The 62,480-nt window shown below is 46.6% G+C and overlaps 6 protein-coding genes across 6 annotated transcripts; 2 read left to right on the plus strand and 4 right to left on the minus strand.

Moving 5' to 3' along the window:
- Positions 1 to 20,643: 20,643 nt before the first annotated feature.
- LOC128707307 (neuroglobin-like) lies at positions 20,644 to 24,106 on the plus strand. Its single transcript, XM_053802259.1, has 3 exons — positions 20,644 to 20,846; positions 23,453 to 23,684; positions 23,882 to 24,106. The coding sequence occupies exons 1-3, from the start codon at positions 20,644 to 20,646 to the stop codon at positions 24,104 to 24,106; spliced, it is 660 nt and encodes a 219-aa protein (XP_053658234.1).
- Positions 24,107 to 31,051: 6,945 nt separating this feature from the next.
- LOC128709568 (lysophospholipid acyltransferase 5) lies at positions 31,052 to 33,541 on the plus strand. Its single transcript, XM_053804574.1, has 5 exons — positions 31,052 to 31,133; positions 31,647 to 31,871; positions 31,946 to 32,440; positions 32,522 to 32,826; positions 33,191 to 33,541. The coding sequence occupies exons 1-5, from the start codon at positions 31,052 to 31,054 to the stop codon at positions 33,539 to 33,541; spliced, it is 1,458 nt and encodes a 485-aa protein (XP_053660549.1).
- Positions 33,542 to 35,475: 1,934 nt separating this feature from the next.
- Positions 35,476 to 45,619, minus strand: LOC128719365 (serine-rich adhesin for platelets-like). Its single transcript, XM_053812988.1, has 10 exons — positions 44,408 to 45,619; positions 42,702 to 44,347; positions 41,857 to 42,611; positions 38,639 to 38,850; positions 37,941 to 38,037; positions 37,086 to 37,453; positions 36,871 to 37,011; positions 36,526 to 36,805; positions 35,624 to 36,096; positions 35,476 to 35,556 (listed from the first exon to the last, which is right to left on the minus strand). The coding sequence occupies exons 1-10, from the start codon at positions 45,617 to 45,619 to the stop codon at positions 35,476 to 35,478; spliced, it is 5,265 nt and encodes a 1,754-aa protein (XP_053668963.1).
- Positions 45,620 to 48,313: 2,694 nt separating this feature from the next.
- LOC128706687 (UDP-glucose 4-epimerase) lies at positions 48,314 to 49,649 on the minus strand. Its single transcript, XM_053801626.1, has 4 exons — positions 49,407 to 49,649; positions 49,216 to 49,341; positions 48,605 to 49,143; positions 48,314 to 48,458 (listed from the first exon to the last, which is right to left on the minus strand). The coding sequence occupies exons 1-4, from the start codon at positions 49,647 to 49,649 to the stop codon at positions 48,314 to 48,316; spliced, it is 1,053 nt and encodes a 350-aa protein (XP_053657601.1).
- Positions 49,650 to 52,803: 3,154 nt separating this feature from the next.
- On the minus strand, positions 52,804 to 54,862 carry LOC128707694 (glucose dehydrogenase [FAD, quinone]-like). The gene is made up of 4 exons (XM_053802653.1): positions 54,249 to 54,862; positions 53,955 to 54,175; positions 53,069 to 53,886; positions 52,804 to 53,004 (listed from the first exon to the last, which is right to left on the minus strand). The coding sequence occupies exons 1-4, from the start codon at positions 54,860 to 54,862 to the stop codon at positions 52,804 to 52,806; spliced, it is 1,854 nt and encodes a 617-aa protein (XP_053658628.1).
- Positions 54,863 to 56,449: 1,587 nt separating this feature from the next.
- LOC128709508 (glucose dehydrogenase [FAD, quinone]-like) lies at positions 56,450 to 60,556 on the minus strand. Its single transcript, XM_053804512.1, has 3 exons — positions 59,928 to 60,556; positions 57,615 to 57,835; positions 56,450 to 57,546 (listed from the first exon to the last, which is right to left on the minus strand). Exons 1-3 carry the CDS (start codon positions 60,554 to 60,556, stop codon positions 56,450 to 56,452), a joined length of 1,947 nt encoding a protein of 648 aa, XP_053660487.1.
- Positions 60,557 to 62,480: the final 1,924 nt, after the last annotated feature.

Below are 62,480 nucleotides of genomic sequence, written 5' to 3' on the forward strand. Positions count from 1 at the left end.
GCTCGATCTGAAGCGTACGTTTTCTAAATTTTTATTTCTTCCCGCTTCTTGTCTTAAGTGTCTCCGGGCACGTGGTAAACCACCGTCTATCCTTCAATTAAATACGATAGATTGTTGATGTAGTGTTTTCCTTTTGCATTGCACTTTCAACAGATGGGTTAAATAATCTTACTACCCAACAGTAGCAAGCACCGGGCGTAAGGGAAAGTCACCGCAACGAAAGACACTGCTACGTGAGCTGAAGCTGTGCGAAGTTCTCCAACAACATAACACGTATGAGGGAGAATAAACAACATAATGATTTCCTGTCCATTTCCATTGGATCACGCTTTTGATGCGAATGCACCCAAATGATCATCCATTTTCCAGGGATGGGGGAAAAGTAATCGTTTAAGTCACTTTGTACCAAATTTTATGACGTCAATTTTATTATTGAGTTGCTTTCTTTTGTACAATACAAATAGTCAAAATAAATTGCATTGCATTGTGAAAAATAATTCTAATTGCATGAAAAAAACTATCATTTTGTCATTTAGAAGCTGAAATTAAGCTCTTTAAAACGTTCGGGGATTTAAAGTAACTGTAGTCTTAGAGCTTATAGACTATCTTGAAGTTGGGGCAGCTCGGTGGTGTATTGGTAGCGGAACTAGTCTTCACAAGGCAGGACAGGTTCAAACTCCCATCCTGACTAATCCGTCGTACACAGGACCGACTATCCCGCTACGGGTAAATAAAACCGAAGAAATTGTAGTTGAAGTAGTTGTGCCGATGAAGACCTTAAAAGGGCCTATCGAATGCACAGCGATGAAAAGTCATAAAGGGGTACGTTTAAAACTCTGCTAGTAAATCCCCACAATCCTCAGAGCATGCATTATGCGCTAGGTAAAACACAGAAACACCACTTAGACAAGGAACTAACCACCGGAATGTTGTACAGCATCGCGTCCCCCTCACAGATCGAACCACCGTCTGTGCCTCCTCCTCAACCAATCGAGCGAAAATCAAACAATTTTATGTGCCTATTCGCACTGTGTGTCTACCAACGGCAGCCTGCAGCTTGGTTGCAGTTTAGAAAGTGAGCGTTTTCACGGTTTCCGGTCCGACGGCAAACGCCGGTGTGCGCACACCTTCCGAAAGGCCGCCCGATCGAAACCGTATACGCGCGTACGGTGTCGTGGAAATCGTACTAGCTGAAGCGGAAAAGAGGCAAATTCCCCTCATCGAATTCTTTTGCGATCCCCTTTCGCCATCGCCTGTCCCCTTTCCCAAAACCACATGGAAAATAAACACAAAAATTAACATCCCTCCCTCCCTTTTATTCAGTGATCGACTTTCGTTTGGTTTGTGCGCGCTCGCGCCTTATCAAAAGCGCGGGAATTGATAATGCTGCTTCTGGCAGTGCAAATCACCCTTCAAATGGTGGTTAGATGAGTTTTATGCAGTTCGAGATAAATACACAAAAGCTCTGCCAAAAGGCATGGAATTTCTGTGGCATCTCCAGACACATCGTGGAGTTGAAAGGAACTTTATCGATTCTGAAGGTATGATCGTTTGTTAGCTTTATAGCTTTATAGTCGATCAAAATAGAGCACTAGGATGTAGATCAGGAGCACAATAACGAGTTCCTGAGCTATAAATATCTCACATAGATCTCACTTTGCCGAGAAGAACAGCAGCCAACGTCTCTGATAGCATTAATCAATGTGTTCCTTTCGCTGTAAAAAGTCGATAAAACCGGCACACAATGAATGCGGTTGTGGAAAGTTTGGCTTCATTTTGACACCTCAATAAAAACGTGTCTTTTCCTTCTCAGTGCTCTCTCCTAGCGCTGCGTGCGGTTAACCATGGCCACCAATTAAGATGACAACGGTGACAAGTGTTCCGTGCCACCCGTCCAAACTCCGCACCGTAATGGGTTTCTTTCGTTCGATAAACATCAATATTGCATCCGGCAACACGTCCTTCGGTGTGCGATTCATACGCAAACCGTTGCGTTTGCGAGCACTGGGAAAGATTTCCCGTCCGAGTGTGCCACTAGCCAGCCGCCCGGGAGAGCGAAAACACTGAAACCTATCTGTCAACCGCAGAGCAAATCATTAGGCAGCGTCTAACGAACCCGATGCCAACCCTCCAACGACTGTGGATTTTATTGAATTGTGGTTTTGTTGTTGCAGCACCTTTGGCGCACGGAGAGAAAGAGTCTTTGCATGGGGTGTATTAGAGGCCTCTTATCGATCACTACGGTATCCGTTGATAACCGAACCCAATTACACACCTTGCCCAATTACGCACGCATTGCGGGGACGATGAGACAGTGTTGCTTTGTAAAAACGACAACGCTTTTAGCATCCTTCCGCCAAGCGTCTACTACTCCAACAGCAGATACCGTGGATCAGTTACACAGACCACCATGGTGGGTGACATTGGATGTGGCAACAGCGAGACGTAACAGCAGACGCGATGGAAACGCGTATGTCAATCTTATCGGGAATACATCATCCGAAAACACGCTCAGTGCTAGATTCGGAACAAGTGATAATAGGGAAACATTGCCACAAAGATATTTCCGATGGCAAAATACCTTGTTGGGCATTTTGCGCCGTTCCTGCCGGTCCGGTACTTCAAGGCTGCATGACCAAATAACACGACTTGAACCGAACACGATCACAAAAAGTGTAGCGGTAATGGATACATTATGATCGATTGAAATGTGCTTGTAAGTTGTAACACTCACAATGTGTAACGTGGAAAAAAAAGGGACCGGAATAAATTGTCATCACTCGCACGTATGTCGGCTGGAAATAGACGTTCGTTTGTTAACAGCCTGTCTGGGCGGCAAAAGTGTTTGGGGAGCTTATGAAGCTTATTCTCAAGTTCAAGTCACTTGCGTCATTCAGTCAATGTTTCGGGATGTTTCAAGGTGTGCATAGAACGACAAAGCATTCAATTGACATCAATGAGAGACATTAGGTTAGTATCAATTTGGTAATTCTAATTAAGATGTGAACTCAAATGCCTCGAATTTGTGGAGAAACTTTGAGGTATTTTGGACTATTAATTAGTGGTGGATGAATCTGATTCAGATTCATGCATCTGAGTGAATCTTTGAACCGAATCTTTGAAAATTTATGATCTCCAAGGAGCTCGTCTATGTCTATTCCCCTTCGCCATCATCAGCTGACAAACTTCGTTATAGGGCTCTGTGGATTCGTGAATCTTTTGAGAGTCGATTCCTGATATGAATCACTCCCCATTAAAGATTCATATAAATGACTCTTTTTACAAGATTACAAGAGTATAGAAGCACAACACTACTGTTAATGTACTCCGTATTGGATGTTGAGCAGTTGTCCTCAGTGATCTTCCCAGAAAAAAAGCTGTGTCTCACACGTGTCTCAGGCGTAATAGATGTACGACACCAGAGGCGCCTCATAGCGTGGCCCAAAAGAAAAAAAATACCCCTTTTCAGAATACCTAATTGATGGTGCCTCGACGTCGCATAAGCGGACCTGTTTTGCGCCACCGAATGACGCCACTCGATAACTCGCCTACACTCAGACCTCGCACACCAGCGTGCACGCGTTGGACATGGTAGATAAATGAACTAATTAATACTAGTAAAACATTCCATCCAGCTGGTGGAGTGTTTGTGTACTCGCTACCGTTTTCGCCCTTATCACACCGTTCTCGAATGTGGCTGAATCCACGCGCACATACGTGCAACGCGTCCACCAGTGTTGCCAGCGAAGCGAATTTCTCCTCCAACATGGCAGAACGTTTCCACAAGGCGCTTCCACGCGTTACGCCAGCTGCTATCTTAGCTTTACAAGTGCGAAGATCCTCTGACGCTATCATTCGCCGTTCGGAGAAAAAAAAAACACTGGTTACACGTTTTGTGTACAGCAAGCTGTTCCACGTTGTCGCTTTGCGTCGCCCTCGTCACAGCGTGTTTGTATCTTCACCCCAACTGCCTACAACTCAACCAAGAAACCGGTACTGATAACGATAACGCACACACATTTCAAACTGCCGACGAGACAAATGCGTTTTTATTGTTCAGTAAAGCGAACTGCCAACCAGCAGTGCAATAGTTCTGGACCTTTCAAGACATTCCAAGGAGTTACTGTGGAGAAAAATGATCACAGATGATGGTCTGTCGTGATACATTTGAAATGCCATAAAACACTGTCGACGTGTTTCGGACATCGCGGTGGAATTTCTGCCCCCTAGAACACACCGAGTGGCACTTGGCTCGACGAGGAACAATTACCTCTTATCACGCACACAGGGTGTTGTGGCCGCGATAGCGACACACACTGTGGCCACCAACCAGTGTTCGCCCAGTGTTTTTATCGCACGTCCCGGTGGGACACGGATATTTTGGGTCATTTTTTTTTCTTTTCTGGTCGGACAATGTCACTGGGGATTATGGGATCTCCGGTTGATTGATGTGACTCCATAACTACGTATGCGTTTACTCATCGTCTTGTAGCTAGACAACGCGGGTAACACGTTCGTTCTTGAGGTAGAAGAGAATTCCAACTGACATCAAGCATTCGTCACAATCTAAACCCCCCCCCCCCCCAAACGGTAGGATTAGACAGAAAGAAATGAGCTCATATCCGGTAAGGATCAATCGCTATGCATCAGTTAAGGATCTGACGTGCCACAAATATTATAGACACGCGAAGCGAACGGGAAGTATTGCAATGCCGGGTTCCGGAGCCAAAGTCCCGGCTGTCAAGCGAAACGATTGGTAACAGGCGGTATCCGATACTGTGGCAATATTGGGGCCACCCATCATTACTAGTCGGTAGGATCTCGAGAAGATGGAGATAAAATTCCAACATGTCACAGCCACTGATTACACTGCGTTTTGCTCCACGCCGCAGGTTCACTTCTCGTCTTCGGTTGCCAGTAAAATGAAAAACGAAACCGAGAGAGAGAAAAATACCCTCCTCAGGGGTAAGGCACCTAAACGAGACGGGATGGCTTTCGGGCCCTTCTGCCCGCGACCGGATGGCTGTAGGGAAAATCAAATCATAGCGAACCTTCCCGCGGAAGGTTCCGATCACGGCGGTCGTGATTGACGAAATTATCAGCGATTGCTGCTTTTCACCTTTCGTCCCGGAGCGCTTCCCGTCGTCGTCGGGAATGACTTAGCATCTTAGCAAGCACTTAGCGTCTTGCACCGCGCATTGCCCTTTGCCGCGAGGCTTCGATCAGGATTCTTGATTACCCTTCATAAATCGCGTGGCGATTGGAAAATTATGCAAACAATTTAGCGAAATTATGTCGACCCCCGGACGGACCGGGGGCGTTCCCGGAAGCAGGACTGGCTGTTTTTGCGCTGTTTCTATTTACGCTCGGCAGAATTTCAAGATCGTTCACGCAAAGGGCGTTTTAATATGTATGCTCCGTCTGTTCCAATCTCATCCAGCGGAGGGTTCGGTTTTTTTTTGGGGGGGAGGAATAGCAAATGATAGACTTTGACTTGGCCGTTATCCGTTCAATAAGGCGTGAAAATGTATAACCGGTTCCGGAACAGGCTCACTCACTAGCCTAACTGCCTAGATTATGGCGTCAATATTGACCCTAATAAAACATTAGCTGCCCCGGCACAACAATGCCCGAGATGGCCGGCAGATATCGAACAGATAATGTCTCATTTCTGACACGTTTCTATTTGCTCGCATATTATGAGGTTCTGACCGGCAAATAAAGATTAGGCATAGAATTTATATTTACCTCCAAAGTCTTTGCGACACGGGATATTATGGGTCGTTATCGGGCATGATAGCCATCGTTATATGGGGAACGCAAAATACAATATAAGCCGTATGGCGAATACTGTGCGAAGAAGACACCGGTGCAGATGTCCCGGTGCCGGAATTTAAATCTCTTGGGGAAAATCTAGTTTCCTGTACTGTGTATATGGCCCTTGTCCGTACAGGTAGCTCCTAGAATCCCATTCCAATTTCGCCCCAAAGAAATAACCCTCTAGGGTGGGGGGGGGGGACGCTTTTACAACTTTGGGTTCTTCTGGTTCAACAGCATTCTTTCAGCTTGTCGCACAAATCGCTGCAGAGGATTAAATAAATCGTGCTGCGTTCGCACACGGTGGCATTCGTTTAATCGGATATGAGGAATATGGAACGATCAGAGGATGGAATCGATGACGAAAGCACCGGCAATAAAGCTAAACTGTAGGGAGTTTGTCGCATCATCGTCTCCGTCGATGTGTGTGATGCGAGCATAGAGCCCCACACAAACCGATATCGCTGTCATCTATCAGTTTGTACGATTTTTGTACTCCTCGTCTAGTGTCTCATCTGTGAAGCTCCTTTTTTTGCTCTCCAAAAGCAACATAAATCGTAAAGATTAGAAACAAAACTCTGGAGCTACAGCTGGGGAAGAGGTTATCATGCGCCGGCGTTTATTTGCTCACCCCGGTCCGATAATACCCTTCGAGTCATTGAAATTTTATTTGCGCTTCATCACAGACATTAATCCTACTCCGTCCTGCCTCCGAAATGCGCTTGCGATAAATAAATTACGCCCAAAATTCCTTGTTCCTTCATCCCGCAGGCATCTAATCTCGAAGAGTGCACGGGTAAAACGGATTATATTGAAAAACTTTTCCGTAACCAGCTCGTACACGTTCAATACATTTGTTCCCGACCAGCAGCAGCACCAGAACGAAGTGAGAAAATTCCCTTCGGATACGAGCGGATGCCGACGGCCTGGATGAAGCAAAACAACAACAAAAAAAGGACGAACAGTGTGTTAAGGGCATACGGAACGGAAGGGCACAAAGTGGGAAATGTGAAATAAATTTCAATTGGCGCTTTAGAAATTTCGACATCATGCACACCTTGGCCGGTGGGATGCGGTGGGTCACACGTCAAATTAATGTCGCCCGTTTCCCACCACGCTTATCGGTGGTTGAAAATCACTTGAACCTTCGTTGGCAAAACAAGCTTTCGCGCGGAGTGAGAAAACAAAACGGAAACAACTCATCGCACCAACGGGGCTCCCAAATCGATCGATTCAGCCCGGAAGAGGAAGAGTTGTTGGCGAAGCGCAGGAACCATATTTCACCCGATTCTGGGAAAAAGCTGCTCTGGACTGGAACATAAAATGAACATTTCCATACGGTGTGTGTTTTTTTTCCTTAATATATCCCATTCAATACCGTGAAAAGGTAGGCAGAGTGTAGGCAATAAAATGATAAGATAGCACAGCAAAATAACATTAGCAACTTTTCACTCACAGTTTTAACATTTTCCTGACGGCATGATAACATTGGCGTTAGGTTAGCTTTACTCTTGCTGTGATCAATACTAGAACTCCTGAATCAGCCATTTTGACACGGAACGCTTCGTTTTAATCACATTAATTTTTTTGGTTAAACAATTCTTCCGTAGTTCAAGAGTGACTTTTACATATCTTTCTTTGGCACGAACTCCAAGAATTATTACAACATAATCCAAGTGTTCGAGATAATTTATAAATTGACAATCAATAGTGTTAATAACTTCCAAAAAATCGAGTTTTGAAAGTAAAATAATTTTAGAAAAGATTTACGTTCGTTTGAATACTTTTGGTGTGTAGCTGAAACTGTGATGTTTCAACTTGGCTAAGTTTATATTTTAAACGAAATTCACAGAATTCACTTCTTCTGCTTCTACTTTAGTTTAATAACAACCTCAAGAGGTCTAGGCCTGCCATTTCTGGCTTTCTGTGACTTAATTTACTTAATTTAGAGCTCTTTATGACTTTATTTATCGGTAGCTGAGTGGGGGGGTTTGTCCGGATGAGAACATTGTACGGGTAATGTCGTATAGAACTGTCCTTCTTTCAATTATTTAAAATCCAGTATAATAAACACATCATGTAGCCCAACAAGATGGGTGTCAATGAGTCGTCTATAATAGTAAATCAGAAATAGTTTCATCAGGACCATTTTTTAATAACAATCGCTTTGTAGGACTCAATCCTGCTGAACTCACTGTCATTATGCTATAGAATAAGTCGACAAAGACTTGAGACACGCGCGTGAAATACCAGGGCATAATGGTACTCATCAAATGTAAAAATTGATATAGCCCGAAGCCAAAGCGGCCAACTATATTGCAGGTTGTCTCTGTAATGGTAATGATTGTGAACTAGTAGACGATTCTTTAAATTCCTGATAACGTATTTTCAAATGTTTTAATTATTTCAGAAATCATTGAGATTGGTGGGGTTAGGAGGTGAGACTCGTCATTATCAGCAATCACTAATGGAGTGGACCGGAATAAAAGGATCTTTGCTCCTATGGTATTCTGAAAGAATTGGTATATAAAGCTTTGCCGAAATCGAAGTAACGCTAATAAGAATAGTTTAGAAGAACTTGACAAGTGTAGAACCTCAGAAGTGTGCGTATTTGTAAATAACTTCTGAGAAACTAGAAGCCACAGCAAACGAATAAAAGAACTCTCCATTCGATGGCAACGGTCGGTGGATGTGGGTTTTATTTTTTTAAAGCAAACTCTATTTTACACCAATTGCTTTCATCGGCCTTCGGCGACAGCCCTGTACAGCGAAAGTGTTGTGCGTCATAAAAAGTGGCGAACAAATAACGAGAAATTGCACCCAAAAAAAAAAACAAAACACTCTCAAGGAAGCTTCTATTACACATTCCCTCCATTCCAGCCGGATCGCCCACTCCACATGCACATGTCAGTTGGCAAATTCCCTCCAGCAAAGGTCCCAACTCGACCGGTTCGCACCACGCTCTTCCCCAAAGCTCACGGCTTCGATGCCACTTTGTCGCCCAAAACACGAAGAGATGGACACCTACCGAAACGCACCCACCTCCTGCTGCTGGCTGTGGCGGGGTAATGGGTTTTGGTGTATTTTTCTCCGAGGGCTTTGGGGGCCAAATGCCCCCAAAATTCGTTTCCACCTTGCCGGATAACCGGTGTCGCACACCGGTGAAGTCGCAATAAAACTTGACAGCTGTCACCCCGGCACGGCGCGTAGGTCGCATCCGTCCCGACCCGCCTTGGGAGGGCAATGGGCCCTGGGTGTGATGAGTCGCGCTTGGTAAACAAATCACGTACGCAAGAAATGGAAAGGACGATGTAGACGACATCGCCCCAACAACAAAAAAGTAACGAAAAAACAAGTCAAAATTTCACATTTGCACAACGGGTGTGCAGAAGATGCGTTGAATTTTATATTCGTTTACATTTTATTCCTTTTCCCGGCAGGCATTTAGCGTCTCCCTCCCCTGCAACGGGCTGTACAATTTCAAGGAAGTCGGAGATTTGCATACCAAGACAGAGTTTTATGGGAGCAGCAAGTACAACACAACACACACACACAAATGAAAGCTTTATTTGTGTCCTATATTTTGCTGGTTTTGTGCCACCAGGGTGTGTGTCGTACAACCAGGAATTAAAGCCCTTGAACCTAAAGGCTTACACAAAAGGGCACCAGCCTCCCGTTGCTTCTGGTGTAATTTCTCCAATGCAACCAGCGCAAAAAAAGGGCAAGTGAGGAAATTATGTCACATTTGCACCGGCAATGTGGGATCCTTCGAAGGTCTCCGTACGCAAAACAAGCTTCATGAGCAACACACCCACCCAAACCCGCCCAAGTGTGTCGAAATGGATCCTTCTCCAGGTTGGTATGGAGCTGTTTTAGCACCGGCAAAACTCACTAGCTCCCGAACCCGCATAGAGTGCGCCACAAAAGTACTCGATGGTACGGTCTAATGGGCAGTGTGCTTGCTGCTGCTAGGGCATGTGCTTGAGTTCGAGGCAAGTTTTACGCCGTGCAAGAAATTTTCTCGCTGCTCAATAATTCACCGTCTCCATTCTCTGCTGGCGAGTGTCCTTCGAGCCTCCTTCACGGACTTCTGAAGTTACATCCCTCAGGTAGTCAGGGCTGGCCCAAAACGGCACGGTAGTGTTGTGCAGCAGCAGGGCTCTCGAACGCTTTTGTATCGCTTGTTTAAAACCTTTTCTAGACGCATTGCCACCATCTCACGGAAACGCTCGCACAAGAATCTACTTGAGGAAGGCAACTCCACAAACGTTCCACAACGAATTCGGTAAGCTTGCCGCTACTCGAAAAATCGATGACCAGCTCGTCTCCCGGCTCGTCATGACTCAGCTTCCCAGTGGGAGGGGGGGGGGGGGGGGGGGGGGGAGAAAATACTCCCAAAAACTCGGTGGAAAAAAACTTTTCGCCTCTACTCCTGCTTGTCTATTCATAACCGATCACACACACGACCGGAATGCCAAACGACGGCCCAACTCGCATCAACAATGAAAAGTTTTCACGAGTGTGTTTTCGGTTGACTGGGAATCGGGCAGCAGCTGAGGCTGGGCCGTTCGGCCGGAGTATGCTCCATTTGATGGATACATTTTGTGGTCAGCGAGTCATAGTCTCGTGTGCAATTATAAATCATGAGAGAAGTTCAAGATGTCGATAGTGCGCACCTGTGCGCAAAGGGTGCGGAAAAACCGGAACGGAAAAAGGCCTTGAGGAAAGGCGTTCGTTTTCGCGGTGCCTGCAAGAGCTTAACCCTTATCAATTCGCTGCTACCGAAAGCTTTCTTTTGGCCATTTTTTTGTTGTGCGACTAAAAACAAAACAACACAGCAACCTCCATTACCGAACGTGCCCACAATCGAGAATCAGAACTCGCGTCTCGCGCTGATAACGTACATCCAGGAGATACTCCAACTCCAGCAAAACCTGAAGTAGTGCTACGTGCCGAAACCGGTTGGCCTACAGCAGTTTGCCAGGCCGAGGTTATGCCCGAAAGTGTCGATCGAAGGATTGGAAAGAAAAAAGCCACGACCACGGTTCGACACCGAATGGTGTATGGACGACTTAACTCGCCCGGTCAGGTTCTCGATCGAAGACCCGATAAGTCACGTCCGGACAGACCGGAGAGCGGACCGGACCCGGGCACGTACCACCTTTGATAGATGGTCGTACTGGAAGAGGTGGAAGAGGGGTTAGGGTGTATTTTCACTCCCAAATGCTACCAAATCTTCCACCAAAAACCGGGCCGGGTGCGCGGAAATCGGACTACAAAGCGCATGGCATTCATATTTCGCTAGTTTGTGCACGTTTCACGCTTTGCTCCTAAGGTCGACATATATATTTTTCTTCGATGACCTGCCTTCCATTGCCATTTTTATCGAAACACTAGCACTTACCCGTGGCCGTGGGTGAGAGCAACACACCGATTTGCTCGATGTGCCACGGGAGCACACGGTACCAATGGATGGATAAATATGATTCCTGCACGTTCTCCAAGCCCTTTGGGCGAACGCGAAAATATATGTAGAAGGCCGAGCAGGCAAACTATACCCCAACAACCCCGTGGGGTATGGGAGTCGATGGTGGTGGTTCGCGAGTCGCGGAAAAACAGCGAAAATACATGCCGAACGAGAGATTTGGCCACTTTTCTCGACGGTCCCCCCTTTGCCAGCACGAGCGGGAACATCCCTTAACGGCGGCGCAAATACGCCCACGAAAAAAAAAAAAAAGATCAAGCCCAAGAACATTAAACCGGGGCGGGTGTACTCCATCACCTTGGAGGCAATCGTGTGCCTTGCCGTGAGACTGGGACGTGTTTCTTCATTTCGCGCAAGAGGCGTAATGTGCGGTGGAACTGACGTCGCGTCCAGCAATCATCCAGCATGAAATTGCTTAGCATAATCTCGCTACTACTCGGCTGGAAGGGGGGGGGGATGCCCTTACGGCAAAGATGATACACGTGGGAAAATGTGATTGACAAGCAGCAAGCATCGGGTGTCTATCGAGGAACAGAACGTACGTCCACAGTCTGCAATACCCGCGCGCATTGTCTCCAATTTCAATTCCGGCAAGCTTTTGCGACAAGTAACCAGTTTGCGAACCCTCCCGGGGTGCAATCGGCAAAGGAAAGTTGTCCTGCCCTGAGGGGATCGGTGTAATATCTTCAAGAAAGCCGAAATTCTCGCAGAAAAAAAGCCGCAACCACCTTTCACAACGGTACATTCCGGGTGGTTCTGATGTGTCGCGTACTTGTCAGTGGACTTTCTAAAAGCCATCTCGTGTGCGACCCGGTCCCGATTAACCGTTCTGAGAACCTTTCACTTAACGGTTCCATGCTAGAAACGTTTATGTCGATGCACACGATCGACTACTCTACTTGACAGTTTACATCCTAATCTGATACACCTGAACGATGGTAAGGTCCCCAATTAAAGTACGCGAAAGTCGAATCGGTGACTTACCTTCGGAGCGCCGCAGGATTCCTTCCGTACCCGGAACTCATTCACCGGATCTACTACTCACTTGTCACAAGTGAACCTCCACCATCGCCGAGGCTGTTTGCTGCCTGTTTCACTATGATATGACCGTTGGGGTTTAAATATGATATGACGTTACTTCCTTCGCTTTTACTCTCAAACATCCACTACCGATTTGCATGGGAGCGCTTCTTCACTGGCGACCTCCTACCATCAGCCCAGCACTAAGTAGCGACCTTTCTGAGGTTATGTCAAGCTTGCCCACCCATACACCCTACACACACACACGCACGGAATCACACACACACACGCGCGCGCACGATCGTGGCTTTTTGCCTTGCCAATTCCTCAAACAACCGGTTTCTCTTTCACTTTACACTGCGCACACAAATCGTCGATAGTCGCCGGTGTGGTGGTTGCAGCAACCTTTTGACATTTTTGCCATCATAGCGACAAACCGACCGGTACGATGGAGATCTCCTTCAACGTTGACTAAACGTGTGGGCTACGCTGCGGAAGGTGGTGTGGTTGCAAGCGGCTATTTGGGTAGGGGGGAAAAGAAAGGGAAAAGCAAGAAGAATTCATGGGGTGTAGTACGTCGCGTTTGGACTCCATCTTCATCTTTCTTTTTTCGAGACTCATTATTGACGAGCGGTTCGGGTATCTGGCACCCGGAATGTCCTAGAGCGCAGGTGGTTCACCTATCGAACAGCAGGATATTGCCTGCAAGCGGCTACATTATGTATTCTATTGTGCATTTGAGATCCTTTCCGTGGGACTCAAATTGAAGTCTCCGGCAGTAGACAACTGTAGCGAATTCTTCGCCCAGTGCGCACTTAAATCAACATTCTTACAAATTCTCAGAACATCTCATTTCGTCAGAATGGATGTAGATAAATAATTTCAGTTTCAGAACGCCACAGACATCACCTGGCGGTGATAAGAGCAGAGGGAGAGAGAGAGGGAGTAAAAACTTTCAAGACATCGCTACATCATCAGGAAACATCAGGAAGATACAGAGGAAACTCCTCCCAACTAGACCGATTTTTTCTTTGAACGACGTTTGCAAGCAGCTTTCGGAATGCTTCACGGTACGCAAATTTCAGTTCTCAGGAACAAACCTCTCACCGTACGGTGACGCAACTTTCCCCGAAATTGCCGTGCACAGTGTGGGCTGGGAAAAGGAAAACATGAGCAGAACATCATGTACCAGCGGAACATAAACGGAACATGTGCCCAACTTCACCAAAACATCCCGACACCGTTGTAAGATCTCACCTGCCTCAGAATACTGGCGAATTTGGGAGACCCACACACGGGTGTTGTGTTTTTTGGCGTACCGTTAAATGTGTCTTGTATCCTTCCCGTACCTGGGGAGGGAAAGATTCATTCCGGGATAGAACTGGGACGATGTGCCCTCCCCCCAGTCACACACACACACGTGCGCGCGTAAAGAAGGTCATACGCAAACAACAGCAATAATACGATGCCGAACCAGGCAACGGCCACAAGAAAACCGTCCAAAAATTATCGATTACTTCCCGCACATCCACACCGTGGAATATGCCCGTTGGTCCGTTACCTTCCGTCCGCTGGCTGCACGTGCTTGGGTAAGAACTATGTGAGGCAACGCGTAACGTTGCGTAGCTGAGCTGCACGGCACACGGGAGCAGAACAACCGGCAAAAGCAAAAAAACCAATAAATTGGGAATAGATAACGGGTTCCCGCAGTGTGCAGACCGGCCATGGGGCCAAAACCCTCAATGCCGCAGGTTCTTCGTTGACCGCGAATCGGGCCGCGTTCGGTGAGCCCCAGCATGAGCATGGGATAAAATCAGAATTATCGCGCTCTGGGACAGTAGGTCGAGGTAACTCCATTTTGCGGGACTTCGGGGGCTGCCCCTTTATTGGTAGAAGAATTTTCGGACTACCAAAGCTTTTGAAGGGCTACTGGCGTTCTTCACACTTTCCGCCCTCTTGCCTGCATACGTATCCTTGGAGACATCTCCACAGTTGGAGAGCCGTGTGCAGTGCAGCCAGCTCTTCGCTTGGCGCCCTCGGTTTTTGCAACCTACTTTTGATGTCCCCGGACAGAAATATGGTTTTTACCGTCGTGGAATTGGCAGTCACTCGCCGACAGCTTTCCATTCCGATAGCCTATCTTTAAAGTATCACACAAGGAATGCTGCAGAGAAAGCAAGGCCACTTTGCCATTCTCGCGTCGGACAGTCGAAGTTTAGTCTTCGCGTGGAAGATTTCGCTCCTGGCGAACGCTCATTCACCTGCAATCACACCTGACGCATTATTGCTTTTTCTCTCTCTCTCTGTGTATGGTCTTTCCCTCTCCCTCTCTCTCACTTACTATCTCGCACACATTCTCGCACTCTTCCTTCGTCCGTACAGGTTTGTTCTCTTGTGCAGGGTTACACGCACATAATCACGGCCGGTGTTCGCAATCACCCGCACACAACAAAAGCAACGCATCAAACTGGTTCCTTTCGTTGGAATGTTTGTATTGCTACGTTACACGGATGAGATTAGGATTGCGTTCACGGGTGGGAAGGCACACCATCACCGCTTGCCTCTTTGCTCTTGTACTACGCAACGGGAGAGATATCAACAAAGAACTCCGGAGAGCAGATCCTGGTAAACAGAAACACAAACAAGACACGGTACGGACAATCGCACAAACACACGCGTACAAGAGGGTCAAACAACAGGGGGGCAGGATTTTCTGCATAAGGCTCAATCCGTTCCCGATTTTAGGGCACGTGAATCACAGGATCCAAAAGAGCAATCGTGAAGTTTTTGTACGCATTGTTTCCGGGACAGCCATGTACCGGAAGCATACTGGCACGCCTCCGCAGACTGTACACACTACCGAACAAGAAGCACACAAACACTTTGTTTTGAAATTTACAAACGCGACCCGAAAAATGTACGCTACGCGCTACACTGTTGCACGAAAATCAAGTGTCAGAAAGCGGGAAATAAACAGCAAACACCTACATTTAAACCACTTTTGCTGCTCGGCTTGTAGTTGAGTGATTAAAAAGGTTTGTTGCATTAGCTGGGAAGAATTTTGCGTAACGTAGAATTTAACACAAAACCACTTGTGCCAAGCGCGGATGCAAAACACGCAGCACGTCCGTTCGCTTCGAGTGCTGGGAGAGAACTTCGGGCGTAATGGAGCAGAGCAGTGCAGCTCTACCTTCTCCGGTTTATGCGTCCATTTCATTTTTTTTTTCTGTTTCTATGCTGCGCTATGCTACACGCACAGTGGGCTAAAATCACACCGGGTTCTGTCGATATTACAGATCGATATAAGGCCTTTTTTAACGTTTAACTTCTTGGTTCTACATTTTTTGCTATTCTAATAATTCAATACGCTCCCTAGTGACCTGTTTTAGAGCTTTTGGTTTAAATTGTTCTCTGTAAAACGTGGAATTTACTGTGCGGAGCAAGATAAAAAGTTCATATTTTATTTGACGAATGTAAACGTCAAAACCGTCACTCACTTAACGAAGCCTGTGTTGCAGGGGTTTTCGACGATGTGATCCGAGAGGTTTCGAAAAATTTTATAACAATAAGGACGGGTATCTGGATAACATAGATAAAAGACAAATTTTATTTTAAATATTAGTAAGGTGGGCAGATAATTTTGTATTTTTTTAACGTTTACACGTTTACGTGCAGCCCCTTACGGATGTTATCGGGCAACCCGTTAAGGATGTTATCGGGCAGCCCGTTAAGGATGTTATCGGGCAGCCCGTTAAGGATGTTATCGGGCAGCCCGTTAAGGATGTTATCGGGCAGCCCGTTAAGGATGTTATCGGGCAGCCCGTTAAGGATGTTATCGGGCAGCCCGTTAAGGATGTTATCGGGCAGCCCGTTAAGGATGTTATCGGGCAGCCCGTTAAGGATGTTATCGGGCAGCCCGTTAAGGATGTTATCGGGCAGCCCGTTAAGGATGTTATCGGGCAGCCCGTTAAGGATGTTATCGGGCAGCCCGTTAAGGATGTTATCGGGCAGCCCGTTAAGGATGTTATCGGGCAGCCCGTTAAGGATGTTATCGGGCAGCCCGTTAAGGATGTTATCGGGCAGCCCGTTAAGGATGTTATCGGGCAGCCCGTTAAGGATGTTATCGGGCAGCCCGTTAAGGATGTTATCGGGCAGCCCGTTAAGGATGTTATCGGGCAGCCCGTTAAGGATGTTATCGGGCAGCCCGTTAAGGATGTTATCGGGCAGCCCGTTAAGGATGTTATCGGGCAGCCCGTTAAGGATGTTATCGGGCAGCCCGTTAAGGATGTTATCGGGCAGCCCGTTAAGGATGTTATCGGGCAGCCCGTTAAGGATGTTATCGGGCAGCCCGTTAAGGATGTTATCGGGCAGCCCGTTAAGGATGTTATCGGGCAGCCCGTTAAGGATGTTATCGGGCAGCCCGTTAAGGATGTTATCGGGCAGCCCGTTAAGGATGTTATCGGGCAGCCCGTTAAGGATGTTATCTGGCAGCCCGTATAGGCCGCCATCGGGCAGTGAGGAGTCCCTCTTGGCAGGCGAGCTGTTAAATCGTATGAAAACCTTTCGGGTTTTTCTCGGCTCCTTCTGGCTCCTAAATGAGGAGAAGAAGCCCAAATTGAATCGAGCGGCTGAGCGTGTATGGGCATGCGCCTGTGTGTATACCTTACGCTAAGTATTTTTGCGGATACGATGACAGGCCTAGAAGGCTACATCAATTATAACAATAACAATTTCTTTAAAAATTAAAATCAAAGAAATTTCACTGTAGTCTGACTGGGATGTTAGTATATCACTAGGAATGGTACACGTTGAGATAAAAAAAAACCATACAATCCAGTGGATAATAGCCGTAAAATGGAAAAGAATTCTTCTTTTTTCGATAAGAGAGAAATGTCCACCAGTTTCCCATCATGCAACTACTCGAACGCATGGTTCCGCAGGCTACTCGAATTCTTAACTGTTAAGGAGCGTCCAGACTGTAGACCATAGGAGTCTGGACGCTCCTTTAAAACTATGCCATGACCGTTATCTTATTTTATATTTTTACATCAAAGCTGGATCAAGCATGTTCAATTCATATTCATTTTGATGTACGAAAAAGTACGTCGCTTAAAAGGATGTAAAAAAATTATAAAAACTCAATTGAACTAATAGTCAATTTGTTAATATCGCCTGTCATTTCCAATGATGATTGTAAATTACATCACTTTAATATTTCTTTCCACCGCGACGTTAACCCTTATTTACACTTGCTTATTTTGGACCGTCCGTAATAAAAAAAAACGGCGTATGTGTGGGTGGGTGATTCTCGCTCCACGATGACCACCATATCATGTGTGCGTGACCATCGCTGTATGTGCGGTGAGAAAAGCTTCAAAAATCAATACTCCCAGTTTTCCACCTAGCGGGAAAAACTCCGCTCGTGAATGAATCGCTACGCGCGTGGAGCAGGGGCGGCGTGCGGGTTCGGGCTGCAGGGCGAGCACGCACACGGTAGCAAAGGTAAACGCGCGTTCACGGGAGAGCGTGAAGTGAGCGAATCGTGCGAACATGCGCCCTCGCATGTCGCCTAGGATTTTTCCTCCACCAAAACACATTGAATAACAACAGCAAAAAAAAAAACCATCCCAGTGTGCGCTGGTTTTGTGGCGTGCTTCGTCGTTCTGTTCGGCTTTGCTTTGCGCGGTGGTACGTTCGATACGCTGTGTCTGTGTTTCCTAGTCGGTGAACGAATCGGGGTTTTTTTTTGTGCCTTCGGTGCTGTTCCTGCCAGGAGAACACCAGAGAGCACACACATACACGAACGGGACGACGACCACGACGCACGGACGCAGCCAGCAGTGGGTGGGTGGGTGGCGTTGGGCAAACCGAACCTGCAAGTCAACCCTGGCAGGCAGCAGCCAGCATCAAGCAGAAGCAAACACACTGCGGTGGCCAATAGAGGCCGTTGTGCCCCATACACACACACACAAACACACAGAGTGGTTGTTGTGCTGCACAGTGAATTGATTTCTGTCCACTGCGCGATCCATGCCATTGTTGCCTTCCCGAGAAGGAGCTCGATTCGGTTGGTCAGTAACAAAAAAAAACCCACCGAACCCACCTTGCCTCTCCTCCTCTATCCCCCCGCCATCACAGCGCTGTGGGTGGAAAACAGTTTCGGTGCCCGATTTTCAGTTCAAGAATTCCAGCAGCAATTGCCAGCGGTGGTGAAGAAAAGTGAAAGCGAAAAGTGTCAGTGCCAGTGTGGTTAATACGAGGTGGGTGGAAATACCATTGCGAGGGGGAGGTGGGTTTTTCCTAAGGAGTCCCCCCCAGGTACCTTTAGTACCTCGGTGCCCGGGACTGGTGTGAAGTTTCAGCGTAAAGTTCTAGCCCCCCCCGCTCCTGTCAATTGCGCCATACTTTCACGATTTAGAACATGACTCCGCAAGATCCTTGTTGAAGAAGGAGTAAAGTGCCCCCCTGCTTGGTAGTATCAGCTAGTCTTCCAACCGATAACCAAGGAAAACCCGGAGCTACCTCGTTAATCCAGGGCGAGAGCTTTAAGAACGAATTACACGCACGAGGAAAAAAAAAACTCCCTCCAGGATACGACATCAGCTTCAGGTGCTCGCTCGATTGGACGAGTAGAATTACTACCCCTTAGGGTACGGGCTCTCTCCCAGGGCTTATCGGGCAGGGTTTCGGAATCCGAAAGGGATATTGTGTGAGCTATAATAGAAGGCCAAAGCAGAAAAAAAAACCCTCACACACAACAAGGCGGAGAACAAGGCAACCGAGATAAGACCCTCAAGAATGAGGACACACAGGTCCAGGTGGGGGAGTTTGCTAGTGTAGTGTCCTAGAAGAAGAAGAAGAAAAAGCAAACGTGTCACTCACTTATCGTCCTGAAGGGAAATACCTACATGCGTGTGTGTGTGTCTGTGTCTGTATGTGTGCGCATAATTATGTGAAGGTGGATGGGCAGGCAATCAGATAAAGGTAGCCTGTAAGTGTATTACATCAAAACTCGTGCTCCAAGCGTTTTGAAGAGCTTGTCCAAGCCGGAGCCACTCAAGTGGCCGGGATTGTAGTGTTGTATGTGGTTGTGTGTGTGTGTGTGTGCGAGTGTGTGCATTCTACCCTGTGAACCCTGTGTTGTTGTGCCGAAGCGAAGTGGTGTGTCCCCTTCGTTACTGGTCGGGTTCTACAATTTGTTGGTTTTTTTTTGTTTGTGTATTCTTCGTACAGTCTGTATTGTCTTTTCACAGCAGTGCACCACGAAGGATAATAGTGTGCTGTAAATATCGGGCTTTTTTTTTTGCTCACCTCCTTACAGCGCCAGCATTTTCATCACGTTAGGCAAACGGTGTCTAACGTCCGAAGTTGAGAATCGAAGTTGGCCACCGTTTTTTTTTGCGCGTCTGTATTAGTGCTTCGCTAGTAAGTGTTGGCAAACACATTCTACAATGTATGTGTGTGTGTGTGTGCGTGAGAGAGAGATAAAAAGAGAGAAAAAGGAAAAGGCGAGAAGAGTGTAGAGCACATCTCGGGATACTGTGCATCCGCTTTTAATCCGAGGAAAAACAAGGGAAAAACGAATGGAAAAACCAACCGAACCGGAAGAAAATGCGCTCCCGGCTGGCAAGTGTGCAAAACAACGTGGTTAAAACAATGATGTGTTGCTGTATGTATAAAGCACTGTTTGTCCCGGGGACAGCCCGTCATTGCAACTGGTGGGAGCAACAACTACCCAGATGTAGCTGGTTCCGTTTCCACGGTGGTGTTGCTTTTTATCGCCTTTCCTCTCTCTCTCTCTCTCTAAAAAACACAGGAAAAGCCGGCTAAAACAAGAGAAAAATGTAACAAATCGTTTAAAATATCAACAAAAGCAACAAAAAAACAGGAGTTTTGTAATAAAAGTGGAAGAGTAACCCTGCTAATTAAATTCTCTTTTCTGTTTCCCTTTTTTTTTGTTTTTACAGCAGCAAGTCAAAACAAAAGAAAAGGAAAGTGTTAATACAAAGCAAGCAGTGCAAAGTGAATGACAAAAAACCAAACAACACAGTGAAACAAATGCGCAAGTGAACTTTAAGGGGTGAATGCAAGTGCAACGATGGTGTCCAGAAGGCGATAGAAATTAATCCGGCAACGATTGGTGGAGATCCCTTTGCAGAAACAGTGCGCAAAAGTGTTGCATTTTTTTTTTTTTTTTAGCAGAAACGAAACAAAAAGCAGATCCCCGCGTAGCCTAAAACCGGGGTAGGGGAGGCGGTAGGTCACAACACTAGCACAAAAAAAAAAAAAAAATACACGCACCAGCACACAGGACAGAGAACATGGGTTGTGAATTAACGAAGCTGGCCAGCAGTAGCAATGGTGGCAATTCCAAGTCGAACAATATGCCGAGCCTGGACGGTTGTGGGCCACCGCCAGTGGACAGCCGGTTACCGCTGACGGCGAAACAGAAATACACGATGGTGGCCTCGTGGAAGGGCATCAGCCGTGCGATGGAAACGACCGGGATCACCATGTTTATCAAGTGAGTATTGGCCGGGCAGGTACCCGCGCCGCGTCATCATCCCCCTGCCAAACAGCTTCCCGTCCCTGAGTGTGCCTATCTTCCTTTTCGAAATAGTGGAATCGATTCCTTTTTCTACCCCTCCTCTTCCTCCCGAGGACCTCCCTACATACCCTTCCCGCTACCGACTTTCTTTCTCATCCTCCCTCTTGTGTAATAAGAGCACCAATGTCGGTATGCGGCCGGAAACGGACGTTCACCACAAAGAAAAGTATCACTAGCGAAGGGAAGGAAGGAAAGGGTGGGAGCGGAGGAAGGGAAAACCCTCGACTCGGTCACTCGCGCCATATTAGTTCCGGCCAGCACCCACTGTGTATCCAACCTCCGTCCGGTACGGTTTCGATGATGTTTTATGTCATCGGTTTTATGTTTCCGTTCGATCCTCGTTTACTCCCTGCGCTCCATAAACAAGATGGATACTACCGTTGCCACCCACCACCCACCTGTTCCATTCCTACCCCCTTTGACCCCACCCCGTCCCATTCCCGCTGAAGCTACGAGGCCCAATAAATCAAGCTCCGTTTCTAAACGGGACGACCGTACAGACCGGGACGTTGGTTTTGTTGGCCCGGTGAAAAATTAGCATGTAATCAATAAGGCCTGCTCGGGCAAATTGTGAGATGGGGTAGGGAAGGGAGGTCCGTTTGAGTCTGGCTGTTGCTAGCGCATCGTTTTATTTATACGAGTACATACTTAGCAACAAAAGCAAAAAAAAAAAACCCGGGGCTCAGCTTCAACGTGGGCCAAAAGGTGTACCACCGTTACAAGATATGGTGTGAGGGGGTGGGGTGGTTAGGAGGGGTCGTCTAAAAGATTCTCCAAGGACCGACGTCATCGGGTCACCCGTCGCCGGGTGTCATAAACAAAATTGATTTACTATAATTCGACTACTGGCATCCCCATCCCCGGATGGCCGGAAGGAGCCAACGAAGGAAAGACAGCAGAAAAACCGGACCGTGACCGTTTTTTTTTGTTGTTGTTGCTGGTTCCGTTTTTTTTTTCACTCCCATTATGGTCGCTTTTGTCTTGTTTTATCGGTACTTTTTATTTCGAATTTTTTCTCTACTTTTGCATCAGGATTTTTGCCGCTGGCTTTCCATTCCTTGGTTCCCCCCGGGGTTTGGATGGAGGGTAGCGAGAAAGGACTCTTGTTCGTGCAATTTGTCCCCGATTCGGCGAGTGGGTAGTTAGAGGATGTCTATTTTTACCACTGTGAGGCTCGAAGCCTTGCGGCATGCCGACCGGAAAGATGACGTATGAGAAAACCCAATATTCCCCACTCGCTTTGGACCCCCGCCCTGATGAGGCCTTGACGATCGAATGCGCGAGGATGGAGGATTGTTTTTAACGCTTACGTTCATACTTCATACTTTCATAACCGTTTGTTCACAGATCAAATGACAATGAAGAAGAGAAGCTGAGAAAGAATGCAAAAAAAAAAATAAACATTCAACTTGAAACATAAAAGCAAAGGTGCTTCGCAATTTCCTTTACCAATCCTTTAATTTGGTGCATTTTTTTAAGCCGGTACAGTTAATGAATGAAACACGACAGCATGAAGGAATGTTTTAAGTACTGTATCCTCTTTTTTATGGGAAAAATAGCGAGATTCTTAGATGAGAAGGTGTTTTAAGTATCGGTTTGCTGAACGAAAGCTTTTCGGCGAAACGTTAGGAAGCATTCGGGAGGCTGATTGCATAGATTTAGGCGTACACATTGTGCTAGGGTCAAATCGTTGTTTAATCCGTAACTTAAACCGATCGTAATCAATATATTTGCTTTTTACAATGCAAATAAGTAAATTAAAAATTAAATTAGCATAGTTACTTTGACAAACTATAATTATTGCATTTGTTATATTGCAATAAATATTTTTTAAATTCAGTCACAAGTTATTTAACATAAGAATTCGAGATGAATTGAGGAATGCCGTCAATTATTCATGTTTCAATGTATTTAACAAATGATAATTGAAAGTGTAATTATACAACATAAGTATATAAAAGTATTCATTCTTTAAATTAATTAATTAATTAATTGTTGATTTAATTTGTGAATGTTTTTCTTAGTTAACAAAGAATTTGTTGTACGAATGTACAGCGTGCTCCAGTCTAAAAGTACGTTTAAGTATGTCTAGCTTTCGCTTTCTAAACATTTAGACAATTTTGACGCCTAAATGTATGCAACTGGTAGCAGAATCACGCGATGGGGGCTGTTTAGTGTTTTACACCCCCCTTTTTTATTAGGTCCATTACTATGAGCACTTGACAACACGCCTAAAATTATGCAATTCACAAGACAAGCTCGATTTATCTAGAGCACGCAAGCACTGCACAAAGAATCAGATCGGTTTTCGCGCAAGTTCATTTAGGCCATGAGGCAAGTAACGTCTTTTGGTAGGCTTTTTATCATTTTTTTCCCTGTCTCACCAAAACCTTTCAACCTCCAGATACACGGGTACGATACGCAACCGAAGCTGATAAAATATTCACAAATCCCGTTTGGCACTTACATTCTCACCGCCGCAAGCTCACACACCACTTCCCCCCATTCTCTCCTGCTTGCAGACTGTTCGAGGAGCATGCGGACCTGTTGAATATGTTCACCAAATTCAAGGAGCTCAAGACGAAAGAGGAGCAAGCAACCTCGGAGGAGCTGCAGGAGCACGCGAACAAGGTGATGAACACGCTGGACGAAGGCATCCGGGGGCTGGACGATTTGGATACGTTCTTCGAGTTCATCCACCAGGTCGGTGCGTCCCATCGGCGCATACCCGGCTTCAAGCAGGAGTATTTTTGGGTAATTGCATTACACAGCACTCATGGGTGCGAACCGGCCCGGATCGGCAGAACCAGCACGGGTTGTTAACCGAGTTCGGATCGATCGCTAATTGAATCGATCGAGTTTTGCCTTTCGTCCCCCATCTAATTTCCGGCGCTAATTTCGTTACCTAATTGTTGACCTACGGTTTCGTTTCGTTTCATGCCCCGCCACAGCGCATCGAGGAACCGTTCCTGTCGGCCGTCTCGACCACGCTGGGCGATCGGTACACGCAGAACGTGGAAGGAATTTACAAGCTCACCATCAAGTTCATCATCGAAACGCTGGTAGCGGGCTATGAAGCAAGTGCCAACAATAATGTCGACAACAACACCACGACCTCCACCAGCAGCAGTACGCCCGCCACGAAGCGAGCGGACGAACCGAACCGGGCATCCTGAGCGCCCTGAGCGGCAGGACAACCCCGCAGATGCGAAACCATCGCACACACCGCCATCGTCTGTGCAAGCAGTAGGAGAAAGAGGCCCGGCATCCGATTGAGTTTCCATTCCTCAATTCCGCAATGTTGTGTAGGTCCTTGGTAGAGGACACACGGGCCTGTTACACCTCCCCGCCCCACGAGAACAACTCCAGACATTAGGGCGAAACCGATGGTAGATCGAGTTTGTGCGCGGTATATGCATTATCGAAATCGTCGTCGTCGTCGTCGTTGTCATCATCATCGTTCTAGGGACAGTGAGCCATTTGTAGACTTATCGTGTCGTGGTAGATACGCTCGTGTTGGATAGCAAACCCCCCGATTAGTAAAGCATCTCAAGCACGTCCATGGGGACAGATGAGGTGTGGGAAGGGGAGTAGGGGCATTTGCGAAGCAGTATTAGTAGGCAGGAGCAAACAATATCATTTTATAGTGAGAATTACCAAAACACTCGGAGGACAACAACCGTTTCCTCTTCCTCAGCAAAACGCCCTTTGCCCTCTCAAGCCGCCTGCAAGACCGGAGCCAGGAGTTTGAGGTATTTACATCCGATCGAACGGCGGACCATCCGAGAGGGCGAGGGAGTGAACACAACCTATTGATGATGATTGGTGGCGGTGGGTTTAGCAACCGTGCGCAGAGTATATGAAAATTTCGATAAATTATTCAACCGGGCAGATGAACCGCAGCAGTGCAAACTAGCGAGACGCACCGGTGCAAACAATCGGTTGAAACTGAGCATCGTTCGTGTTCGAACGTAAAGACGAGTATGAATAATGGAATCATCGTTGGGCATTTCCTAAGAATTGATCGTTTGACCATCAGCCTTAAAGTGAACACAAACATGTAAAACAAAGCAGTGGAGAGTCACATAATAATGCGTATGATTATTAGTAAAACTAGTATTATAGTGATGCCGTTACACGTGCGTCGTGGTGGAACGATTAGGAAGCGGATATTTAAGAATAAAAAAAAAAACACCCCCCATGGCACAAAACAATATCGCAAACGGTGTGATACAAATCGTGGGCAAAATCAGTCGTACTCTACAGCGAGATGCATAAGACTTATTTAAAAAAAAAAACATCATTTTGTCAAGCGGATTGCATACTGTGAGGCGTGTATTACTGCCTTCCATGTTTTGTAGCAGTTTGTTTAGCACATATTTATCTCTTTTGGAATTTTGTTAACCGTTGGCACAGCTTCGCTTGGTTAGTTTTTCCAGGAAAGGCGTGTAACAATCGTTGCAAAGGAATAACAAACAGCTTTCTGACCTTTCTGAATGATTGTAGCGAGTGGTGACGTCATTAATCACTTTACTCGCGTGTGTGATTTTACCTTTTAGTATGGGAGGTAGAATAGGTAAAACATTGAAAACCACTCTCCAAGTAGTAGTGTAATCGGTTGCATAAATGCAGGCGTACTAATAACACCAAGGGTCTGATTGCAGTTTGAGTTCTGTAATTATTTTCAGTAGGTAAATCTACACATCTTAAATTCATCTGTCCTTGCATGCTAATGAAATGTTTAAATATGAATTTAATTGATATCGATCAAATTTTCCGTTGTCAAATTGAAGACATTTAACCAAATGAATGTTTTTGATTTTTCCACATTACATTAATTATGACAATTGATAGTATAAGTGGAATTAATTAAAACCTGCTGTTGGAACAGTAATTGGACCCTAGGACAGCTTATGCGCCTGCACGTATGCAAACAAATACACGATAACTGTGGTGAGCGTTTTCTAACGTTTTGCCAGGAATTGTTTGGCAAAGAGGCTTACAGGCGATTGATTGTGATTCAGTAATTATGATGCTATAATTTTGTACATTACTTTCCCAAATTAGCAACATAAGAAATGCTAAGTGATCCATGACTTTGGTAGCTTTACGATCGTTTTTTATCACCGCATGATCATAATCGTTAAGAAAGGGGGCCGAATACCGAACAAATGGCTTGCAGATACTTACTTCGCACTTCCTTAACTCCACTTTGAGGCAGTAGTAAGAGGTTCCGGTTTCATTGCAATTTGTTAAAGCACAAAATCCGGTGCATGGGGATGTTCCAACCGTTGAGGTTAGCCGTAATTGTTGCATTGCAGTCGGGAGTATCCAAAACAACAAAACATCCCGTAGTGGGTATATGAGTGAGTGTAGTTGAATCTATTTTTTTTTTCTATTCATGCCGCGCGAATGTCCAAATTTTGTGCGCTTCAACTAAAAAAAACCCTTAGAATCGATCTCTTAGCAAAGAAAAAAAAACCCTCTGATAAAGCGTAGTAGCGACATACGTGTATATGGAATGGCTCGAGCGATAGAAAATTAGTGAAAACAAAAAATTCCCCCACTATTAAACGCCGAAAGCATTGTGGCAAACGAGACAAACCATCCGTTCGCTAATAGTAGCGAATCAATGGAAAAAAAAATTTTTTGTTACGCAAATTGCATACATTTAGGCGAGCCGAGAGCGCCTTCTTCGCGTCATTAGCACGTTCGCCTCAAAGTATGCAATGTCCGTCGAAGGGCTATCAGTTTTCGGAAATATTTTATGGCGACCAGATTTTTTTTCGATCAAAAATCATTGAAACCCCTTTGGTGGGGAGGGTGGGTATCATCAATCACAAGCCCCCCCCCGGTCATGCTGTAGGCGGCCACCTAAGTAGTTAAATCGATCAAACCGAAACGGATAAGTAATAGATGTAACTAAAAGAAAACACATTGGAAGACGTGAGAGGCAAAGATATTCATCTGACGCACGTGTCAGCTTCAATGTGCGGGGAAGTGAAACATCACGTCGACCCAGCATCAAACAAAATGGTAGGGTTATTCGTTACCCGTAGTGCAAAACAAATAAGAAGCAGAAAAAAAATGATAGTGTACGAAACAAGTGGCGCTAACAAAAAAAAAGGAACGATGTAATAGTAAAGAAACAACCCGCGATCAAATCAGTAAAAATCGTGCGTAGATCAGTAGCAGAAAGAACAACCAAGACAGATAAAAGAAGCAAAACTCACACACAAGAAATATTGTTCCATTAGCTCCCTTAATGGCAGAGGAAGCTAGCAGTAGTATAAAGTAACGAATCAAAACAAGAAAATATTATACATAGATGAAGAAAAAAAAACAAACAAACAGGTAGACACAGTGCTGTAAACTGTAGTGAGAACAATGGCGGGAGAGCGAGAATGTTGAACCATTTTTATACAAAAAACAAACAAACAAACAAAATCCAATCCAGACGGATCGACGATCGTTTCGTTGGCGCGATCGTGCGTAACAAAAATGGCGATAAATCATAAAGCACACAGCGCAGTCGAGAGCTGACGATTGACGCGCATTGTTTTGGGGGTGGGGGGGCGGTATTTGATGTGAGGATTTCGATGGTTATCATTAATCTCGATCGCGTCCGGTACCGGATTTTGGCTATTGATCGATGATGATGTATGTACAATAAACGACCACACAAAATGGCCGGTAAACAAAAAAAAAAATACATGGCAACAAACGTTCGCGACCGTACAGCGCGTGAACGGTGAAATGTGGACGCACAGTGAGGAGCAAAATTAAAATTGCAACAGTTTTCCATTTTTATAGCGTGACGAGCTTTGAGACGAGTAACACAAATTGGCAATAATATGAAATCACCACTATGTTTTTTTTTTTTTGGTTTTGGTTTCTCGGTTGTTGGATTTTCCAATTTGGAAAATGATGTACACGTAAAGAAAAAAAAAAATGGTTCGGAATCGTGAGGCGATTACGCATTGTGACAGGATATTAAGCAGAAGAAAAAGAAAGAGAGAGCAAGAAAAAAAAATTACACAGACACAAACAAAAAAAGAAAAAGTATTGTGCAAAGCAACAGTAGCGTGCAACTAGCCACAAGCCCTTTTCTGATGACTTTTTCTATCATTTTCAATATCTATACACAATCACTTGCTTTACGAAGAACAAAAAAAAATGGATGAAACCGAAACTCCCAACCAAATCACACCACCCAATCCACACACACACACACACAACTGGTGAGATCGTTATCGTCATCGACCGAGAGGAACAGAAAACACACAAACCATATTAAGGCTGATGTTCGCTATCCTTTGCCTTGTTTTTTGGGTGCAGGAAGTGATCAACTGCAAACTGAAACCTCAATGTTTTTTCAACAATTTTTCGATTCATTTTCTACCCATCCCGCACAATGGTGCGAAGCGTGGCAGTGGACGGAGAATTAACTGCCGACTGTGGCACAACGTGAACGGGGCAGTGTATGATTTTAGTTGTTGGAAGAAACTGTTCAGTAGGATACCGTTTTCCGTTTAGGCACCTTTTTACCAGAACGCTTCGTGAAACCCAACATATAATAATAAGGTCAATTAGATGGTAACAGGCCCCGGTAGCAGACGAGCAAACGATCATTCCTTCCCCGACGTGAGCCATGTGGCGCGCGAGCTGGCACAAAACCAATATCCGTTTTTCCTCGTCTTTCCCTGATGTCCACGGACCGCCCTCTCCCGAACTAGAGCTACACGTACAAAACCCGCACGATTATCAAAGGAGGAGGGATTAAGACCGATATATCGGAGGGCAGGAGAAGATAGACAACGGGCAACCCTTGGACCACCAACATACAGTATTCCATGGTTTCCTCGAGGCAAAAGCTGACCAGAGCGCGTTGCACATCATTCGAAGCAAACACGTGGCCGTAACCGATCGCGCAAACCGACTTTTTTGTTGTTGTTTTGGTCGCAGAGAACAAATCTTTGACACTTTGACATGAAATATTGGTATCGATTAAAACACAAAACACACACACACACAACACAAAAGCATACACACAAAAGGAAAAATGATATTGTATTGTACAAGAGTATAGTAATAAAAATATTTCGTAAATGTGCTTTAAAACCCGGCGTTCGCTTTCGGTTTTTCGTTCGTTTTTTGTACCATGCGACATGCGAAATGTGTTCACAGATGAACTGGGAATAGTCTTCAGTTTGGTCGTGTGGTTAATTAATTCATCGAAAGGAGTCATAGTTTTTTTTCGTATGCGAGTGATCATTCTGGCGTGCTGCACGGCATGAACAGTTGGTGGACGCGCCCGGGCTTTTGCCCGCTCGGAGATCTCGAGACCGATTTTAAAAGGACTTTCTACGAACCTCTGTTTTGAGTTTTCAACACAAGGCAATGGAGGCGCCTAGTCACGGCACGTTTTTCATGACCGACTACCTGTCGAGACATAAGAAAGCCTATTGTTTTTTTAATAACTTGTTTGTGATGGGGACTTTTAAATAGAAAATTACTTAAACTCTGCAATATTAACCGAAAATAGTTTATCCCCTAACGCGTGGTCGTCAACAAGGACAATGAAAAAACCGCATGCTTTCCTATATTGGATGTTCTCAACCGTCACAGTTCATTTTTAATTCAACTCTTCGCTAATTAAAACCAAACGCTTGATTAACCATGTCCTATTGGTAATTGTTTTGGAGTTTTAAGTTCTTTCATGTTTAATTTTATTTTCTTCCACTAGTAAGAAAGGGAATAGTGATTGAAAACACCACCGCATGGTTTGCCTGTTTCACCATAAACATGGTTAAACAAATGCACACCACTGTAGCATCTGCTGTCAACAACGTCAAAATCCACATGGAGTTTGACAACGTCAAGCCAAGGCCACAACCTCAATGTTGATAATTTTCCAAATAATATGTTGTTTTTCGATTTAATATCGCTTGGCAACGATTAAAACTTTCTACAATGTGCATAAATTGTATAAAATTAATTAAAAACTAATTCATGTATGCATAGCAGCAAAACAACACATTCTTCACGCGAAATAAATATCCTCCTTTGTGTACTGTTTACATTGTTTGTGACACATCGCTACGCTACGCTGCGAGTACGCCCATCTGGCCACGGCCTGCATTGTTTCGTTTTGCAACATTTTCTGCTGTTTATCGCACCACGGACGAGCGTTTTGATTCGTAAGTTTTTGTTCATCCTTCGTCTGTTCGGTGGCCAATTCTTGTCGGTGAGCGGTTCTGCAATTTGCAAAGCTTATTCGTTTTCTCGTGGCGGCGGAATAAAATTTGCATTGCAAAAACGGCCCCGCAAAACCTGTGCTGGTGGGGACCTTGTAATTCGATTAGTTTGGTGTGTTTCGATTTGTTCGCGTGAAACCACACAATTTTGGGAGCGCACAAAGTTCGAAAAGTTTACCGTCTACATGCGTAAAAGTGGTCCGCTTTTGAGGCAAGGTTAGTGTTTGTTGTGTCGAGGTTGCTAAGCGTGGCACATGAATGCACGGATCACACAAGGAGGCTTGCTTGTTTTGCATCGGTTACATCCCCCATCCCATCTCCCACCACACCACCATCGTCGTTTCTCCATTCCGTCCACGAGCTGGGTTTACGCTTTACGCGACTGCAGCAGCTGCGTCTTTATGCGGTTGCTCGCACAGCACCATTCGCACACAGCATCTTGTGTTTGCGGTGCGATAGCGCGCGTGTGAGCGATCGGAAACCGGCAGTGTAACCTTTTCCCTGGTGGAAATTGTGTCAGCCAGATAGGAGGAAGAAGAGGAAGCAAAAGGCAAATAATACACCACGTCGCAATATAATCGCACGCAAGAAACGGCGCTGAAGGCCAACACTGGGCAGGGATTAGTGAAAAGTTTAATCCGCGGCCTTAAAAGAGCCTTCAGTGTGGAGAAGACCGAGCGCGTGATAAAAAAAAACACGTAAATTATATAATTTTAATGCTTTTGATGTTTTAACTAGGTGCACACACAAGGGCAACCCTGAACGTGGCATTATAATTCGGCCGAAAAAGCAGCAGCGGTTGCAACCGGGAGCAACGTTGAGTTTTACCGCAACGACGACGACGCCATCCGCCTGCGGTCTGCAATGTTTAACCCCGTGGAAGCCCTTGCCAGTGTGAGCGGTGCATCGGTACCCGCAATCCGGCTCATTCTTTCCGTCCTGCTCGGTAAGTGCCAGCCGCTCCATGCGTGTATCGCATGGGTCTCATAACACAACATTGCTACTGGCCCCCCCTCTCCAAATCATTCGGCTGTTGCAAATGCCTCCGGTTACGAAAACCGATTTCGATCAGCAATGATATAACCGTTGTTGTGGATGAAGAAGGCTAGTGCATGCGGGCCCGTTGGCCATTGCAACGTACCCGAATCGAACACACATGTGCATGCAAAAAGGGTCCCCCTATCTGAAGGTGTGCGCTGCTGCCGCCATTTCGCTGAGCCTATCGGGGTATCGATTGAATAACGGGGGTCGAGGAGACCCCACGAAGCATAAGGAGAGGCGCGGCCAGATATATTTTTAGCCGTTTTATATTTAACGTCTGCTAACATTTCTCTTTCTTTTTCTCGTTTTTTTTTTGCGCCTCCGCACGTCCACTTTCGCACCTTATTCGCTCACGCGGGAACGACGATGGCCTGCGAATCCCTACAATCATGACCGCGTGTCGTGAACCTACCCGCAGCCTACCCGATCGGAGCGCTCTATCGACAGCTCAAGGGTGGTTCGACGGTGCGAAATCTCTACATTGCCCTTACCGGTCTATCGATCGTGGTGTTTAACTATGGCACCGACATCTACCACAGCTTACTGGCCGTTGCGGTTACCTTCCTGTGCAATACCTTCCTCGGCCGGAGCCCACTGCTGGTGCCGGTGAGCTTCTCCTATCACATGGGATATTTGCTAATTGGTAAGGCAGAGCAGGAAAACCAATGCCCCTGGCACACGAGCCTCTTCTAAAGTCTGTTTCATTGTTTTGATTAGGTTACTATTACACGACAAGCGATACGTACGACATTAAATGGACCATGCCACACTGTGTGCTGGTGCTGCGTTTGATCGGTCTTGCATTCGATCTGTCCGACAGCAGAACGAAGGAGAGGAATGGCAAACCGGACGCGAAATGCATCCCGGCACCGACACTGCTGGAGCTGATTGCATTTACCTACTTTCCCGCCACCGTACTCGTGGGGCCACAGTTTAGCTTTCTGCGCTACCAACGCTTCATCGCCGGTGCGTACGAACCCCACACGCAGAATGCACCCGCGTACGCGATGAAGAAATTTCTCCAGGGTGTGTTCTATCTCGTGGTGAACCAGGTCGGCACACAGTACGTCTCCGATGCGTACCTCCTGTCGGAAGAGTACGAGCAGGAAACGCTATTCATGAAGCACATCTATCTGGGCGCCTGGGGACGGATAACGCTCTACAAATACATCTCGATTTGGCTGCTCGCGGAAGGTGCTGCCGTTATTTACGGTGCGTTTGGATGAAGCAAAATGCTCTCATTAGCGGGGGGATGTTAATCGAGGCTCGTTTGCTTTTTTTTTGGTACCGCAGGTCTTACATACATTGATGCGAAACCGGGCGAACGGGAGTACTGTTCGGATGAGCTGTCGGGCTGTAGCAACATTAAGGTGGGCGTTTTCGAAAATACCAGCAAGTACGGCCACTACGTCGAATCGTTTAACGTGCAAACCAACACGTGGGTCGCGAATTACGTGTACAAGCGTTTGCGCTTCCTCAACAATCGCATGCTGTCGCATCTCGGCGCGTTGTTCTTCCTTGCGATCTGGCACGGTTTCCACAGCGGCTACTACATTACATTCCTGCTAGAGTTTATGGTTATCCGGATGGAGAAGGAGGTAAGTTCGTTGAGTGAGGAACACTTCATGTTGGAGTTTTCTAAATCTTAAATGGATCTCTGTGAAATCTTCGATCTCGTCAATACTCTCTGGATGTTTTAAAAACTTAAATTTTCATCAGATGTTTGGATCGGATTTTTCATACTTAAAGGGAACTTTTTTTGGCAATGTATAGTTTTACAGGCAAATGATTGAGAGTTAGCAGACTTAAACCTTTTTTTTTAAATTAGACATTTTCAAATTTCGGTTTATCAAGCATTAATGTAAAGTTTTTTTTTTACAAAATATTCCAATTCCAATATTTGATTTCTAAAACCTTGCCATTTAGCCCAGTACTTATCTAACCCGCTTTCTTCATTTGTAGGTTGAGCCGATATTTGCCAAAAGTGACAAGCTACAGCAACTGCTGCAACAGCAACCTCTCCTGCGGGCACTCGTGTTCGTCGGGCTCAAGTATTACACTATCGTGTGGGCCGGCTGGTGTCTCGTCCCGTTCGTATTTCTGAGCTTCCACAAATGGTGGCACATCTACACGGTTGTACGCTTCTCGGGCTTTATCCTGTTCATCGGTGGCAACATCTTCCTCGCTCCGCTGTTGCGTGCCGTGCTGCCTAGATCCTCCTCCTCCACGGCAAAGCCAACGACTGTGGCCGGTTCTACTGCACCAACGACTCAAACCGCCGGTGGCCCATCGGAAGCAAAGAAAGACAATTAAACGATTCTCGTCGACATCGAACGGCCGATTCGGGGATGAATTCAGACACGCCTAAAACACGTTGCCTAACGTACTTCTACAGCGCGATCCTGTTTGCGCGATCGACGTGAGATCTCGTTTTTAATACGGTGCTGTGTGTGTTTGCGCGTTTTGGGTCGCCGACCCGATTCCTCCAAGTACTATAATTCATTCAATTTTACTAAAAGCAAATGCAATTACGGCGGAACGAAAAGTGTGCTAGACGAAGCGACAACCAAATAACAAAGTATATTCGAAGCCATCCTCTATTGCACGTTACAAAATGCGTAGTAAACACATAACGAGTTATTCGCGACACAGACAAATACACACACACACTTGCTCTTATTTGGGTGTAACGGCCTTACTACTAAACTTATGTGTACCTCGTAGCCGTATAGGGATCACTCCTCGACACACACACACACACACACCTACAACACATAACACACTAGCATAATATAAATGCGATCATACCGTTGCTCTACCAGATAAAACTAGGCTAATCTCCCGATAAGACACATTATACTTGAATGGCGAACGTTGTTATGTCGCGAGTAACTTATTACCCGGCAACCGTCGGAGATACTGCTTGAGCTCCTCTTACACAACACACACACAAAATACTACTATTCCTCTATCCTTATGCTACCGCTACCCCCATTTGCCTCGTTATTATCTTCCAGAGTGTGTCGGAGTCACAGAAAAGGGACGTACCAAAACGAAAACGTTAAAAGCAAATATTTACCCACTTTTTTCCAGAGCGAACTATTTGACCACTTTTCCGGTTTGTTCGCAAGAAGAACAGCTCAAGTACGGTTACAGATAGGGAGACAGTATATAGCCGCCCGAATTAATTTTCTAGTTGGTGAGGTTAGATTTTCTTTAAAACAGCGATTAAAATACCGTACCGAGATGAGGGGAAGGATAGGCAGGCGTGGAGGTATTTAGTGGAAGGAGTTAATTTTAGACACGGATACCCTAGATTAAAGCAGTACTAGTCATATTCTTCGTTTCGAGAGACAAGTTGAAACAGAAAAAATAAAATATTAAAAAAAAAATCGCTCGATTCCTGATTTGAATGACTGCTCGCTAAAGATTCATATGAATGACTCTTCTCAAACGATTCATCATTTAGCACAACATTAGTTTTGTAACATCTGCTACTGAGATTATCCGAAATGGAGAGCAAGAGAATAAACCTTTTAGCTATCCAAGTGTTGAACATGTCTCGCGAAGCACACCGGACAACTCTGCCCATAGCGGATTAACGATACGGCGAAACTAACGGAGTGATTTTACGGTGATTTTCGGATACTTAAACAGCTGGTCGACTAGACAACAAAATGGCGCAATCATTGCAACCCCCGCGCAAGCTAAGTAATTATGTTAAAAATGTTATCTTTATATTTAAAGTATGCCATACACTTTACAAGAGTGTGTCGATAATTGTACAGAGCGCGACTTGTCCATTTTTAAACCAAACTAACTTAAAACTACATTTTGATAATAGAAATAAAAAAGGAAATAAAAAGAACACGATATCAAATGAAATGAAGCATAAGAAAATAAACGAACCAAAATGAAAAGTTGGACACTGTTGGTATGAAGTTGCTACAGACGCTTCACACGCTGTGTTTATAAGTACACTGTTTTGACCAAACCATCGGATGTTAGCTTAATCCTTTAAGGACATTTACACAAACAGACGCAAGCTTGGCAGCTTAAAGTATTGTGAAGTGGCGTAAATACACGTTCGGCAGAGAGCCAAACACTTGTGGAACTTATGGCGCTTACGATAAGCCGTAAGGTAATAGCATACTTTGCACATGTTGTCTTCTTCCCACGTACAACTCAAAAAAAAACCCGTTCACTCACCAACAACGCGCGCACAACACAACGGATTGGAGCGCACCTTACTGAGTGCCAACCGGATTCCGATATTGTCTCTCCAAATGCTCTATCTCCGCCCAAATACTGCGCACTTCTTTAAAAAGCTGTCAGGAAAAAGAAAAACAATTAATTAATTATGCGGGTTTTCCCTTGTTTTGCGGACCATCTTACCATCGAAAGCCAATGTTCGTCGGCGAGCAGTTCGTTCAGGATGACGGTAGCCGCCTTGTTCGAGTCGTTCGTGATCTGCTGATTGACGCGTTTGGCACACTCGACAAACATCATGTACTTTTGGTGGAAGATTTTGTGCAACAGTTCGAACCGGGCGGAACAGCCGCGGCACAGCTGGAAGCTTTTGTCATACTGCTGGGATGCCGGTGAGCCGGTCGTCGAGGCGAGTGTCGCTGCATTGTACATTTGACCCTGCAGCACGATGCGCACGGCTATGCCGGGCTGGTGGCAGGCGACACAGCAGTGCTGCTGGTGCATGGTATGCGACGGGTGCTCGGTCATCATGTCGTACGCGGGGAAAATGGCTAACGAGTTAAGAATGTTGCGCGGCCACGGTGTTATCTGCACGAGTCGACGTCTCCGATCTTCCGTTAGACTATCGATCGATTTTACTCGCGACAAGAAGTAGTCATCTGTACGTTACAAAGGGAACCATATTAAGCACTGTAACCTTGGCGTGTAACGCTTAGTCTGAACTGGTGTTGGGTGAATCCGATTCAGAAAGCCACAAATCTGAATGAATCTTTGAATCTGAATCTCTACTTCAAAGATTATTTGATCCTCAAAGATTCAAAGATCTTCAAGACATGAATTCTCAAAGATTAATGAATCTTCGAGATTCCTTAATCCTCAAAGATGCAAGAATCTCCCCGGAGTCATGAATCTTTGAGGATTCGCTACGAATCTTTGCGGATTGACATTGAATCGTTGAGAATTCTTTGAAGATTTAGAAATCATTTGAGACTCGACTCCTGATTTAGATGACTCCTTGCTAAAGATTCATGTGAATAACTCTTTTTCAAGAGATTCGTTAAGCACAACACTAGTCCTAACGATTTTACCTTGCTCCTGGAAAATCTCCTTCAAAAAGTTTGGATCGAGCGCCTGCGATATCAGCGTTTGTATGTACACCTCGAACACATCCTGGTACACCTTCGTTTCGTCCATGGATTTTTCCACTAGCTGGTTCTGACTGGACGGCGTAATGCTATCATCCCGAAGCGCACTACCGGTCATCTCATTGCGCATAAATTCTACGATTGATTCCATCTGGTTGTGCACCCGGAACTGGACCGGTATGCGAACGTATTTCTTTTTCGACTCCTCATTCAATGCAGAATACTGCAAACAAAGATGCACATTAACAAATAGGAAAAGAAGTTCCCCCCTGACTGCCGGGAACCTACCGTCGTTACAAGGCGGTAAAGAATTTTCCCACTCTGGTCGTCAAATGGTTCGTATTTTTGTAGTAACATTTTTCCATCTACCCGCCATATTGGTGGATAGTCCTGTGCTAGATCGCTTCGTTCTGCAACGAAATCTCCAACCTAAAAAAATATGTACAAAACAATATCAAAATTGGTCCTTTTCAAGAATTATAAAATCTATCGAGAACACTAACCTGGAAATTCGAACTGTTGCTTGCGTGAATACTGGCCTGGGAGGTCGTATTGTTAGCTATGCTACTCCCGGTTGTGTTGTACGATTGTTGATGCATATTATACTGTGATGCTTGGGCTGGTTGTTGCTGCGAGTACATCGTCATTTGCTGTTGATGCTGCTCGCTTAAGGGTCTTTGTTGCGCCATTGTTTGCGAATGCATTACGACCGATTGTGGAATTGGTTGCAGCTGGGTCTGCGATTGGGTTGCGTTCTGCATACCATCGACTGCTGTTGGTGGCATGGTGTTAGTAGTGGCGTGACCCCTCGCATCGCGTTCCTCCTCACTGCCGTACTCGAAATCAGCTATTCCAGCACCTGCAGCCGCAACTAAAAAAAAGTAAACCCATTTCATTAAGCAACTTCACAGGGGAACAGATCACACGCTATTATTACACATCATCCACCATACACTATTCTACTGAGAGAGGTTGTTTTTTTATCTCTTTTAAAAGCTAGTTCAAATTACCATCACAGCGACAGCGTACGAGTTTAGTTCCACAGCGACAGGACAACATTCGGTGATGGCGTTCAATGAATTAGGATGGTGTTGGTGGTGGGGTGGGGTAAGCAATCATGAACAGTACAAGGAAAACAGTAGAATGTGAATGAGAATCATATTTCAATGACAACAACAACAAAAGTACCGCGCAACACACACACAAGCTGGGATTTTTTTTTTTTGATCAGCTACTAAAAATAATCTGCATGACAAAAGATGGCAATGACTTAATAACTTCATACATCCACCAACCACCGCACGGTTTTACCGGTACTTATATTAAGCTGGATTCGTCCTTTCCGAAGGAATACGGACCTGAAAGAATGTTCGAACGTGCCTGCGGCTGATGTTTGTTTGATGGCTTTTTCGATTTCTTTTTGCTGCTCATTCGCTCCTCGTAGTCTTCATCGTCCTGTCGGGGATTTAGTAAAAAAAAAAGAGAATTAGAAAATGAAGCTCAAATCCTATCAGAAACTTACAAAACTAATGATGAGTGTGCTGAATGAGAATGAATTAAAGTGAGATAAATCTGACCAGTGAGTGAGTGAGCTTAAATGATAAGGAGTCCTGCACAGGAGACAAGGAGTAAACTCTCACAAGGAGTTACAAAGACTCATAAACGATTCAACTCACTCATAATGACCTACTCTTAACTGAGTTAAAGGGTGACTGATTTAGGATATAACTCTCTGTGATGACTAATAAATACTTGCCTATACTCCTACAATCTTACCAGTTAGTTATTCTCACAAAAAATTCTAGTAAAAGAACCCTATAATGAGTTAACGAGGGAGTGTGTGTATTGGAGACTAACGACTAATAACTCACTCCTTCTCATTTAAATCACTTTTCAGTTATAAGACTCATGAGAGTAAGTCAGATTGGGAACGGTTAACTAGCAAACTCACTCACGTAGTATGACTCTTAAATGTTAAAGGGAGTCAAAAACATCAAACTCACTCACTTAATTCGCAATGCCCAGTTGCTACACTCATCACCCCACCCCGACATACCTTACTGCATTCCGGTGTCCACGCCGGATCGGAATCGGAATCGTTCGCAAACTCGGCCGGTTCTTCTATATCATCCAACGCGTGTGAATCCGACGTTTGTGTGCCGGTGCGACTGTTTTCAGCAATTATTTCCTGCTGCAGCTGTACCGCTTTCGCCTTTGCCTTCCGGTTAGACATTTCGCGCCGTTGTGGAACAATCAGTGGATCGTCGGCTTTTTTTTGTATTATAATGCACAAAACCATGTTAAAAAATAGTAGAATTTAAGGCTGTAAAATTGATCCTTCTTCACCCGCCGAGAGGGAGACGAGACTACTGTACGCTTCAGCAACAAACATCCACATGGTGATCCTTCCATGCAATCGATTCATCGGCACAACTTTGTCGAGCTTACGCGTCATGGTTAACGTCGCAAAGCTTTGGGACGCTTGTTCGGATCGAACGTAACAGAAGTAGCAACACGCGCAAGGATTGGAAAACTTCGGTACAGGGAAAGAGGATGTTTACACGGATGTCCTTTCCATTTGTTTGCGGTTTCATGTGGGACAGTTGGTTTGGTCTGATGTGTACATCACACACTATTCATGCAGCTTTTACTCATTGGTTTCATTCAACGAATAAAATCAATCTACGCTTTTTGTTCGCATCTTTCAGTGGGGTTGTTTGTCTCGTAACCAAATCCATTCCATTCCTCCCCCGGGGTGCTACCTCTGTTACGCTGGGGGCCTTTTCTCCCCCAATACCTACAATCACAACGCACACACACACACGCAATGTTTGTTTGTATCATAAAATCAAAGGCTTTATATTCTCTTCATAACTTTGTCCGTTTTGACTATCTGCTCTCACATACGCCACCGAAACACACTGTGTGATTATACTGCCGCAAGACAAGCTTCACTGTTTCCTGTCCGGGAATCCCGATTTACATTTCGCATTTATGTTCCAATGGTTGGTGACCCGGAAGCTGGGTCACAGAAGCGCTGGGCCTTACCCTGAATATACAACGTGATTTGACTGATGTGATCTTAAATGGAGATATAAATACAAAACTAAAACAGGCGGGAGCATTAAATTTTGGGGGGGGGGGAGAGAAAAAACATAACCGAACGATGAGTGCCCTTGTATCACACGGTACACACTTGCCGGTACATTAGCTTACTTATGGCTTACACGTTACTATACTACACACTCAATCGAACGTTCGTCCTCCTGTTGTGATTGCGTCATATGGCCACATTATGTGTTTTGTTTGCGGGTTTTTGTTATTTGTTAGTTTTTGTCTCGCAACCGGCACGCAGGGGTGGGGGTGGTTTGTTTTAGTGACACACATTAGCCATCTGTTTTGGCTAGGCCAGACTAGCGTGGTTCACCTTTAACCCAACCGTATCCGAAGCTAGCAGAATGTGCACGGCTAGCGACGATTATTTAATTGTATTGTCCCTCGTTTCTTCTCTCTCTCTCTTTTCTTTTGTTGATATCTCTCCTCTTAGCCTAGTCACCTGTGACTTATTACTTCCATGTTTGACTCCCCACCATCGGTAAATAAATACTTTCACTTTCCTTCATGAACCTGGTTCAGTGTTGTTGCCATCCTTCTTACTGACGGAACGGAAAACAAACCTAATACAACACGCGCAGTCACTCACGTATGAAGTACGTCTATGCGAAGCTACGTAACTACTATCACTAAAAACCCTCGGCCTGTGTTCATGTACTAGTCTGCGCCCTATATGTACAGTGAATGTGTGATTCAATTCCATCCCTATTATCAAAACGAACCCGACCTGATCGGCTTGCTAGTGTGATGTTGTTTTACAAAAGAACTTATCTGTGTGCAGCAGCAACGTACAAACCTAACGAGACTAGCGGCAGTGGTACCACTCCTTATGCCACTCCATCAACTGTTTGCTGACAAGCAAACGGTCACACACTGTCCTACTGTCTTCCCCTAAAACCAGCTAGAGAGAGCCAACAGCGGCACTGCAACATGTCGTCCAACGAAAAGTGTGGCAAAAATCGAACCTTTTTTTCATCCTACACATGTATATCACAGAGATCACGAATCCAATGTCTGAGTATTTTTTGCTTGCCAAACAATGTTCAATGTTTGCGTGAATCGACTACGATCGACGGCAACACAACCACACCGCATAGGCGGACTCTCGCATCCTTTCCTCACTACCGAAAGAGTATTAATTTTTACAAAAAAAAACATGTTGTGTGTATATGTGTGTGTATGTGTTTGTATGTGAGTAAGGTGGGGGATGATCGAGCGCAAAAGCTTTCCCGTATGTAGTGTGGTGTGCGGCCGTTATAGCGACATGCAACTCTGGTAGCACCCCGGAGGTTTGAGATGTTGGAGGAGGAATAGTTGTTAAGCGCGTTTCATACCAGCGACAAGACCGGAAACTGCCTCCCATATTCCCGGTCACCTACATGGGACATCCCAGCCGCTCTCACCATCCCTCTTTTACTTCCCCACCCGCAACAACAATGGCACAAGGACTCGCCGTGTAACGAAGGAATAGGATAAACGGAGGGAACAAAGGGAACGCATACGTACATCATCAACATCCTTCGTTCAAGCCAGCGCTTTGCATGATCTACCACCGCTGTCTGCGCATATGGAAATCGTACAGATTGAAGGCAGCTGCTTCTTCTGACTGTTGATGCGGTTGATGCAAATGTTGCTGCAAGTGTGCATTGTGGTGTTGTAGCTGTTGCTGCTGCTGCTGCTGCTGCAGATGCTGCTGCTGAGCTTGATGGGGATGGTGATGATAGTACGTTTGTTGCATCAGTGCGTGTTGCTGCTGCTGTTGCAGCTGTTGTTGCTGCTGCGCGAGTGCCTGATGGCCAGATAACGATAACACCCCCACACTTGGGGAGGGTAGATTATGTTGTTGGTGCTGCTGTTGTGTGCCACCTGTAGGGGACGAAAGCATTAGAACGCTTTGCGTCGGTGACGATGGCACAACAGTATGTCCGGAAGGATCTCCCGCGGGGGTAGGAGCAACAATATTCTGTTGCTGCACATGTTGTTGCTGAAGGTAGCGCGCTTTTCTCGGTATACTAATGATTGTACTCGGTGGTGGCTCAGGTTGGACGCTGTTCGAGTGCTTTTTGTTCGCCTCGTTTGCGAATTCTTGCTGCCCAACAGCACCGGTCTCTTCTAACGGGTGTTGCGTTATAACCGGATCGAATGATACCGGTGCATTACCTTCGTGATTGCTACCGGCCGGTGAGGGTGCGTTGTACTTTCGCTTCCGATTTGTGTTCGACTGCTGCTGCTGTTGAGATGCCGATTTAGGAGTCTGGAGAGCAGGAATACTGTAATTAGCGGATTGGGTCTCACACTCTACCTCGGGGATACCGTTACTAACATCGTGCGCTTTGCTGCCACCGGCAGCCGTACTGTTGCTCCTGGGCGAGACCGAACTCGCTGCGTTCGTCGGGGTATTGTTCTTAACGGCCGTCGGTCCGGAAGGTGTGGTGACGGGTCGGGTCCAGGTCGCTTTCCGACCGGTGCGCATTACCGGCGGTGGTGAACCTTCCCTTTCGCCCTGCAGAAACTTCAGATAGCTCGCCATAAAGCCTTTGTTCATGTTGTCGGGAACGTTTAACTTTTTCGGTGTCACCGGCTCCAGATCGTTGCCTGTGTCCGTCTCAGCGGTCGATTTATTCGATGCTTGGGCGGCGCGTGGACTGCTGTTGCTGCTGCTGCTACCGTTATGCTCTGCAAGAAAGCCAAGTTCTTCCTCTATATTGGGCACGACTACCTTTTCCTGCGCTTGGGACTGTAACGACGTCCACCGTCGGGACCGTTCGTCTTCGCTCCTTGTGGAACCACCGGCAGCAGCCGGCTCGTGTCCCACGGACTGCGGTACGTTAAGCAGAGTGATATAAGAAGAGGGGGAAGAAGAAGACGTACTACCCTCAGATTGCGAAATAACACCACTACCCGGTACTGATGGACTGTGAGCAACACTGTGAACAACACTGGGAGTGAGTGGGGTCAATGATGTCCCGCTACTACTGCTGCTGCCCCCAATCGGCTGCTGGTGCAGATGGTGTAGCGAAGGATGATGATACGGGTAAGGATGAGGGTGGTGTAGGTGAGAATGGGGTGAGGTTGGAAAAAACGATGCGGAGGACGAAGAGGAAGGCGAACTGGTGGGAACCGAGAAACCGACCGAATGGGACGCCGTAACACCATTCGATACGCCATAGTGCCATCGCTGTTCCAACGCTTCGCCAGCGTCGTGTTCGGACTTGATCGTAACGCGATCGCTACGACTGCTTTCATCCTGTGTTGATTCCGCTTCCCGATGCAAAGGTGCGTGCTGTTCCAACCCATTTACTTTCGAATCTACTTTACCGGGGGTGGAACATCCTTCCATCTTTTTCCGTCGCGATTTGGTTGTGGTACTGCTTCGGGTCGCTCTGGAAGCTTTAGCAGGCTCTTTCGTGGACTCGCCGGTTGCCTCCTCCAACATTGGACGCTGCAAGCTTTTCACCATTACCATTGGGTCGTGTTTGCTTTCGGTCGGTGAATCCCACTGACTTTCCAACAACTGTGGCTGCTGCTGGACCACATTCTGGTGCGGCATTGGAGGGGGCTGCTGCTGTGCTCGTGTAATTACAGAAGGATACGCTATTTGCTGCTGATGCTGGCCATGTGGCTTTGAATGGTCAAGCACAAAGGACGGTTGTTGGTGCTGCTGATACTGTTGCACACTGGTCCCACTACTACCGGGCACTACTGACGCACCGTAGATTGGATTGTACCCTGGCTGTGTAGAGGGCGATCCCTTACGGGGCGGATTGCTGTTGCATGACGAGGGTGAAGAGTAGTCGGAAGAAACACCGGACGAGGTGGATGATGTGGAACCGGCCGCCGGCGAGGAGGACGGCACGCGCGAAAGCGACGATGAGCTGATGGTGGAGATGGTCGCGGCGTTTACGCTCGACGCTGCAGCAGCGGCAGCGGCAGCAGCAGCAGCAGCCATCGCCAGCATATGATACGGTGCGTGATGATGCACGTGGGGATGGTGGTATGGCTGTTGCTGCTGCTGCTGCTGCTGCTGTGCACCATCTCCTCCAACGGCCGATTCACCTAATTGCAAGACTCCATAGCTACCTGAGGTGGAAGTGGAAGAGGAGGACCTATAGTTAAGTGAGGCACTGGTTCTGTTCTGCTGGTATTGTTGCTGCTGCTGAGACTGCGCGCTTGTATTGCTAGGGTTACTATTGCTACTGTTCGTACTACTATTATTGCTACTACTATTACTGCTAGACGAACCCGTTCCATTGATGCGGGTAATTTTCGACTGTTGCTGCTGCTGTTGGAGATTGTTGTCCGTCATCGAGTAGCTGATCGGTGACGATTGGGGCTGCTGGCTAAGGATTACCTGCGAAGACGTTTTCCCTGCCCCGCTGTAAGATGGCGAACCGACCGAGGGTGGGCGAACTTTGTTCCCGCCAAATTGCAGTATCGTCGGTGGCGAGTGATCTGTCGTCGGTCGTGGCATTGTAAAATGGTTTAAAGAGTGATGCTGAAACAATTGCTGTTGGTGGTGGTGCTGCTGCTTGAGGCTAGCGTCGGTTGTGGAGGTGGCACGAGATGAAGAATAAAGCACACTGGGCTCGTTACCGCTCACAAGGGTAGATGACGAAGACGAGGGCAAGGGAGAAGAGACAGCCGAAGCGAACTTGTTGTATTCCGCTAAAACACCCACACTGCCAACGATCGTGGGCGTACGGGCAGATACTGCTGCCGAGCCTCCAGCAGAGGTTGCCAGGAGCGAAGACGAATCGCGACCAACGCCACCGTCGTTCGGTGGAGGGCATGACTTACTTGAAACGGCACCGACGCCGCCTGCTGCTTGGTACGGCGATGAACCAGTTGACGGGTGTGGAGATTCGTAAGGACTGTTGCTGCTATTGCTGTTGGGGTGCGAAGGGTAATATCCTCCCGTCGCACTGCTGGGTGGTGGTGGTGGTTGTCCGACCGGTTTCGTCACTGCGTTCACCACCGGCGAGGCGGAACGTGCTGTCACTGGTGTTGTAGTAGCTGCCGCAATCTTCCCCACGAGCGTTGCCAACTGTTGCTGTTGCTGCAGCTGTTGTTGTGTCTGCTGTTGCGATTGCTGTTGCTGCTGCTGCGAGTGTTGCAGGGTGTTGTTGTAGTGAGTGCCGAAGTTTTCGTACTTTACCGGTGCAGTGGTCACACTTATCGGATTACTGTTGGACGATGGACTCGACGGTAATACATTCTCGTGCGGCATTATTCCGAATGGGCTCGGCAGCTGATTATTGTTGCTTTGCCACGTGTTGGCGGTGCTAGCGCCGGTACCGCTTGGCCCATTGTTCAGTGCACTGTTGTGCGAAGCGGCCGCCTGTTGGCCGATGAACGTTAGGAAGTTCTGCTGATGCTGTGCAGCTACTGCCGCTGCTGTTGCCGTCGTTGTTGCATAGTTATCACGAAGACTCTCCGTATGCTGTTTGCCAGCGGCCGCAGCAGATGCGGCTGCCGCAGCTGCTGCTATAGCAGCACCAGGTGTTTGTGCCTGTATGAGTACCTGCCGGTGTTGCGTATTTATTGCACTACCGTTTCCGGCCGCAACAGTGCCGCTGGTTGTTGTGCTGTAGTGTGCGGGCTTGGGATTACCGGCCGTTGCGGCATGATGGAACAGCGGTGTGAAGACGGCATCATACCCGGCTACACCGGCCGGCGATAGAAACCCGGATGGGTTAAACGGACCGCTCGTGGTACCGAGGGAGGTTGTGTGTGCTGTTTGGAGCAGAAGTTGCGGCGTGGTCGAAGGTATACCGACCGCGCTGCCGGCCGCATTATGATGCACAGTTAATCCTGCCGTTCCGCTGGCAGCTGCTGCCGCCGATGCTAGATGATGATGGAACTCCCCACTCGCTGTGCCCGGTATTCGATTGTACGAGTAAGACCACGGCCCAACGGGATCCATCGTTACGGATTGGGGTTGGGTGCGTGTATCCGAAGCTGATAGCTATTGGCGAGTACGGTTGCCTTGGGTACTTCGGATGGTAAGTTTAGTGCTTTTGCTTTCCTTGGCACGAAGCACATCTATGCATCTTTCTTCATCGCGCACACAGTGTGTGTCCGCCGGGTACATTCGAAATCTGGAACAGGAAAACGAATCGTAAGTAATGTGCAGGACGATATACAATTTTCAATTCGATTGAATTTCATTCTACATAATAGTTTCTAGTAAGTTAATGAATATGAATAGGATTTATTCCAACGGGTTAAAAAAATCCAAGTGTCCTACAACCAAGGGTTGGGGTCCAAGGAGATGGGCTAGCTTGTTTACGGATCAGCACCGAAAATCGCATTGACGATGAAATAGAATCATCTACAGTCGGAGATAACTTCTCTACTCGAAATACCAGCTGTCGCGACGAACAATGATGAGACTATGTAGAACTTAAATGGTTCCGATAGTCACAAACGCATTAGAATCGCCTGCTCCCGCGGGGCTGGTCATGTCAATGGAATGACACCGGTCGACCTGGCCCTTACAGTCCTATTAGGTGCCCACATTGAGGACAAATCCTGCGATCGGATAACACTGCGAAGCGGGTATGGCGCCAGATAAATAAGCAAGCAAACAATCTTCCTATTGCGCGTAGACGGGACGGCATGTTACGTATTTTACAGAATCCTTCCAATACCGTCTCTGAAATCACTATAGGTCTCTAAAAACAGCTCATCAAAGAGATATAATTATTATCATGTGCGTATTTCAGCTACGTACTGCCGTCCGGTGCTCATCATATTCATTCGAAGTAGCATTGATTCGTACACACACAAACCCAGCAAGCGGTGACGGTGCAGCACGTACGTGCACATATACGCATAAGTGGGTCTTCTTTTTGCCCATTCCGCACGCATGTGTATGCATTACATACGCGAGTGTTGTAACGCAATAACAAAAAAAAAACGCGCGTTAACACTGTAGCTGTGTGTATGCGTGTGATTTTCTTTCTCTATCTCTCTCTCTTGCTCGTCACACACCGAAGCAAAATGCACTAACCGCTGTCATTATCCCTCGATCCACCCTCGCACCATCCATGTGGTCGCAGCGTCCCTTCGGGGAGCATGGGGTGGTTTTGACTTTTCGCACATGAAGCGTTCTCATGAAGGCAAAGAAGAAAAAAAACTCTCGTGCGTGACAGTTTTCTTCCTGCCGTTTTCCCCCTTCTACTGGAGGCCTAGTTGAAAAGCACTACTCTCTTTTGGATAACAGCACCCGTCTAACCTTGTTCGCGGTCATAATCACTGCTTCACAAACGATTAGAAGTAATCCTTGCCCGGGAATTGGTTGGTTGCAATTGCGTACCCTATTTCCCTCCTCCTTGAGAACGTACGCTACAAATACTTCAATACCAAATAAAAATCGTATCCTTCTTGACGAATGACCACGTTAAACAACACCTTCCCACACACACACCTGCTGCAATGCACGTTCTCACTTTGTCGAGCAGGCAGGACACACGGTACAGGACAAAAGTGCACCAGATTCTTCACACCACTCTGCTTGCGTAGCGTACTGTTCAAGGAGATCCAGGCGTGAGCGATGGCTTGGATGGGCCTTTTCTTTCCGTGGTTGCTGCGTTCGTTTATCACAGAATGTATCCCGCACCTGCAATATGCACCGTATTACCGATTTCGTTCCGCTTTAACGTCTAATTAACGCCACGCCATTCACATCGTACCGAAACGCGCTTATTTTTTCATTTTTTTGGCATTATTTTTCCCGAAACGAAAATAAAGCCTCCTTCTCAAAATGTCCGCCGCTTTCATCAAGGTGACTGGAGGTAAGGTAGTTAAGAATTGACGTTTGTCCGTTTTGACGGGTTTGGGCTGTCAAGGGAAAATGTATAGGTGTGCCGGATTCAACACAATCTAGCATCAATTTATCGCTAAAAACAATGTTTTTTTAAGTTTGAAAAGAGTACTTTCAAATAACTTATAAAACTGATTGCGTTAAAAAAAGATAATCACGAATGGTAGTGTACTATTTGCAAAATGTTTCCAAAGTCGACATAGCAACCTTGGTATTGAAGTTTTTAAAAATTCTGTTGGTTTCTCACGGAACAATGCATATCAATAATAAAGATCATTTTCTCGTCTTTGGCATACTAAAACATCATCAAATTCCATTCCAGAGATGGGAGGCTTCAACACACGTGAGAGACACGAACAACGAACCATGTTCACTCATTTGCTAGAATGAGGAACTCGGGAGGTTGGAAAATTCCAACGAATAAACCAGAGAAATATTGAATATCGATGAGTGTTTTCGTTAACTTTTTACTTATTTTATTCCACTTTTGAGAGTGACAATCAAATTTACTAGCAAAGCAATCAACAGCTCATGCCAAATAAGCCATTCTTATGGGAAGGAATGGTGATTAGCATACTCACATGTACTCTTGCACATGATCTTGCTACATGATCTATTTCAGCTCATAAAGATTAGCTAACTATAGTTCTAAAAAGCGATTCATTTGAAAGGGAAATGCAACTCTAAAAGCATAAGGAATTAGTTTGCGATTATATAGCTGCAAATGCAACGTAAACTTTGGTGCAGTTAGTGACAGGTCACCGCCTTGGTCCCACGTTCTACATCCCACATTTATCCAGCAAAACCGTTAGGATTAGATTTCTGCCAGTTCCAGGTGTCCTCACACATCTCATCCAGCCCCCGTTTGGCGGTCCATCCAAGCTCTTTGGCGGCAAGCGATACGTCCGCGTAGCTAGCCGCAACGTCACCGGCGCGTCTAGATGTATAAGAAGGGGAATTCGTGTGTGTAGTGTTATACAGGATTATACAAATGTACAAGAGTGCTTCTGCGAGTGGGACAGACAAAATGGGTGGGTGGTGAAAGGTGTTGGTTAGCGAGAGTAAGGAAGGAACGACTATTACCTATCTACAATCTCATACTTGACCTCCCTTCCGGATGCTTTCGAGAAGGCTTTAACTACTTCCAACACCGAGTACCCGCGCCCTGTACCAAGATTATACACACAGAACCCACTGATCGTGCCGCCAGCCAGCTTATCGATTGCTTTCACGTGCCCTTCGGCCAGATCGACAATGTGGATGTAATCGCGCACACCAGTACCGTCCGGCGTATCGTAGTTGTTGCCAAACACGCGCAAACACTCACGCCGTCCAACGGCCACCTGCGAGATGTATGGCATCAAATTGTTCGGCTCACCGTTCGGGTCCTCCCCGATCCGGCCGGATTTGTGGGCCCCGACTGGGTTGAAGTAGCGCAGTGAAACGACTGTCCAGCGTGGATCTGATTCGCACAGATCCTTCATGATTTCCTCCGTGAAGTATTTACTTTTACCGTACGGGTTGGTGCAGCTACCGGTCGGGTGGCTTTCCGTCAACGGCAGCTTCTGTGGCTCACCATATACGGTGGCGCTCGAGCTGTACACTATCTTAAACACGCCAGCCTTGAAAGGAACGTTAGCAAAAGAAAGCATGAGCATTTATGCATTAATACCGCTCCATAAGCCCCACAATACCTCTGCCATCACTTCCAGCAGAATGCTCGTCCCGGTAATGTTGTTTTGATAGTACTTCAAAGGAATTCGACACGACTCACCGACGGCCTTCAGTGCAGCAAAATGCACGACACAATCAATTTTATGCTGTAAAAAGTAATGACCCATTAGCACCAGCAGAAAGATGACAGCTGTGCAAACAGAGTACAAACCTTACTGAAAACACTCCGTAGCTCATCACGGTTCCGAATGTCCACGTCATAGAACGTTACGCTAGCACCCGTAATTTCCTGCACCCGTTTCAACGATTCTGGCAGCTTCGATGCGGTTCCACCACCGTATGCATTGCAAAGGTTATCCACGCAAATGACCGCGTGGCCTGCGTTCAACAGTTCCAGCACGGTATGCGATCCGACAAAGCCGGCACCTCCGGTGACGAGTATGTTGAGCGCCATTATTTATGTTCCTTAACTCCAGAATTGCACCAAATGCGTTGTATACTGTCACACGATTGCCACGCAAATGCTAACTACGATCCAACGCTCCCGGACGCGACAGCTCATCTAACAATCGGTGCTGCTGGTTTGAGAATGAGCTGCTTTATGCGACACACACGCATCTCCTTACCCGCGACTGATTACATGGCGTTTGAAGGGATGTCTTATCAAACATGTGGCTTTCAGTGTATGAGCTGACTGGTCTGTTGATGATAAATTGTTTTCACTGCATTCAGCCGCTCGTGCAAGAAAGCAGCAGCAACGGGTTGCAAGCGAGGCTTCGAGGCGTACGGGAACAACCAAATGTAAACAAACAACGTTTAAACTGACGTACACAGGTTTGACATTGCACGAACACCACCAAACCAATTGTTTAAATGCCCGGCTAGGGGATGAATTGAAAAGTAACCACAAAAATAATTTACAGCAATAACGTCAAAAAGCATCAGAATTGTTAAAATAAATAGTTTAGGAAATCATTTCATCAATATTGAAGATAATTTCCTTACCGCTTCTTTGGTCTTATCTACCGTAGTTGTATAACCCCACGGTGAATCCTTATCAACGGGCTATTAACTGTATCATTCAAGTGCGTGAAGTCAAAGAGGGGAAATGTGTCTCGCTGAATTTAACTGCTCGTCCTTGCATTTTAGCCAAACATCGTATGTCTAACGTTCGCTTTTACTAAACAAATCTCATACTGAAACGTATTTTATTTGGTATTCGAAAGTATCTTCCATACAAAAGTGAACTTGCAGGATTGTCAGCTGTGAATCATATCCATCGATTGTCTTATTACACTAGCTTATAGACTATATTGTGCTTCAAAGAGATAGCTACTATCAGAATGCCACACATCGATCATTGTACCTCTAGACGTATCGCACACCATCAACACCCTTTCGCTTATCTAATGTTTCGGTGGCATACTTTCAATAACCTTTAAACGCTCCCTTAGCTTGTCCAACAGCGCCTCTATCGAAAGGTGCTTGAGTTGCGTCAGCTCTGGATTGACGATACCAATTCGGGTCGTATATTCGCGCTGTACTGTACTGGGCGCGAATATTCCTTTCCACCAGCGTTCCAGGAAGGGCGATGTGAGACCAAATGGGAGTAGTCGTAGGTTTCGGGACATTTTCAACCGAAAGTCTTTCCCAAGATACTCCATTTTGAACGGCGAAGACGCTGTGGCGGGATCCTAGTGTTGGATCGCAAAAGAAGGTAAACAATTACGAACGGAAAGAAAGGCTAAAGCACGGCCCATGGTCAATCGAGGGCTGGTGGCGGTACAGGTTCATTACCTCGACACTGTCATACACGGTGGACAGCGTATAGTTTACAAAACAAAGCACGCTGTCGGGTTGGTTCGGTGGGCAGGTATATGCGGCTGAATCTGCCATCTGTTGGGGTTGCAGCGATAGCCCAAGCTTTTGAAATGTTTGACTTGTGCCTAATTTCAAACAAACTTCAATCGTATCCGCAAGAACCTTGAATATAGTTGCTGGATCGTTTAACTCCGCGGCCGACTCCTGGTATATGACGGAGGGATTAAATCCAATCCAGGGATGAGGTGCCTGTTCCTTCACCACAAGGTTCACCTTAGCGTTTGGTTGTATGCCCTGTTTGATCGTTTCCGACTTCGAAAGTGTCTCGATGAACAGTTCCGTCGCCAGCAGACAACATGGCTGTTTGTTGGGAAGTGCTGGGCTATGCGGTGGACTGCCATTAAGCGTGTAGATCGGTGCTATGATTGGACTTTTGAGCGCTATCTCCAGAGGAATTTCGTTAAGAAGCGTATCCAGCGCGTCAGAAGCAAGAATACCCGCATGAGAGAGTAGCTGATAGTCCTCCAGACATCTTCCGGCTATGATCAGTTCCTCTTTGGCAAAGATGTACTGTGTTTCAAAGTTGATGCTTACCTCAACTCCCAACGCGGTTGAAGATGCTGCAATTGGCAATCGGCATTACACACAACGGTCTCCACACATCACCTGCCTAGCTTACCCTTATTGTAGATAAGTCTCTGCGGTCGGGCGTCAGTTAGCATCTTCAGATTTGGATCGACGGCGTACAGTTGCTGTACGGGCGGTATAAAACTGGAAGTTTGATTCGTAAACGCAATACCCGGCTTAGAACCGTGCAGAAACGGATCGATAAATTCATAGCCCAGATAGTGAGCACTCTCGGCGAAGAGGTACGACACCTCCAACCACAGCTTCGACGGTTCGGATGGTTCCAGCACATCGTTACACCGGCTTCCCTTGAGCACTAGCACCGTTTTATTGGTATCCCGCGCGGAGAGGTACCGTCCAATGCTTTCCGCCACGTGATCCCCACCCAGTATAATGTACGTAAAGTGACTATCTAGAATAATCTTGGACGATGCACCTGAAGCGGCCGAACTATTACCGCGTTCGACCAGAAACACAGCTAACATCACCAGTAATCTCGTTCGCCTCATCGCGGTAGGATGCGCTTGCCTGCACTGCCTGCTAGGAACTAATGGTACCAGCCCGTGGTGGCTTCAATATCAGGTGGATGGACAACAGCGGCATGCTGTGCAAAGTTTACACTAACGAATGTTGTTGGAACTGCCCGCGTCAAATGTAAAACACGCTGCACAGTGTCCCATTGCCAGCGCTACAGCGTCACGCATGGAGTTCGTTTTGTGCAACATGATCATGAACCTCTCTCCGTTGGTCCGTAGCATTGGAGTGTGACACACACTCAAAATACCTTCACTGTGGATCAATAATTTTGCCTAAGCTTACTCTTTCGTACAAGAAAAAATGGTCTCACTCCCACTGCTGTACTGATCTTCATTAGACGAGCATTTCCATCAGTCATCGCTTGTCTGGCCGTTTCAATTCTTCGCTCCCAGCGGCATATGGGGTGAGGTAACGGATAATTAATTTCATTCATCTCCGGCGCAACATTCTTCACGGTGGGGAGCGCATCCAAAGCTGAGGTCGCGACGGATTGATGGTTGTCTTTGGTAATCGCTTCGACGTGACTGTAAGTGCCGATTTTCTCCCCGAACAATTCCAATGCCGTGAATCGTACGTCAAACAACGTATGTCGAAACATGGCTCTCTAGGAGACCTACGATCAGCTAATGTAGTCGTTGGTCCTCCTTGATTAGTTCGGCAGCTTTTTCACCGATAAGAAAACTGTGCGCACTGGTATGTCCGGTTGGTGATTCCGGAATAATACCCACATCGGCCACTCGCAATCGTTTGATACCATACACGCGCAGCCGATTATCAACGACGGCTTCCGGGTCTTCCGGAGGTCCCATTTTACATGTGGCCACCTGGAAAGACAATCAAATTGCAGTTAACAAATTGCGCATTAAATCGATTTGTACGTCAATCTACCTGATGTTGGAATGTCGCCGTCAGGTGTCGTACGTGACATCTCCAATAGTCGATCGTATTGAACGGCATGTACTGACATCCGGGCACTTTGCGGGAGTAAAGTTCTACGCCCAATTTGCGTAGCGGTGCTTGCGTGTTGATGCGAATCACCTCCCTAATGGCGTACACGATCGCATCCACATCACGATCATCCTCGAAGTACTGGTACCGGAACATTGGATGGTTGAACGGGTTCGAGGACTTCAGCTCAACACGTCCCACCGCCCTTGGCTTTAGCAACATTGGGAGAAACATATAGTTTCGCGTGTTGGCCAACGGACGGAAGTATTCGTTGTACATCCGATCGGTGAGATAGTACGCGTTTCGCGATCCGGGCGAAGTGTCAAAGCTGAACGAGGTGAATGCCTGCATCACCTCCACATCCGGATAGTCTGGGTCGGGATCTTCGGCAAACGGTGACTTCACGTACAGCAGGCTCTCGACCGAGTTCGTTGTGAGCGGACCAGAACCGTTGCGGAAGCGCATGATCTCGCCTACGTTAGCCAGCTGGTCGAAACTAACGAGGTTATCGGTTGGTTCACGCACGATGAACACTGGCCCAAAAACACCGCCATGTTCGTACACCTTGCGACCGACCGGCAGATCGTGCAGAAGCTTGATACCATGCTGTCGAAGATGCTTTGCGGGTCCCACGCCCGAAAGCATCAGAAGCTTGGGACTCTCGAACGCTCCCGCAGAGAGAATCACTTCCCGGTCTGCGTCTACCTCGTGATATTGACGTTGATGCAGCAGCCGTACCCCTGTGGCGGTGTTTGTATCTGGAAGGAAGGAGAGACATCTAGTGATACCAGCGTCCTCTTTGCAGCGCATATCCGACATGTTTTACCAGGATCGATTAGAATCTTGGTGACCCAGGCACGCGTAATGATGTGCAGATTTGGCCGGTCCACTATGTCCCGCAGGTAGCTGTTACCTCCCGTAGCACGGCGCCCGTTACGGGTGTGGGCTTGCAGGAACGACACACCCAAATTATCTCCGGCATTGTAGTCGAGATAGCGGTAGCCAGCCGCCTCGGCACTCCTCACAAAAGCCCGCGCGATATCCGATCTGCACAAAGAGAGACGGACAGAGTCGTCGCCCATGTCACTGGGTCACCACTTAACAAGCCACCCATACTCACCTGAACGGACAGTCTTCCACGGACAGTCGGCCATTGGTACCGTGGAACCCATTAGCACCAAAGTCACGAATGTTGGCAGTTTCGATGCGCTTAAACAACGGCAACACGTCGTCCCAACTCCAACCCTCGTTACCCGCACGGGCCCATCCGTCGTAATCGCGTCGATTACCGCGCGTAAAGATCACATTGTTTATGATGGACGATCCACCAATACCCCGCCCGTGCGCCCAACTGCAACGACCTCCCCGTAGTCCAAGACATCCATTCTGCTGTTTTTCCGTCTCGTAGCCAAAGTTGTAATCGGTTGAGGCTAGTATGGGCCCGACGAGGGGGGAATCCGTGATGAGCGGGATCTCACCCTTGCCGATGTCGAGCAACAGCACCGTCACGGTCGGATCTTCCGAGAGTCGATTGGCCAACACGCATCCTGCAGGACCCGCACCGACTATGATGAAGTCGTACGAGTCGAGCAGCGTGTGCCGTCCATAATTGATCTCCTTGGCGTCGTAGAGAAGGCTTGTAATGTTGCTGAGACTAATGAGCGCAGCGGCCGGTTGAAGCACCGCTCCAAGCAACAGGAGCAACGATATCACACCACTACCCGTTCGGAACATTCTGACCCTTCCCGACTGTATCACTTTCCGAACACTTTAGTCAACGGCACACGCTTCGGGCGTGGAGATCCTCTGCACCAGCACGTTGTGTCACGCTCCGTACCGCATCGTTTGACGGTTAGCTATGATCTGATCGCACACTGCTGCTGGAACCAGCGCCTGCGTATTCCTCGCAGGGCTACCGCATGCCACCGAACGCGACACGATTGTGGCGGGAGGTATAGTCGTTACGCACTTCTGGCGCTTACCTTGCCACTACATTTGGCGCCCGACACGAACCATATGCATGTGGATGCATCAATGGGCATACACACACCCGCCGTGCAGAGGCGTTCGGTTTCGCGTGCTTACGTTTCTCTGTTGCCGGAATGGAAAAGTACTGATCGAGTTGGCCTTGCATTGGTACAGCCGTTTGCCGTAAAGACCGTTTATCATTGGCGCTAGTGACCGAATCGTCTGCAATCGGCGATTTCGACCGAGGTGTTGATAATTGTAGTGTGCATAAATGAATAAATCAATTAGCAGATGATATTGTTCGCTAGGTTAGACGCTTTATTTAAAGTACTTTGCTATGCATTCGTCCTTATCAGTAGTCTCCTTGCAGTCCCTTCATTAAAGGCTAATCTGATCAACAAAAACCGTGTGTTGATAGGGTAGACATGCACAAATTTAGAAAGGTTGTAGCTTAAACTTAATGTTGAAGGTTTTAATATAACAATATCAGGTTTTAAAACGAATTCGCGAAACGTCCTCAGAAGTAGTTTTGAAGAACTCCTTTGTTCGGTGGAAAATTAGAAGTTAGGAAAATTAAAGACATCCTACATTATTTGCATCTTCAAGCACCACAATTCTTGAAAATAAGTTGCCTATCTAACAAATAAAAATAAACAAAAAATACTTAAGTGATAAGTTGAGCATTATTACGACGATCTGCAGCCGGCTCCTAGGTGGATCGAGCCAAACATGTTGTAGATTAGTCAAAGCGTGTTGACGCCTGTTGCCAAAGCGTGGCGCACCAGCAAACCACCGGTGTATGAAGAATGTCGTCAAGTGGCCCGCCGCTGGGCATTTGCTGTGGCCGAGCATAAGGCCCCCCCCTCCCGGCCCGTCAATTTAATGCTTCGCTTCATTTATCCGCCCTGGACAACCACCTGGCCACACATTCGACAACGGCGTTCGGGAGGTGGTGGTGGTGATGTTTTTTCTTTACGTACATTACCACCACGCTAGTGTTCAGTGCGGCGCATGAAGATCGTAACATAATTTTTGGCATTACGAAACCCACGGCATGGCAGCGAAGCAACGGGAGCAAACCACTAGGAGGTAACGTTGGTATCGGGATTGGCTTGTTTGGTTCGTGTTTTTTTTTTACGCGGCCTCACTCGTTGGGGCAGATTTATTGTGTAACGTTTGCAATCCGGGACGGGGTCGCACGTTTATCGGGATGTGGATTAATATGTTTACAGTGCGCTACAGCAGATGACCTTTACCACCGTTGATGCATTTATTGATGGTGGTTGCAAACTCCAACTTCCTTAAGCGGCGAACCATCCGGACGAAAGGTCACCGAGGATGACATCCTTTTATTCATTCGAATGGCCACTCGAAGGGTGACCAGAGGACAGATTGCGCCGGCTGAGACGAATGCTTTTCCCTACTGCTGTAGTCTCCGCTGCGGGCCGCATCCCGCACCAGATCCGCCGCCTTCTCGCCGATCACGAACGCAATGGCGGATGTGTGTGCGGTGGGCGGGAATGGCACAACGCCAATGTCGACGACACGAAGTCTCCGCATGCCGTACACCCGCAGCTCATGGTCGACCACCGCCTCGGGATCGCCCGGTGGACCCATCTTGCAGGTCGCGACCTGATGATGGAAGGTAGCCGTCAAGGTCATGACGTGACAGCGCCAGTACTCGTGAGTCCCAAAGGGATACTGCTCGCATCCCGGCACCTGCTTGCGGTACAGCTCAACACCTATGCGCCGGAACGGTTCCTGGGAGGTGACGCGAATCGCTTCCTGCATGCCATACACTAGAGCCTCAATGTCACGGTCATCTTCAAAGTACCGGTACTGGAACACCGGATGATGGAAGGGATTCGTGGACTTCAGACGTAGCTTGCCCCGCGTGTACGGTTTCAGCAACATCGGCAGGTACTGGAACGATCGCAGATTCATGATCGGTCGGAAGTAACCATCGAAGGTGGCGTTCGTTAACCGGAAGGCACGCGGTGTACCGCTACCGGTGTCGTAGTCGATAGACGAGAATGCCTGCATCACTTCCACGTCCGGCAGCCCCGGGTCGGGACTTTCCGCCACCGGGGACTTCACGTACATCAAGCTCTCTACCGAGTTGGTGGTAAACACACCGCGCCCTTTAAGGTACTGGATGAGGTTGCTAAGGTTGATGTTCCCATCCAGCGTGATGTAGTCATCGATCGGTTCGCGTACGATAAAGACCGGCCCAAACACGCCCGGATGTTCGTACAGCAGCTCGCCCACGGGTAAATCTTGCAGCACCGGAACACCGAACGACCGCAAATGTTCCGCCGGTCCAATACCGGACAGCATCAGCAGCTTGGAGCTTTCAAACGCACCAGCGGACAGTATAACCTCCCGGCGTGCCTTTACCGACCGCGTTTTACCATCCCGCACGTACACAACACCCGTCGCTTCCTTGGACGCTGTGGAAGAGAATGGACGCGACAATTTGCTGCAATGTTGCGCTTTTACGGCCTCGCTTGATGCTTACCCTTATCGATCAGCACCTTTGTCACCCAGGCACGGGTCAGGATGTGCAGGTTGGGACGCTTCCGGGCGGGAAAAAGGTAAGCATTGCCGCTGGTAACACGGCGACCTTGCAGTGTGTTCGCTTGTAGGAAAGACACGCCAATTTGGTCGCCGGCATTGTAGTCACGGTACGGGTAACCTGCCTGCTGGGCACTGTCGATGAAAGTGGTCGCTATTTTTGATCTGTTGAAGGAGGGACAGAGACGGTGTGGTAAAGTGTGGTAGCCGGAGTGTATTTGAATTTGAATAATAACGGTCCCAGTATGTGGTGCATCCTATTGCATACCTTTTAGGCGCAAAACGGTTTAACCGAACAAATGTTTTGTGGAGAGTAATACAAGTGAATCTTCAGTGAGGGATCATGATTCATTAATCCTCAAAGATTCATAAACCCTCAAGATTCAAAAATTCTCATTCGAAAGCATGATTTTAAGCTCGTTTTCACTATGTTTGCTTCTGAATGCTGAAAATTGACTGAATGCTGAGGTGAAGTTTTCGACGATATCGATAGAGTGCCTCGTTACTCTCCAACCCGAGATTTTCAGCCGCCTACTCAATTCTTTGGTAAGCATCCGCTACGTTGGAGAGCCGTAAACCAATTATGCCTATGCCATCAGCGTATGCCAGGATCTGGATTGACTTAAAGAAGATGGGTGTTTCCACCTCCGAGTCGCTCATAGTCCTCTCCCATCTCCTTGACACAGACCCTTGGTGGTAGGAAAGGGCTCTGAGAGTTTTTCATCCACCATCACCTGGCATGTGACGTTGGTCATCGTCATTCGTACTAGTCTGGTAAGTTTGGCCGAGATTTCAAAAGACCTCGTTATGTCGTAAAGTTTTACCCTTATTACAACATATTTCATCCGTATAACAAATATTATTTCAGAAAAATATCCCAAAATCATGTTTCTGGACGGATTCATTAATCTTTGGGATTCATGTTAAGGATTGATGACTCTTTGAGGAGTCATAAATCGTTGAGGATTCAAGAATCTTGTGAATAGAGATTCAAAATCAGAGATTCACATTCATAAATCGGAATCTGATTCACTGTTGAACACACTGAATTCTGTCGTTATTGTCCCTTTATTTGCCCAGAAAACTTGTCCAATGTCATTTCAATTAAAAACGCCACCAATTACAATTAAAAAAAACTTCAAGCGCACAAACCAATAAAATTGCTTAAATTAGTCTTGGTTTTGTTCGGCGCACAAATGAACCTATCGCGCAAAAATGTAAAACAAAATTACATAACATGCTTTTGACAATGGGAAATGCACTCTCTTGCACTTCCAGCGTCTGCGTCAAAAACAAAAGCCGAAACTGAGCTGATTCGATGTTTTGGCGGGAAATGACAGACATTGAAAAGGCAACAGCGGCAAACAAAGCACACGTTGCTGTATCGCACATGCCTTTCCAGGTATGAAAAACGTGTGAATTGAGTGAAGAGAGTAATAGCAAAAGTGAAAGGACGCCAGCAAAGAGAGTAAATGATTTTTGCGTAGTTTTTGTTTTAAAAAGTCAGGAAACAGGTCAGGAACAGATGATGCGAAACCGATGCAATGATGAAAAGTGTGTCAAAAGAGGCCAGTAAAAGATAAATAAAGTTAAGCTGGTTACGAAACAGTTGATGAAACCTGTATCCGATAGGTCGATTTATTTAAGAATGCATAAGAGGGTGCCTCTAAATTCTGTATTTAAAAAATGTATAAAATTATGAGCGAATTTAACAAAAATTAGACAAAATTACAATAAAAAAATATAACTTTATCCACGATTTGTTGTTTAGTATTTATTAAGCATAGCCCTGAGATATTGCTTTAGGACGCCGTATACTCCAACTCTTTCAAGTCACTATAGTTTATAGGTTTAGATCTAAGATAAGTTAAAAATAGAGATTGTAAAGATCGAGAGGCATGCAGTTTCGTGCAATAAATGAGATCAATAAGAGCACACCAACCGGTTCAATTGCACCATGCACGTCGGGTGACGGTCAATCAAACAGTAAACACCTCCACAAATTGACTTTGCGAAAGCGGCGGTGGCTTACCGGATGGCGCTGCTCGGTCATAGAGAAGCGTTCGTGCGCATGTGTGGCTTTTTAATGAGCGTCGTAAACATACGCACCCCGCACTGTTCGTGGCGGGCTAGTGGCAGCCTATGCTATTAGCCCATCAAAGTATGATACCGTCTCGAAAGTTCAATACCTTCTGCGCGTCTGGGCAATCTGGTTTTGGGCAGTGTGCCGCAGTCCCGCCACCCCACAATTACCCACCTGAAAGGACAATCTTCCACCGACAGTGGACCGTCCCGACCATGGTATCCGTTCCGATCGAAGTCTCGAATGTTCGCCCGTTCCGACCGGATGTGGTACGGTAGCATCTCGTCCCAGCTCCATCCCGGATTGCCGGCAGCGGCCCAGGCATCGTAATCGCGCCGATTGCCCCGGGTGTAGATCATGTAGTTGATGATGGACGACCCGCCAACGCCACGTCCGTGGGGCCAGCTACACTTCCGATCCCACAGACCAAGACATCCGCGCGTCTGCGGTTCCGATTCGTAGGCGAAATTGTAATCCGTGGACTGGAGATTTGGGGCTCCCAACGGGACGTTAGACACTAGCGGTATCTCCGCACGACCGGCCTCGAGCAGCAGTACCGTCACGGCGGGATCCTCGGTGAGTCTTGCGGCAAGGACACTGCCTGCTGGACCCGCACCGACTATAATGTAGTCGTAACGTTTGCGCAGTTTGGGCTCTCCGTAGTCGATGCCTAACCATTGCGTAAAGTCGATGAAGTTCCCGGCCGTAAGATTCCCCCTATCCGGCTGGGAGTGTTTCTGAGTAAAGCTGTATGCTGGTGTTGCGACCAGCAGAAACGGAAGTAGGATTTGGATCACACTCATTGTTTGCGTCTTTTTTATTGGAGAATCTTGAACCGAGAATTACTTTCAGCAACTAAACTATTCTCGTTTAAAGCACGCTCGACACTCAACGACTAAAGAGAGGTTTAAACACACGCCATGTAACACTATTGGACCACAATTTCACCATTTGTGGAACACAAACATTAAAACTGGTCCTTCCACTTCACGGTAATAATGGACATTGTAAGAACCAGGAGCCTTTTCCTGCACAGCCGACAGCTTTAAAAATGCAACTTGTAACGGCTCCGTGCATTACGTAAAGTAACCGATCTGGCATCACCAGTTAGGCGACTTTTACACCGTCCGAACGGTTCTGCCCGGTCCTGCTGGTAAACATCACTATTACCGCAGCGCAAATGCTACAAAACACACCGCCACGGGCTCGATTACCGATTTCGCGAACGCACTTGGTCACCGCCCAACGCTTACGGAGAGTAATCTGTAACTGTGCGAGCTGCGCTTTTTTCCCCCGAATTGCATGCTGGGGCTGATTTTGATGTGTTCACGGTGGGGGATGTGCTGTGTACCGGTGAGTTGCATACAAGTGCACACGATGATGCACACGCGCAGTACTGATGTCGGATGTCGTGCAATATTTCATGCTACAGTGCGTTTGGGAGGTATTAATGGCGAATGTTTTATTCATGCTGTAAATGTCGATGTGGAACGCCTGATTGGACAATGGTTTACATATAATGTTTATTAATTAATTCGTCTACCGAAAACGGTTTAACGAAGATGTTGGCGCATGCAATGGTAAAGCCGGCTAGAACTTATGTTAAACGCAAAGGGTTTGTTTTTTCAAATTGGGACATGAGCATTGTAAAACCGAACAGACACGAACAATGATTGAAACGCCTAATTGCATCGCCTACTTTGTATTAGAGCGAGCTTCGTGTAAAAATTGTCGGCGTTTTGATGTTGTTCGCGGAACTGTAAAATATAGCCTACTAACTAGCGACGGATCATCAATGGTTCCTAGCAGTAGTCCTGCTATGAAGAAAACCTGAGCCCTGTTGCGCCCCAGCTGGATAATTTTGTCAGCATTTATTTATTATTTATTTTTTTGTCAGTTTTTTTTCTGCTGTCAGTATTTTTTCTCTGGGCGTAATGTCAGCATTGGTTTTAGGGTAAGCACCTGCGGAGGTGCTGGTGAACGTACGAGAGGTGTGTTGGCCGAAAATTAACGTGAGATTGGCAGGTAGAGGCGGTAAGAGTTCAACCATTCCATGATTTTGTTGAAGAACCCTAACATCTTCGACACTCCGTAATATTTCGTTGGATATACTATTAATTCCGTACAATTATGTAAACACATTTTGTTCCTGTTCTGAAGCCCATTTTGTTTAAAAGATATGGATTCTGCTACCCCTGCAACATGCATGATTAACACGATTGGTTCTGTTGATGTTTTACCCGTTATTGACTCTATCGGCTTTCAAAATCAAAATCTCTTCAAAATCTCTCAACAATGAGTTACAAATGTATACCAAATCTCCCAAAAATGATGTACAAATGTGTCACCTTCTTTCTGTTTTTTTAAACTCCACAAGAAGTTAACAATTAAATTTGTGTCCAAGTAAATATTTTACGAATATATTAACTTCATTTTAAATCAAACACGAGTTTTGTTGATGCCATTGTATGTGTCTAGCCATTTTCTAATAAATAAAGAATAAGGTTTTGAATTGTTATGGAATAAATTGTTGGATTTACATATTATTTTGCTTCGTAATTCAAAACTGAGCGAATCAGTATCGAAAAATGGTTCCAACATTGTAACTTGAATTGAGAAACCCTGTAAAAAGAAGGAATGCCTCTTCAAACTGATCCGTTTGCATCGCTGCGTAGCGCAAAGAGAGGCGAAAAAGAGCTTGAGAGAACAGCCCGAGTCTAGCTCACA

This window comes from Anopheles marshallii, chromosome 2 (genome assembly GCF_943734725.1).
Source record: "Anopheles marshallii chromosome 2, idAnoMarsDA_429_01, whole genome shotgun sequence".
NCBI lineage: Eukaryota > Metazoa > Arthropoda > Insecta > Diptera > Culicidae > Anopheles > Anopheles marshallii.

What these genes read in the sequence shown, in the direction of transcription:
- LOC128706687 (XM_053801626.1), bottom strand. Translation starts at nt 49,649, where the DNA reads ATGGCGCTCAACATACTCGTCACCGGAGGTGCCGGCTTTGTCGGATCG. An exon ending in TACGGAGTGTTTTCAGTAAG is followed by an intron (nt 49,342 to 49,406) that starts GTTTGTACTCTG and finishes TACTTTTTACAG; the next exon opens with CATAAAATTGATTGTGTCGT. An exon ending in TGCTGGAAGTGATGGCAGAG is followed by an intron (nt 49,144 to 49,215) that starts GTATTGTGGGGC and finishes GTTCCTTTCAAG; the next exon opens with GCTGGCGTGTTTAAGATAGT.
- LOC128719365 (XM_053812988.1), bottom strand. Translation starts at nt 45,619, where the DNA reads ATGGATCCCGTTGGGCCGTGGTCTTACTCGTACAATCGAATACCGGGC. An exon ending in ACGTTCGAACATTCTTTCAG is followed by an intron (nt 37,454 to 37,940) that starts GTCCGTATTCCT and finishes ACTTTTTTTTAG; the next exon opens with TTGCGGCTGCAGGTGCTGGA. An exon ending in GGAGATTTTCCAGGAGCAAG is followed by an intron (nt 36,097 to 36,525) that starts GTAAAATCGTTA and finishes TGTAACGTACAG; the next exon opens with ATGACTACTTCTTGTCGCGA.
- LOC128709568 (XM_053804574.1), top strand. Translation starts at nt 31,052, where the DNA reads ATGTTTAACCCCGTGGAAGCCCTTGCCAGTGTGAGCGGTGCATCGGTA. An exon ending in CATGGGATATTTGCTAATTG is followed by an intron (nt 31,872 to 31,945) that starts GTAAGGCAGAGC and finishes TGTTTTGATTAG; the next exon opens with GTTACTATTACACGACAAGC. An exon ending in TTATCCGGATGGAGAAGGAG is followed by an intron (nt 32,827 to 33,190) that starts GTAAGTTCGTTG and finishes CTTCATTTGTAG; the next exon opens with GTTGAGCCGATATTTGCCAA.
- LOC128709508 (XM_053804512.1), bottom strand. Translation starts at nt 60,556, where the DNA reads ATGAGTGTGATCCAAATCCTACTTCCGTTTCTGCTGGTCGCAACACCA. An exon ending in GTGGAAGATTGTCCTTTCAG is followed by an intron (nt 57,836 to 59,927) that starts GTGGGTAATTGT and finishes CTCCTTCAACAG; the next exon opens with ATCAAAAATAGCGACCACTT. An exon ending in AAAGGTGCTGATCGATAAGG is followed by an intron (nt 57,547 to 57,614) that starts GTAAGCATCAAG and finishes TCTCTTCCACAG; the next exon opens with CGTCCAAGGAAGCGACGGGT.
- LOC128707694 (XM_053802653.1), bottom strand. Translation starts at nt 54,862, where the DNA reads ATGTTCCGAACGGGTAGTGGTGTGATATCGTTGCTCCTGTTGCTTGGA. An exon ending in GTGGAAGACTGTCCGTTCAG is followed by an intron (nt 54,176 to 54,248) that starts GTGAGTATGGGT and finishes CTCTTTGTGCAG; the next exon opens with ATCGGATATCGCGCGGGCTT. An exon ending in CAAGATTCTAATCGATCCTG is followed by an intron (nt 53,887 to 53,954) that starts GTAAAACATGTC and finishes CCTTCCTTCCAG; the next exon opens with ATACAAACACCGCCACAGGG.
- LOC128707307 (XM_053802259.1), top strand. Translation starts at nt 20,644, where the DNA reads ATGGGTTGTGAATTAACGAAGCTGGCCAGCAGTAGCAATGGTGGCAAT. An exon ending in GGGATCACCATGTTTATCAA is followed by an intron (nt 20,847 to 23,452) that starts GTGAGTATTGGC and finishes TCCTGCTTGCAG; the next exon opens with ACTGTTCGAGGAGCATGCGG. An exon ending in TCAAGCAGGAGTATTTTTGG is followed by an intron (nt 23,685 to 23,881) that starts GTAATTGCATTA and finishes GCCCCGCCACAG; the next exon opens with CGCATCGAGGAACCGTTCCT.